A 72,089-nucleotide genomic window follows, 5' to 3' on the forward strand; every position below is an offset into this window, starting at 1 on the left:
TGTTTACCTACTGGCTGTTGTTAGCATCTGGAAGATTACTACTACTACCTATAGCAATCTAACTAATATTTCTCTTCATATATGTATAGGCCACTGGTTCTTCTCATGTTGGCTCGGAATCGACCAATGATGACAATGCCACATATGGCCACGATGAAGACAATCTCAATGTTGCATACAGAGCTGCATTGGAAACACTGAACAAAAACCATGCATGAAGGTGGGAGTCATCACAAACAGATAATGCCATTTTGTGCTTGTAGGAGAAGCTGTTGGTAGTTGCCACTTCTAACCTTTAGATAGTAAAGGTGCAGCCAACAAGTTGATGCCAGTTTTTGGGAAAGACAATCAACAAGTTGATGCTTTTGCGAAATTATTATTTATGTAGCTGTGGATGGAAGACCTATGGGCATCTTAATTTGTGGCTAATGATGCCAACTAAGGGCATAATGATGCCAACTAAGGGCATCTAGTCTATATGTATGGCATGTGGATGATGACAAATTGATGCAATATATTTGTGTTCAAGTTGAAAAAATTATAGAATCAGATGTCATGTTTGTGCATGTACTATTATCATGAATATTGTATGAAATTGTGAATAAATGAGGTTCTTTCGAGGTCTGATGACTGCAATGACAGGAAAAATCTAAATTAATATTTCCTGTCAGTTTGTTGTAATTATACTGTCAGGAGAGAGTAGACAAGGAAAATATATATTTTCTATCGGATTGTTGTCGATGGGAAAGAAACCATATTTCCTGTCGGTCCAAACTCTATTTTTTGATGGGACAAAACCGACAGGAGATATTATTCCCTGTTGATGCACAGTTTTTTCCTGTCGTCATCTTCCGACAAAGATAAATCTCTAGACTTGGCGACTAATAATTTTCCTGTCGACGTCCAACCAACGAGAAAAATGGCATACCGACAGGAAAAAATAAAAACCGACAGAAAAATGTTAATTTACTGTCACTTTAACCCTGTCTACCGATAGGAAAATTAGTTTTCTATTTTTCTTGTCGGTTTTTTGCATTTTTCTGTCGGTTTCATAACGACAGGAAATTTTCCATTTCCAGTAGTGGCCTCATACATGAATAAGTACAATAGGAGCACGTTTATGTGTACTGCTAAGGATGAGCATGTAATATAGATACTTCATAACGTTTTCCTTTATTGAGAGAAGCATGCATGCACAATGGTCCAAACCAAAAAAGATGCATGACTCGACTAAATGAAGGGAAATATATTACAAGAGGCTAAATCTTTATAGTTAAGGAAAATAGAAGAGTTTATTTTTCATTGTAATGAAAGTCGATGCTCCTACAAAAAAAAAGTTTGCTAAAACTTAAATACAAATTATGCTTGAAATTGAATGATGAATTTTCTTATAGTAGTAATCCATTTGTTCCATACCTAGTACTCGGAGGTGCACTGACTCATGAGTGGCAAAGATTCACTGTTATTGTATATGTTTTTGAAATAAATTGACACTATAATTGATTATTAATCGGGAGTAAGGTTCATGCAGAGCCCCTTGGAGTTGACGCGCTAAGAGGCAGGCACACCTAATTAACACACTAGTAGAAAAAAAATGAAAAGGCAAATAAAGGAAGTTGGTCAAGCTATTGAAAACTTGAATCTTGGGGAAGCACCCACACTTCACAGTTCACATGGCATAGAGATAATCTTTCCTCATATACAAACTGGCACAATATATATAGGAGCACATTTATGTGTGTATACTGAGAATGAACTGGTACTATAGCTACTTCCTTACGTTTTACTTCAATGAGAAGTTTGTGCAATGCTACAAATTAGGAAAGATGTACGACTCCACTATATCAATTGGAAATATGACTTATCACAATCATCAAAGGAGAATCCAAGAGAATTATTGTTCAGGATGCTGAATCTTTATAATCAAAGGCATGTTGAAGACTTTTTTTTTCTTTATGGAAAAGGGCGGCGCTTTTAGCCAAGAGTTTGGTAAAATGTTAGGTGAAATACCACTTGAAATGATAAAGAGAACATAGGCTTGTAACAGAAGCTCATTTACTCCAGACACACATACATTTGTGTTTGAAAACTCGATAACTATTATTGTTAATCATTACTTGGCATATAGTTTTAAGACCCGTGTGCCGTGTGCCCCTTGCAGCGGACACGCCCAAGACAGACCATGCATGCATGCACACACGCTGACACAACACACCAGTAGCAGAAATGCTTGTTGATATGTTGAGCGATAATACCCTGAGTCCCTGCCCTGCTGGCTGCTGGGATGATAACGAAGATCAGCATAGATGAGCCTGCTGTGCATGCTGCAGAGCCCTCAATAATTCGTATCCAGCAGATTCTTGATCCTATGTGCAATGTGCATGCATGCAAGCCCATAGTATATAGTCTACAAGCATAAATAATGGACGGCAGATGGTCCCACTCTGTTCGCTTGATCGGTATCAGCTATGCTTATCAGTCATGATATAGTTTTTTTTTCTCACAACAAAACAACATCAGTCGGCTTAGAAGCCATAGAAACGATCAAGCGAACAGGGTATGAGTGTTCCAATCTAGCAATTCCCCTTACTAATCTATCTGCTGCCACACTAATTTAAACATAATCTCTCTCTCCCTCTCTCACTGTAGTGTGCAGCAAGAGTGTGCAGTGTGCTAGCTAGGGACACGAATCAAGAGTAGTGAGTGGGAGGAGACTAGAGAGAGGAGGAAGCCGACACACAGAAGGTGGCACAGTGCTCGCTTTCCCCGCATGGAATCCCAACCGCTCGATCGTCTGCAGGAAGGCAAGCCGCGCACCCACCCCCGGAGCCGGACGCTTACAAAAGGAGACCCCCCGCTCCTCGTCCCTTCGCCACCGCCCACCACCGTCTCCGATCCCTCCCTGTGTTCCTCTCTCTTTCTCCCACACACGGGCACACGTAGCAGCTAGAGGCAGTTGCCAGCAGGCCGGAGCCGGTGATCACGCTCGCGCGCAATGGTGTCGGAGAGGCAGCAGCAGCAGGCGGCGGCGGCGGGGAAGGTGGCTGCCTTCAACCTCGCGGAGGCCGGCTTCGGCGACCAGGCGGAGCTGCTGGACGACGACGGGCGCGAGAGGCGCACGGGTACGTAAGCTAGCCGTTGTGTCTGTGCATGCTCTGCATGCGTATGGTTGGACTTGGACATGAGCATGACCGACGTGCGTGCGTGCGTGCTGCTCCGGCGGCGATGGACGACGGACATGCATGCAGGGACGCTGGTGACGGCGAGCGCGCACATCATCACGGCGGTGATCGGGTCGGGGGTGCTGTCGCTGGCGTGGGCGATCGCGCAGCTGGGGTGGGTGATCGGCCCCGTGGTGCTGCTGGCCTTCTCCTCCATCACCTGGTTCTGCTCCAGCCTCCTCGCCGACTGCTACCGCGCGCCCGACCCCGTCCACGGCAAGCGGAACTACACCTACGGCCAGGCAGTCAGGGCATACCTGGGTATGTCTATGTTGTGTCCCTCCTCACCAACATTCAAATTCAAATTCAAATGGATGCATGGATGGATTCGAATGTTGTCCATCTTGAATATTGATTTCCTTTGTTTTGAATGTTCCACCATCCAGGGGTGTCCAAGTACCGGTTGTGCTCGCTGGCGCAGTACATCAACCTGGTGGGCGTCACCATAGGCTACACGATCACCACTGCCATCAGCATGGGGTACTACTGCATGCATTCCCGCGCCCTCCCCTGTCTCATGCTCTGCTTCTTCTTCTTCTTCTTCTTCTTCCATTCCATGCATGTCTGATGTCTCCAACCACCACCACTGTTCTGCCCTTGGTAGTTGGTAGGAAAACTGAATGACCATATGTGATATATATATAATAAATAAACTTCAGTCAAACCGGCAGCGTTTAACTTGTCTTTTTTCTATACGTAAGTGGTGCTCCTGTGATGATGAGTCCAAGTTCGTTCCGTATGCATGTTTCCAATTAATCATTCCATCTTTTTTCTGAGGAAATTAAAAGTTCTTTTTTGTTGTTTTTATCCTTTGAAAGGGTTATTATTGGAGGTAACAAAAGGTTTTTAATCAGAGTAGGTAGGAAAAGAGAGGAGCTGATGAGGGGGAGGAGTAGTCCTGATGATTAATTCACGCATCATCTGTAGTTGTCATCAAATAAGGGTGGTTGTCTTTTAAGGTTCCAGAGGGCAGGGAAAAGAAAATTTAAAGTGATGCCCAAGATAACATTATTTGGCACTTGAAAAAGTGCTTTCTTGGAAAGAAAAACCAGATGCTGAAGGGCGCCACTGCTGCTTCCCTTTTCCATCCATCCATCCGTTGGAAAAGAGGGTGTGAAAAAGGAGTGGCCTGTATTGGCATGCCTGCAAGAAGAATCGTATTTCCTTTTTCTTTCTTTCTTTCTTGTGTTTATTTAGATTTACAAAAAGGAGCAGCAATCTTTTTCCCTTAGACAGTAGAAACAGCACCAAGCAAATGACAGAGCAGCTAGACCATTTCAGTGATTGTTGCATCTATCTATGGATGTGTACCGTAACCTGCTGGCTTGGCATGGTGGTGCAGGGCGATCAAGCGTTCCAACTGCTTCCACAGCAAGGGGCACGGCGCCGACTGCGAGGCGTCCAACACCACCAACATGATCATCTTCGCGGGCATCCAGATCCTGCTGTCGCAGCTCCCCAACTTCCACAAGCTCTGGTGGCTCTCCATCGTCGCCGCCGTCATGTCCCTCGCCTACTCCTCCATCGGACTCGGCCTCTCCATCGCAAAGATCGCAGGCAAGTTCTTGAGCTATCTGTTCTTCTTACTGATCTGTCAGTCACTGATCATGAGTGATCTCTCAGCTAGCTACTAGCTCATACCAGCCATGCATTGGTTATCATCAGCTTTATCCACCTGCATGCATGATGCATGCCAAGATATGTATATGTACCAACAAAGCATGCAATTATGTTCTTGGTGGGGCATGTACATCACTCAGCGTCCTTTTTGGTTTGGCTTGCAATTTGCATGACAAGTGACATGCATGCACAAATGAGGACACTGGACATGTCGACGATGGCCTAGCTAGCCTTTTGTTTGCATGCATCGATGATCGATCATATCATGCATGCATGTCGCCCGTTCGATGCGATGCAGTGCACTGCAGACTGCAGTGCATCTCTCTGTACATGTTTGCTGATGGCCCCTGATGATTAATTGCAGGTGGGGTGCACGTCAAGACGTCGCTGACGGGTGCCGTCGTGGGGGTTGACGTCACCGCGAGCGAGAAGATATGGAAGACGTTTCAGTCCCTGGGGGACATCGCCTTCGCCTACTCCTACTCCAACGTCCTCATAGAAATCCAGGTATAACCGTGAAGAAATTCAGATACATCTGTGTATAACCCTGCTACATACCTTGTAGTTAGCACCACGTATTAGTCACTAAGGACTCTTCACCTGCGTCTTTTTTAAAAAAGAACAGCTCTCATCTGAAGAAGCTAGTACTAGCTACTAGCATGAACTGATGAGCCCATGCGCCCATGCCCGTGATCTTTTTGGTCTGTATAGGAAGGGACAAAACTCTTGGATACTTGCAGTGATGCAGGTGAGCATGCATGGCAGGCACAAGGGAACAAACTCAGGAGTCCAATCATACATCACACAAACTTATAAAAATGTTTCTTTTCAACACCAAAATGGTGCAGTAGTCAACACGAGGGTCGCTGCCCTAGTGCCATGCATTGAGCCCAGTGCACGCTAGTGCATAGATAGGCTCCGGACGTCTGCATGTGCACAAAGAGACGAGCCAAATCTGAATCCTTGCCATGTAGCAGAGTAATAAGGGCTCCGTTGTCTTTCACTTTCAGCCATCAAAAGTCCAAAGTTTCCTTGTCCTACACAATCAATATGGTCAATTGGTCATGGTGCACATGGCTGAGCATTACTCCAGCTCCTATGTATAAGCATACTGAAAATGATCCTGCAGAATCAAAATAGTAAGCATCCCCCCATCAAGTAAAACTTATCCTAGTCTTGTTCAAAAATGTAAATCCTATATCCTACTCAAATGGCAGTCAGTACATCTAATCTAGGATGCTTGAGGAGGAAACATGGTTGGTGCATTATTGCATTGCATCAGTCAGTAGTCCGGCTCAAATGCAGTAGCCATGCACTAATCTCAACGCATCAGCTGGCAGACTTCTCTGACTCCTAGGTCGCCATAGGTCAACGCAGTAATACTATTTACCTTGTGCAATTTACAGCTTCATTTTTACTTTACCATGCATGCACGCACGACTTTGATGAACTGACGCGCATGCCTGCCCTGCCCTGCCCACACACCGCAGGACACGCTGCGGTCGAGCCCTCCGGAGAACGTGGTGATGAAGAAGGCGTCCTTCATCGGCGTGTCCACGACCACCATGTTCTACATGCTGTGCGGCGTCCTCGGCTACGCGGCGTTCGGCAACGACGCGCCGGGGAACTTCCTCACGGGGTTCGGCTTCTACGACCCGTTCTGGCTCATCGACGTTGGCAACGTCTGCATCGCCGTGCACCTCATCGGCGCCTACCAGGTCTTCTGCCAGCCCATCTACCAGTTCGTTGAGGCCTGGGCGCGGTCCCGCTGGCCCGACGCCGCCTTCCTCAACACCGAGCACACCGTCGCCGGCGGCCGGTTCTCGGTCAGCCCGTTCCGCCTCGTGTGGCGCACCGCCTACGTCGTGGTCACCGCGCTCGTCGCCATGGTGTTCCCCTTCTTCAACGACTTCCTCGGGCTCATCGGCGCCGTCTCCTTCTGGCCGCTCACCGTCTACTTCCCCATCCAGATGTACATGGCCCAGGCCAAGACGCGCCGATTCTCGCCGGCGTGGACGTGGATGAACGTGCTCAGCTACGCCTGTCTCTTCGTCTCGCTGCTCGCCGCCGCTGGCTCTGTCCAGGGGCTCGTCAAGGACCTCAAGGGCTACAAGCCCTTCAAGGTCTCCTAAATAAGGACTGCATGCCTCTGGAATCTGGACGACGACATGACACATAGCTAGCTGCAGGAGTGAACGATCGACGACTCTGAAACGTACATGCAGGTGCATGCGCATGCGCATGCAATGCATGCTAGTCCAAGTGATGCATACATATATACAGTCATATGGGAGCAAAGGGAGGATATATATGGTGGGTCCTGAAACAGGTTAATTACTTCCAGTGCTGTCAAATGTCAATGGTGGTTAAAGTACGTAGCCTAAGTAGTGATATGCATGGTTAATGGTTTGGGTTTTTACTTTAAAATGTATATGTAATTCTCAATTAAGTGTAATGGCAGCCTAATTGAAATGGAAATAAGATTCTACAACTCAGTTGACTGAAATGCAAAGGAATATAATGTAATGTCTCCATCTACTACTACTACACCGAAGTGCCCATTGGATAAACCTCAGCATGTGGCATGTGCAGAACTTGTGATCTACCAGGGAAAGGACAAAGCAAGACATGAAAAAAAGCAGGGGATGCACGTTTTCAATACTAAGGGCGTCCCAATAGCTAGCTATTAGGCTAGCTATTCTGACGTGGACATGAGCGAAGTAGAAGAGAGAGTAGTCACTAGCGATGAACAAATAAATAACTGATCTATTTCACGTAGTCTAATAATCTGAGAGAGAAATATGTAGGTTTAATTGTACGTAGAAAATAAGAATGTATAAAATAGTCTTTGCTTTTGTCTCTCACCTCCACGTAAGCTAGCTACATAATTAGCACCATTGCGGACGCAATGGCGGCTACTTGCAAAGCTGAAAGCTCCCAATCCTTAAGGGCCTGTTTGGAATGCGGGAAATATTTCCTGCGTTTTTCCTGTGAAATTGAAATGATTACTGTGAAATTCCTGCACGATTCCTACGAAATTCCTGCGTTCCAAACATGCCCTAATTTGGCTTGCAGTCCACCAACCTAAGCAACTCGCTCAGTTCTTTAACAAGCCATGTTTCCTTTTTAAGGAAAGACTCTGACCAGCAATTAGTCTATAAGTATTTAATTTATAGAGTAATTTCCATATAGATGCTTTCCAATCTCTTTCCAGTGGTGATAAAACATGAGTCACACTCTAGATGTTATTTCATCCATATCCATATAGTTTCCTCCTTGTGCATAGCACCTCCATGTATTTATGCATTTGTCACATTAACTTAATTAAGTTATGGTGACTCTTATGGGTTAATGAATCTAGATATTTGACTCTCAATTTTTTTATATTATTCGTTTATGAAATTTTTTATCAATAATGGTGAAACTCATATGATTTTTGGACCATTTATTCAAAATTTGCATTTTGTATGTTGTTAAAAGCAATGTTTTTTAAGTTGTATAGACTGCACTCTTGCTACTACAATGGCATAAACAATAATGGTGAATGTTGTCTGCGATCAAAGTGTTGGAATGTTGGTTGCTGAATTTAGATAGTGAAACAAGGGAGTGAAGGCATAACAGTGAGAGTGGATGGTGTAGACAGTAATGCTTTAGCCCTCTTTATTCATAGGGTATAGTTCTCTTTTTCATAGTTGGCGGACCAAAATGCCTTCGTAACAACCCAAAAAGGCTCCTAGAATATTCCTATTCTAGGAAGGGCATTTTAGTCCTTTTTGCTATACATGAGTCAAAGTCTTGTGTTTATGGTTGCAACCTAACGATAGTCCTTAGTGGCCAGATCAAGCACCTTCCACACCTCGAGCACGAGACTCGCCTCTCACAAGATCACTATATATCAACAAATACATATATAAACTAAGGTGATAGTTGCATGCAAGTAAGTAGCCAGGCAAGCATAAGGGCCTATTTGGTAGAGCTTTTTAGCAAGCTTCACAAAACTGTTTTGCAACTTCTTTACCAAACGGGTTCCTGGAAACAACTCCTCCTTGCAGTCCCCCGAAAATATGCTCTCACAAGCCAAAAGTGGGGGGTGAAGCTGAAAAAAACTAGCTTCAACCAGCTTCATCCCGTTCTGGGGTCCTGTCGCGACCTTGGTAGATTTGCCCCCCCCCCCCCCCCGGCTTGCATGGGGGAGGGGCGATTGCGCTAGAGACGCGCGGACATGGGAATCTGGAGTGGAGTTGGCTCGCCGGGCGTCGGCGCGGAGCCGCCAAGGGGCCGCATAGACTCCGACTGGGAGGAGGCGTGTGGGTGCTTGGGCAAGCCGAAGCGCACGGGCCAGGCCAGTGAGGGCGAGTCCGCTGATGAGTATGTGGCCACTGGGCCTCCGCTCGAGTGAGGCCGCCAGTGAGCGTGCAACCACCGGGGCTCAGCTCGGGGTAGGCCGAGCGGCGGCGTGAGCAAGTGGCGCTGCGCGTGGGCTGTAGCGGTTGTGTATATATGAAAGAGTGCTGTTGGGGAGAGGAAAGAGAAGTGTTGTTGCGCAGGGAGAGAAAAAAAGAAGGGTACTATGGTCATTTCACATCTTTTGTCCACCATGTTGAGCTAATTTGCCAAACGGTTCAAAAAATAGATTTAGCTTCACAGGTAGAGCTGTTTTTTGATAAAAACTAAAAAAAGAAGCTCCACCTGTGAAGCTCAAAGCTAGGTAATAATCAAGGTAAAGGGTTCTCAGTCAAGGCATGCATCACTATATCTAGCAAAAGAATAGTAAGTAAAACACTAACATAACTACTTTGTAATGCCTAAATATGTTTCTAAAGAGGATGTTGCCACGACACGTGTGATATCAAGGAGGTAGTATGAGTCTTTGAGTACTATCGATGTACTTGATTAATATAACATAGAGTCTTCCTCCACGAGAATCTACAAAATCAAAATAACGGAAATAAGTGCCAAGTGGCTGGCTGGCGTGTTGGGCTCGAAGTGGAGAGGAGAGAGAAAGAGAGAGGAGAAGCTGCTGGGCTGGGCTGGGCTGGGCTGAGAAAGAATGAGCAGAAAACCAAGGCAGCTGGGCCAGTGGAAGAGTTTCCTATGCCGGATTAGGCCTGCTGGCGAAAAGTCTTTATGAAAAGCTTTTCCTTTTTATACTAGAAAGGGTTTTGAAGGCTAAAAAAAAGGGTTTTGACTATTTTCCAAAGAGTGGTTAACTCCAAATGAAACCAGAGAAAACACACGCCCATTAGGCCCTATTTGGAACGGAGGAATTGTTTTTTTCCAGTTCATGCGTTTTCCATGTGAAATTAAACCGATTGATATAAAATCCATGTACCTTTCCTGTGAAATTCCTGCATTCCAAATATGCCCTTAATTAGCTCTATGCAAATGCATGAGTTAGCTTAGGAAAATAGTTTTTATTAAAAATTGTTGGAAAACATACCGTCTTTAGGAGATATATGTAAATAGGCTAGCTTGAATTCTAGTGACAAATTCAACCCTATTTTATTTTTGGGAAAAGGAAATTTGTTTTGATTTTTAATACCTGGCTTGGTCAAAGACATGTTATGCAGAGTTTTAATTCGAGAACTCTAAATTGGGACTTGGGAATAGAGGGAACAGGGAAAGGGTGACAAAGGCTTTGTGCTAATATTACATGCAACACATAATTAGACATTTTTTAAGAAAAACTTCATGTTTTTTTTTCACATTACACAAAAACAAGGAGTGTTACAGATATTACTGATCTCATACTTATTTTTCACATTTTCACTGGGATAATGTCGAATACAGATGTATATTTGAATTGTCTCAATTACCAATACAAATAAATGTGTATCGAATAAGAGACGAATAGGATGTGGATAATGTCACCATGTGGGTCATGAATATTTCTTTGGATATTGCTTAAAAAGCAACATCCATATGTTTTTCACGTATTGTAATCATCAACTATTCAAAAATTCCAATTAGGTTATGTTTAAAGAAATAAGTAAACAACAGGGCCAACAGATCGACTTATGGATATGCCTATTCATTCTCTGATTTGGTCTTTTACATGTTGAATAGCTTATATTTTGTAAAAGGGTTTGTTTCAAAAAAATGCTGTAAAAGGGTGATTCTGTCCTTTTGTACCTTATTGACGAATGGATATGCCTATTCATTCTCTGAAAGGAAAAAACAACTACAATAGGGCCAGCAGATTGAGTGCCAAAAGAGTACATATTTCCATTCTTGGATTCTAGCATGTGAGGGTGGAGAAGTTAGCGACAGTTTTGTAAATCCCGATGCGCTTCCTGAAGAATGTGATGCTACAACTATTATTATTTCTAATGTAGCTAATTCTAAATCTCTTTGGCCTCCTAGTCATTCTCAAATGGAGAATTCAAAGCAACTACTACCGTCTACCAGTAGTATGTGACAGGAATGATTCTATTAAGAGGCAATGCGTTTTAATGTGAAGGAGCCGTCAATGATACAATTTCCCCAAAACTCAGATGCATGAACATGTTTTCTGTAAGAAACTATATATCAGCATGTTACTTGTGAATGATTAATCTTGATTACTATGCGTGATCGATGGTAGGTCCCTTTTTCGCATGGTCAAGGTGGGGTCCATTTGTCAATAACCGTTGGGTAAGTATAAAGTGAAGTTTTAAGAAGAAATTATTTCTTCATCATTATTAGCTAAATATTATTTTCTTTAAAACTGAAAGGCATATATTTTTGAACCACAAAATATTAAATTACACTTTAGGCAATAATTAATTGGCTAGAAACCCCTTTAGTAACCGCTTAATATTATCCTCCCAATATAAGCATGTTCAACATAAGTCGAATCTTTAGTGCAAATCAAACACTGCTATATATCATGTATATGGCTACTACTACCACTATAGGATGAATAGGTCCGGGTGCTGAGTTGTTGACTTAAATGTGTTCATTGCTATACTGTATATTTCTGTATATATAGTTATGAGCAAAATGTGGTCAGGCTCTTCATTGAAAGCATGATGATATAATATATACTCAAAGTATCACCTATAGGATAAATAGGCTTCCTTTTGTGCCATCTAAGAGTATTCTAAATCGGTGAATGAGATATGTCATCCGGCAAAATAATGCTGAGTACAGATGGATTTTGATATGTTATAATTGAAATATCATTGGAGTATCCCATAGATGCAGTCCTCTACATATAGGTATAGTTTGCAACATCTCAAATATATTTCTAGAAAATTGTTTCAAAAATGAAAAAATCACAGTTATATTGCCATTTCAAGAGTGTTCACTTAAAATCTAAAGTTCCCAATAAAAAGTGGAAAAGGTGGTAGTAAAAATGTACCGGTAAAAAAGGTAGATGTTGAATTCAGAAATGATGGTAGAATATAAAAAACAGGGGTATTTACTATGTTGATAGGTTTGGGAGGCAGGTGTCAATCGTATGTACACCCTCTGTCCCTAAATGTTTGTCGCCACGATTTACGTGCCGATAACTTTGACTCCATTTATAAAAATTGTGTGCAACATTTCTATCTCTAAATAAATTTATTAAAAAACTAGGTTCAAATATATATCCAATGATACTAATCATGTATCATAAATATTAATATTTTTAATATATATTTAGTTAAAGTTGGTTCTTAGGAAGCGAAAACGACAGACATTTAGGGACGGAGGCAGTAGATGGATATGATAGTTCCATGTCAGTTCTAGCAAAGCTGGCATGTCGTAGTGGTGGCTACTAGCAAAGCAAGCTAGGATGATGCGGCACAATAGCTCTAAATAGTGGTAGTGCTGGTAGCTCTAAATAGTGGGTGGGTTTGGGGAGGGCGAGGGCGTTGAGAGTTGCAAAATGGTAGCATCCAAAAAAAAGAGGTAAAAAGGAGGAGAGTCTAGATAGGATATATTATATGGTTTTTCTAAGGCTAGAGTATAGATGGCAAGATCGGTCAGGCCTAGCGGGAGATATGAGTCATGGCTCGATTAAGCATGGCCCAAGCACAATATGGCCTAGTGCAAGCTGTGCTTGTGCCGGCATGGCTAGGTGGCTAATGTTGTGCTTGGGACACCACCTTGGCTCATAGTCTCGGCATATATGGGCTCAACCCATTTAAGGGGTTTGCTCATTAAGGGCCCATGTAACCTCATGCAATGTTGACCATCCATTATCTTCAAAATGCCTGAGATCAACCCTTCTATGACCAAAACTCCCAAGCAGATGCCCCCAAACCCTAGTCCATTACACCTCCAAACCCAGCCACTCACCCACACTTCTTTCTTATGGCCTCCGTTCCCCTCTCCTAACACTAGTAGAGAAACAACATTTCATCCATGGCCAAAAAGTATTTAGTCTCAGTATAAAATTGCAACTGTGACTAAAGGGAGGACTGAGACCTTTAGTCTCGGTTTGTAATACAAAATGGGACCAATTCCACCCTTTAGTCCTGGTTGTAATAGAAACCAAGGCATGTCGATGTAGGAAAGCTTTAGTCCCGGTTTGAGACACGAACCCGGATTAAAAAGTGAGACTTTTAGTCCCTATTTCAGACATGAACCCGGACTAAAGGTACCTTTAGTCTCAGTTTGTGTCTCAAACCCGGACCAAAGGTGCCTCTAGAGTGAATTTAAAAGGAAAGCATATGTTATCTGAGTCAGATGTGTGGTGGAGTTGAGATGGCAACGCGTGAAAGGGCTGAAGTGGGAGGTCTTGAGTTCGATCTCCACAGCCGCACCTTTTTTTTTCCACCGAATAAACAACTTTAGTTCCGGTTGTAGGAACCGGGACTAAAAATAGAGACCTTTAGTCCCGATTTCGTAGTCCCAGTTCCCATAACTGGGACTGAAGCTGCTATCTCTACTGGTGTAATCTCCTCCACCTCCATGCACGTCGGCCGGTGTATTGCTCCCCACCCCTCTCTTCCATGACTGAGTATCCAATGCCTCGATTCCCTTCTGGCTATCCTTGCGTCTAGCTCTCCACTTTATGCGCAATGCCTCTACTGCTAACAATAAGCACATGGTGGCCTCTCCTCCCTGATCTCCTCCATGATGGGTCACCGATGGTTGGTGTGTCGCTCCCATCCCCTCTCCTCTCATCTCCTCGACGAAGGGCAACCTAGTCCCCTCCTTGGGGAGGCTGAGGTTCAAAGCTAAAGCAGTGCATATACTAGCATGGTACAGGCATGGTGTGGATGGCATGTGGGCGACAATGTCTTTGATGATGATATGTAAGCGATGATACCTGCACTGGCTTTGGCTAGGACAGGCATGCCATGCTCACCATACCAGCATGCAACAGGGTTAACCGGTTAAGGCATCCCATGGCGTGTTTGGTATGCTTTCTCACCACAGCGTGATTCACAACATAACAAAATTAGATAATTGTGCCTTGCCATGCCTTACCGAATCGTACCGTGTCAAGTAGGCACAATTAGTTCTTGTGAATTGCTATTTATATATTGTGACTACCAATGGATAACTAAATGCAGCTATTTACTGAATTACTGTACTACACTCCCTCCGTCCTAGATTCTTTAGTGCCTAAGCTCTAGAAAAGCTTCCAAACTTTTTTGAAGTCACTGGGGGACAATAGTCCCCACCTGAATAATATTCCAGTAATTCTTGTAAAGCTGGTAATAGAGGGTGCATAGCACCTTACAGGAGTGACCCTTGAAGGTCCAAGAAATACATTTCGTGGTGGGAGAGGTGAGAGTTGCAACAACATCAACAACAGCAAAACAATAATAGGTGCAATTAACCTACTTCTCAAAACAAGTGCAAACACTAAGTTCCTGACTGATGGCACTAAGTCAGAATCAACAGACGACAGCTAGGAGTTGTATCGCCTATGAGAAACATCCGGGATCCAACCAACGCCCACCAATGCCCTTCGGGGGGGAGGAAGCCTCAAAGGAGGGAGGGGATCTAAGAGAATGAGGAGAATGAGGAGATCTAAGAGAGGGGATCATGGTCCCGCAACCTCGCATAAGATGAGGCGGAGCACTCTAGTGACCTAGAGGATGACAGAGCAAGCCATTGAGGACAACACAAGCCAGTAGCCAGTGTGTGCAAAAGCGAGTAGGAGGGTAATTGAACCAGAGCGGGGAGAAGTGGAAAAGTAGAACAGGGAGAAGTGGATGGCCATTGAGGACAACACAAGCCTCAAAGATTAGTCAGGAGGAGCTCAAGTTGGCGTCAAGACATGGATGGCCGCAGGATGCAGTATATGACACTTTCAACAAGGAGAGTGACGTCCATAGACGACACCGTTGTAGGCCAAGGCAGGGAGGGCTTTCACCCCCAGACATGCTCCATCCAATGAAAGCAGTAGCAGAATATTCAATGATGCCTCCAAGGAGTGGAATGACGTTGGATGCGCCATCGTTGCTGAATCGGAGCAAAACTAGATAAGGCTTTCGCCTAGATTCTAAAAATCGCTGAATCAAGCCCTCACCGTGGAGTCATAGGCTTGCTGCGCCGGGAGCACAACTCCTGCACTGACGAGGAAGTTCGCTGTCTTGACTTCACGGTGCACGACACGAAGCACATGAAGGTGCATCTGGCTGGCCAGTACCTATGCACGACGCGGGTGATTGGGGTGTGCGTCGTCCACCTACACGCCGCCCGCTGCCGAGACCGAGGACATCCTAGGAAAGACGCGTAGGCTGCCGGATCGGGCTGTGGCAGCCGCCTAGCCGTCATCCAGAGCCTTGCCACATTCACTTGCCTACGCCAACCACGTACAGCGCTAGCCGGCGGCGCACTAGGTGCTGCATGTTGGAATGATCTCCCAGCCAATAAGCCCAATGGCCTATTGGGCCTTGGTCATGCACCCTGATCGGGGGCGCCCAACCCTACATGGTTGGTGGGCCCCTGTCGCACTACGCTATATAAAGTGGTGGGGGCCGGCGGCTCAATGTACGAGGTTCACCGTGAGCCAATCCGCCCCACCAACAAACCCTAAGTCCGATCTAGTAAGGGTGCGTAGCCAGCGACAGGAAGATGCCACCGTCATCACCGTTGGCCTCACTGCACCCCACCGCATCGCTGGACTTCACCGACTCTTCTCCGACCATCGCTGCCCGTGCACAGAACGTCACCGATAGAACGAGATGGCCGGATCCTCCTCGATGGCGCCCTCTGATGGTCTGTACACTCCCATCTACTCTCCTCTCTCTATCACTCTGTAGTATGGTTCATTAGGTTTGCTACTTGTTCCTCCCAAATGCAAAGAACAACCCGACTAGATGCTACTCTAGGAGATCTCTAGATCTAACAATGGTATCAGACGCCAGGCTAGTTCGTAGATCTGGATCGGGGAAAGAAAAGCAAATCGAACCCTAACCCTAGATCGGGTACGGGAAAAGTCGGAAACAGATTGAGACACGGTCTCAACAAAGAACCCTAACCCTAGTAGTTCGCCAGCCTAGGGTGTAGATCTAGGTTTTCCGAATCAACAGCAACAAAAATGAATGAAAAGAAAAGTGGAGTTTGAATTCGATTCGGATCCAAAGAACCAAAACCCTAACCCTAAAGATAGGGAGCCTACCTGGGCTTTCATCACCGCCAGTGGCATCGCCACTGCGTGGAAAGAACACCGCGGCGTTGCTCCCGAACGGTGCGTGGGACAGAGCCACGATCCGCACTGCACCTCGCACGCGCGGTCACGGCAACAGGACACCACCATGCGGCCCCTCGACGGCGGCATGCTCAGCCTCGGGCGAGCACGCACGCCGGTGAGAGGGCGCTGGGCGGAGCCCCTCTTCTTCTCCCTCGGCCACCGAGGACGGCTGCGCTGCCACTGTCTCTCTGAGTTACGCTGCGCGATGAGAGAGAAGGGGAGGGAAAGAATGGCCTAGGGTTTTGGAGGGGTGCGACCGTTGCGGGTTTTCATCCGGCCGAAATGCGAGGACGACCGTTGATCAGAGATCAACGGCCAGCAGCGCATCGGGCTGCTTTGAGCCTAGGCGGGAAAGGGAATTCCCGGCCCAGGCCCAGGTTGCGGCCTGGGCGCGGGGGAGGCGCCACGCGCATCTGTGCGAACGGGCTTTTGGCGCTAGGCCGCGAGCACTGCTGCTGGACCGGGCCAAATGCACAGTATAAATTTATGCAATTTTTTCCTTTTTTCCAGAAACTGATTTGATTCATATTTGATAAATTTGAATTGAATTTTGATGATAATTTCTGTACAAAATTTATCCAACGATATTTTTTGTTCAGTAAATAGTAAAGTTGCTTCTAGAAAATATTATCATGAGAATTTTATTCAAAGTTTCCGTTGTGTATTTAAAGTTATTATGGACTTTTAATTAAATTCGAACCAATGGGAGAATTTGATTTTAAGAGCCAAGAGATGAATATAAGTTGATTATGATATTGTTATTTTCTGACCAACGTTGTTAATAGCAATATTATAATTTTAATGATTATGCATTATTTCTATTTTTGTCCAACGGTGATGTAGATCTAATGTATAAAACAATTGTATGTTTTAATTTTTGACCAACGTTAAAACTAAGGTATGCAAATTATTATTTTTCTATATTATGTTCTCACTTAAAAGAGAAATTGTGTTTTCAGGAGGATACTCTTTGATGGCTTATATCAAAGATATCCCAACTCTCAAAGGGGATAACTACATTGAATGGAAGAAAAACATTGACTTGGCCTTCATCTTGGCTGAGGTTGACTGGGTAGTCACCACATCGTGTCCTAAAGAACCTGTGGCACCGGTGAGGGAGACTGATGAGACTGATGCTGCATGGTAGAACAGAGAGTGGGACTTTGCTCCCGTAAAGATGTCTTTTGATCTCGAACATAGAAAGTGGGTCACAGCCAATAAGAAATGTTTGGCTGTGATAAAGAATACAATTGAGCCTGCAATAGTGGGTTCAATTCCAGACTGTGACACGGTCACAGAGTACCTAGAAAGAATAAAGAGTCAGTTCACTGGCTCTTCAAAGACATATGCAACTCAGCTGATTAAGCAGCTGGTGACAGAAAGGTACTCTGGTGACGGCAGTGGCATTAGAGAGCACATACTGAGAATGAGCAATTTGGCATCTAAGCTCAAACCAATGGATTTGGCACTCAAGGATGAGTTCCTCATTCATTTGATTTTTGCTTCTTTGCCAAAAGAATTTGACACCTTTGTTGTTAATTACAACATACAGCCCGAGAAATGGGATTTAGAAAAGCTCATAGCCATGTGTGTGTAGGAGGAGGAAAGAATAAAAGTTTCACAGGGTGGTACTATCAACTACCTAAAAGATAATAAGAAAAAGAACTATAATAACAACTCTTCCTCCAAGTCACCTAGAAAGGGTCCCATGCAATAGTCTCAGAACAAGCAATTCCCAGTGGATAAAGACCAGTGTCTCTATTGTAAGAAGACGAGACATTATAAGAAGAATTGTCCCGATTTCCTAAAGATGATTATGAAAAATAAAGGTGAGAACATTATTACGTTCGTAAATGAATCCTTGTATGTCAAGTTTTCAAAATCTACTTGGTGGATTGATTCAGGTGCAACTATTCATGTTGCTAATTCTTTACAGGGATTCCGTTCGATGAGAACTTTTCAAAGAAGCAAAAGTTTCATTAAAGTCGCAAATGGAGTACAAGCAGATGTTGAGGCCGTTGGCGATCTTCCGCTAGAGCTTGCTGATGGCTTCATACTTTTTCTTAGAGATGTTCTTTATGTACCTTCTTTGCATAGAAACTTGATTAGTGTATCAAAGTTGGACCATGATGGTTATGATTGCCATTTTGGAAATGGCAAATGTCAGATATTGTTTAATAATAGATGTATTGGTCTTGCCTTTCGACAAGACGAGTTTTATTTGTTATCACTTCGTGAAAATGTGAATTCCGTATGTGATGTGAATGAGAATGTATCCTCATCGAACAATGCAAACAGAAAACGAAAGAGAGCTCACGATGCGTTGTCGAAATTATGGCACTGTCATTTAGGCCATATTTCGAGGGGGAGAATAGAAAGACTAGTTAAGAATGATATTCTTCCTCCATTAGAGCTCTCAGATTTAGAACAATGTAGAGATTGCATAAAAGGAAAGTATGTAAAGAAAATTAAAAAGGATGCCAAACGAAGCACAGGAATTTTAAAGATAATTCACACAGACATATGTGGTCCTTTTCCTGTGAAAAGTGTGGATGGTTATGATTCATTCATAACATTCACAAACGATTACTCTCGTTTTGGCTATATTTATCCAATTAAAGAAAGAACAGAAGCGTTGGATAAATTCAAAATATTTAAAGCAGAAGTTGAAAATTAGCATGATTTAAAGATTAAGATAGTCAGGTCTGACCGTGGGGGAGAGTACTACGGTTGGCATACCCCATATGGACAAGTTCCTGGACCTTTTGCAAGGTTCTTATAGGAGAATGGTATAGTCGCCCAGTATTCAACACCGGGCAAACCTCAGCAGAATGGAGTAGCTGAGAGGCGTAACCGTACCCTGATGGATATGGTGCATAGTATGATAAGTTACTCCACCTTACCGTTGATCCTGTGGATGGAGGCGTTAAAAACCGCCATTCATATTCTCAATAGAGTACCAAGTAAGTCGGTGATCAAAACACCGTATGAATTGTGGACAGGAAGAGTACCCTCACTAAAACACTTACGAGTGTGGGGGAGTCCTGTTGAGGCCAAAGTATTTAACCCAAACATTGGGAAGTTAGATCCCAAAATAGTAAGTTGTCATTTCATTGGCTACCCAGAAAAGTCAAAAGGTTTTCGTTTCTACTATCCAGATAGACATACAAAGTTTGTGGAAACGAGACACGCTGTCTTCCTAGAGGATGAAATGATAAGGGGGAGCATGGTAGCTTGAGAAATTAATCTTGAGGAGAAACGGGTGTATGCACCCACTCCGATGGTTCCGGAGCCATTTTTTGAGCTACCTGCTGCTGCTACACCTACAACGCAAGATGTTGTGGTGCTAGTACCTATTGTTATTCCTCCTATGGCAACAACAAATGAGGATGAGGAACCCATGGTTCAAAATCCTACAGACCCTATTACCACACATGAGGGGAGCAACAACAGCCTCAAACAGTAAATGTGCCAAATGTGGAGGCCCTTAGAAGGTCTCAAAGAGTTAGAAGATCAGCTATTTCTGATGATTATGAAATCTATAATACTAAAGAGTTTCAAATGGGGGATTATCCCACCTCATTTGAAGAAGCCATGAGAAGTGATCATTCATCAAAGTGGCTTGAGGCCATGGAAGATGAAATGAAATCAATGAATGCCAATAAAGTTTGGGATTTAGAGATAATTCCTAACGGAGCCAAAACAGTAGGCTGTAAATGGGTCTACAAGACAAAACTTGACTCTCAAGGGAATATAGAGAGATATAAAGCCCAACTTGTGGCAAAAGGCTTTACGCAAAGAGAAGGGATTGATTACAATGAGACATTTTCTCCAGTCTCATGTAAAGATTCCTTCAGAATCATAATGGCATTAGTGGCACATTACGATCTAGAATTACATTAGATGGATGTAAAGATGGCATTTCTTAATGGAGACTTAGAGGAAAATGTTTACATGGCACAACCGAAAGGTTTTGTCATGGAAGGAAAAGAACGAATGGGATGTCGCCTAAAGAAATCCATTTATGGATTAAAATAAGCTTCAAGACAGTGGTACTTGAAGTTTGACTAGACAATAAAGAATTTTGGGTTTAAAGAGAATGTTGAGGACAATTGTGTCTATACAAAGTTTAAGAATGAGAAGTTTATCTTCCTTGTTCTGTATGTGGATGATATCTTACTTGCTAGTAGTGATGTCAGTCTACTACTGGAGACAAAGAAGTTTTTGTCCTCAAAGTTTGATATGAAAGATCTTGGTGAAGCTTCATTCGTTCTAGGGATCGAGATTCACCGAGATAGAAGTAAAGGGGTATTAGGACTGTCACAAAAGGCATACATTGAAAAGATCTTAAAGAAATTTAGTATGCACAAATGTAGTCCCTCACCTGCTCCTATAGTCAAGGGCGACATATATGGGGATTTTCAATGCCCCAGGAACCAATATGAGATCGATCAAATGAAAGTGGTTCCATATACTTCAGCTGTTGGAAGCTTGCAATATGCTCAAGTATGCACGCACCCTGACTTAGCATTTGTTACTGGGTTACTTGGCAGATTCCAGAGCAATCCTAGAATAGAACACTAGAAATTGGTAAAAAAAGTCTTGCGTTATTTACAAGGAACGAAAGGCCTCATGATGATATATAGAAGATCTGATTCACTCCATATAGTGGGATATTTAGATTCTGATTATGCGGGAGATAATAGAAAATCCACGTATGGATATGTGTTCACTCTCGTAGGGGGAGCTATTTCATGGAAAAGCTCAAAGCAAACCGTCACTACATCATCCACAATGTATATCGAGTTTGTAGCGTGTTATGAGTATGGATGAAAACGGTACGGATATTTATTCGACCGTCCGTTCGACCGAACAAATATGAACACTTATCTGGATAGTTACTCGGATATCCGTAATTTTTTTCGGATACGGATAATAAAACAGATATCTTAGGCGGATATCAAATACGAATGTAAAATCATCGATATCCGGCGGATATCAGATAATCCGGTTAAGTATCGGATATATCCGGATATTATTCAAACGGATATTATCCGGATATTATTCAAACGACCTTGGATGGAGAAATGATAAAAATAAAAATTGTAGATCTCAAAAAGTTATGAAACTTTGTTGTTTACAACTTTTTCATTTGAAATCATTATTGCTTCAAAATGCTATTTGAATTTCAATTTCGAAATGGTTAAAGAACGCCTATTTCTCTTTTTAATCTTTGGCTAAAACTTGTAACTAGTTTTTCTCCCTCGTACTAACTTCAAATTTGATAATTTTTTTTTCTAAAATTTTCTAAAATCATGTTCTATCAATTTATTGTGTTCTTATAGCTATTATTGTGCTCATCTTTTCATGTGACTGTATTCTATCTATTTGAATTTTGAATTTCAAAAAATAGCAACTTCAAACGTCATTTTCAAATATTAAATGACTTTAGCTGAAAAAGTCATGAACATAAAAGTTGTAAAACTCATCAAGATCTACAACTTTTATTTTGGTCATTTGTTCATCCGAGATTGTGGTAGTAACATTGTTCACAAAATTTACATCTCTCTCTTGTAGTTTCATAAACTATAAGAGAGATGTGTGAGATTCATGAATAATGTTACTACCACTATGTCAGATGAACAAATGACTAAAATAAAAGTTGTAGATCTCAGAAATTTATGAAACTTTATAGTTGAAAACTTCTTTATTTGAAATCATCTTGTCAAGAAAAACTATATTTGAATTTCTCAAATTTAAAATTTAGATTTTTCAAACGACCTCAGAATCTCAGATGGAGAAACAACCAAAATGAAAGTTTTAGATCCCAAAAAGTTATGAAACTTTGTTGATTACAACATTTTCATTTGAATTTGTTTAGGGCCTCAAACAATAATTTTTTGCTTTTTTTGTTTTTTTGTCTCGAATTGTGATTTTTGGAATTGGACCAAAATATTACTTCTTGCCCAAATGGCCCAATCCTCTATAGCCCAAGCTAAGCTAGCTGGCCCATATATAAGTTCCCACTTGGATATATATATATATATATATATATATATATATATATATATATATATATATATATATATATATATATGCTGCTTTTATATATATATGCTGCTTTTACTCAATATCCGAATATATATTTGTATCTGACCTTCTCCGAATCCGATTCATACCGTATTCGATACTCATTATTCGTATCCGTAACCGAGTCAATCCGTATTCGTATATGTATCCGAACACTATCCGTTTCCGAATCCGAACAGAAATATGAAAACAAATATAATATGAGTGATATCTGTTTGTATCCGATCCGTTTTCATCCCTAGTTATGAGCCAACGGGGCAGGTGAACTGGCTAAAGAAGTTCATACCTGGTTTGAAAGTGGTTGACGACATCTATAGACCACTGAAGTTATACTGCGATAATAATCCAGTAGTACAGTATGCTCACAACAATAGATCAAGTGGTGCTGCCAAACACATTGACATAAAGTATTATGTTGTGAAGGATAGAGTCCGGGATCAAATGATAAGTCTTGAGCATATATGTACTGAAAAGATGCTCGCGGATCCGCTTACAAAAGGCTTACCACCCAACGTGTTCAGAGAACATGTAGCCGGCATGGGTTTAAGGGAAAGCCTATGATTCCTGGACTATAAATGGCCCAAAAGTTAAAGTATCTATTTGAGATCAGAGACGTGCATTGTAGCTGTTAAATCTATCGGCGATTGACCGTGATGATGAAACATGCTCTATGCATCATCTGTGAAGAAATGAGTAAGGATAAAAGGATTGAAGTTTAAAGTTTAAAGATAAAAGTAATAGTGTGAGATCAAGGGGGAGAATGTTGGATTGATCTCCCAGCCAATAAGCCCAACGGCCTATTGGGCCTTGGTCACGCGCCCTGATCGGGGGCGCCCAACCCTACATGGTTGGTGGGCCCCCGTCGCACTGCGCTATATAAAGTGGTGGGGGCCGGTGGCTCAACGTACGAGGTTCACCGTGAGCCAATCCACCCCGCCAACAAACCCTAAGTCCGATCTAGTAAGGGTGCGCAGCCAGCGACGGGAAGACGCCACCGTCATCACCGTCGGCCTCACTGCACCCCACCGCGTCGCCGGACTTCACCAATTCTTCTCCGACCATCGCTGCCCGTGCGCAGAACGTCACCGACAGAACGAGATGGCCGGATCCTCCTCGATGACGCCCTCTGATGGTCTATACACTCCCATCTACTCTCCTCTCTCTATCACTCTGTAGTACGGTTCATTAGGTTTGCTACTTGTTCCTCCCAAATGCAAAGAACAACCCGACTAGATGCTACTCTAGGAGATCTCTGGATCTAACACTATAGACTTGAGAGCTTCCTCAAGGCAGGCAAGCACGGCACTGGTCTACCGTGGCCTACGCGTGGGTGTCCATGCCCCATAGCACGGCCACCGCCGTGCCCGCTGGTCACGTCGGCGCTAGATATGGGGCGGGGCTGTCGGATCTGGCTATGGTAGCTGCCGGCGCCCAAGGCCTCCTAGGCCATCCACCGTATTGCGGTCTCGCGGGGCTGGACCGCATGCGTGCGAGCGAGCGTACAACTACGTGGAGGCCCTGTGCAGCAGCATCCGCCGGAGATGGAGCGGCTCACCCGCCGGAGCTGGAGACACTACAAGAGGGCGAGGCGCGTCAGATTTGGGGCGGGGTTCGCTGGATCCGGACCTAGAGCACATAGATCCAACACCTCACCGGCGATCCTACTCATCGGTGGTGACCTCCTCGCCGAAGTTTCAAAGCTTGATATGAGGGAAAAGGGGGTAGGAGAGGAGGGAGGTGAGGGGATTTGCTGCTGGGGTAAGCCTTGTTGGGCGCCGTGCGCGGGCCGCTGGCACCACTAGTCAGAGAGTGGTGGTGGCGACTGAGTAGGCGTAGTGAGTGGTCTGGTGGCTGGGGCTGTGTCACCCCCTGAGTCACCTGTACGGAGGACGTTGGGGGGGGGAGGATGTGGGGCCAAAGCTTCTAGAATTGATAAGTATATATAAGATGATGGGTTTCATTTTCCTCAAGCCCAACATGCACGTCCGCTCGGTTCGTGCATGAAAATTTATTGTGTTGATGATTGATTCTGATCTTATATAGTGCAGCTTTGTTTTGGTGATCCTAAAAGCCTCAAGGAGCCATTAGAGAGGTTCTTCTCTTGAGGTAGATTGAATTAATCTCCAATTCTTCTCTCAAGGATCTAGTGGAGTCAATATTATTAAACAACCTGCATATAAGAAGGCGATTATATTCAAGATATATGTTCATTTTTCTTGATGAGTTGTTGATTTTTATTATGTAAAATTTAATGACTTTTAATATTTTTATGGTGTACATGATAAGCCAAAAAGACAAGGTTAGTGGTGGTGGGTCCCATGGACAAAAATACAAGAGCAAGGCTGGCTGAACAAGGGACCACACCTGGACCCAAAAAATGGAAAATGAATGGCCTGAACTAACGTCAGAATTGTGTTGGCGCACTCTTGCCCATCAGTTACGTTTGAAAGGAATCCTTCTAAGATAGCAGGCCTTTTGGAACATACGTGCCTCTAGCTAAAACGGTTCGGCTAGGGCTTATGACAACAAAACTAATGAAGTATGCTATAAAAAGACATAATGGGTTCAAATTCATAGCCTTCACCCTTATTATGTAAGCAGCAACAAGTACCATTTTTGAACAAAAGATTTCATACAATGATATATATGATGGATACAACACATTACATGACGCAAGGATTGGATCTATGAAGCAAACTTCAAGATTTCATCCCCTGATATACCAATACATGTAGAACTCCCTAAATAGGCTAGACTTAGACTAGTGGACTAAATAACATTTGATTCCCTTATAACAATAAACTAGACAACTCAAACACATATTGATTAAATAAACCACAAGAACAACTAAAATTGTGGTATCAACTATCATCAAGGCAGCCCATATCAACAAGATTATTTCTAGGACCATCATCACTATGTTGTTCTAGCTCCTTCTGAAGAAGAATCTATGGAGTTATTGTAGGGACAATTATAAGCTTGTTGAAGCAGTACAAAAGAACCTGGCATGCCGTAACCACCAGAAGCTTGCTCTCTAGTATCACCATGGTCTCCCAAGCAAAGATTCAGTCCATACAAGCATCAAAATATGGCCCATCAGATTGAATAGGTGAAGGCCATTGATGAATGGGAAATGGGTGAGCAGCAGTGAAGTCTCCGATGCTTGCATGGTTTTCAAGCTGTGCTGTTGGGTGAAGCTCAGGTTCTGGAGGCAACAAAGTTGGTGGTTGTTGCAACAATGATGGAGGAGGAAGTTCATTATAGAACATAATCTGCGCTAATGATGAAGGTGGTGGTTGTAGCATAGATATCAGAGAGGATTGTGAGGATGGTTGTAAGATGTTACTATTGATGTGCACCCCCTGTGTATTATTATAGTTGTGCTGATGGGCTTCATTAGATGATGACAACATCTATGCTTGTGGTTTGACCATTAAAGGGTGTGGTGGCATTAGACCATGTTGTAACAGTGACATCGATGGTGCTTGTGCCGTTGGCAATATGGTTTGATTAAGAAGAGTAGCTTGTGACCATGATGACTGTGGAAGGGACAATGATAATTTTGCAACATGCAAGGATGGTTGTATATGTGTCCATGGTAGATGTCTAGGTGGCAGCGGGTTCTTTGAATGTGATGGCAAAGAGGACAACAACCGGAGCAAAGGGTCTCTTGACCCACCAACCTCTAGCTGGTTGCTAGGTTGCTGTGGAGGAAGTCGATCGTTAATCTCCCGCTGGACCCGTGAGAGGTCAAGCAGAAGCTCACTGAGCTCCTCAACATTGAGATCCTCTACCTTGCTATAGACAAGCTTAGCCTTCCTTGAGGTCGCACAAAGCTCTTTGACTCGTGCAGTGTTCTCCTTTGTCCGTTTGTCCTCCATGGCTTTCTCTTTCTCCACCATGAATAGCTCATTCTGCAAAAGGGTGATTTTGTCTTTTTGTACCTGGTTGACGAATGGATCTACTTGTGCATCCCCTGAAAGGAAAGAATTGGCGATAGCACTAGCTGATGGAGTGCCGAAAGAGGACATCTTTCCATTCTCAGATTGTAGCACGATAGCAATTCTTGCGCCAGTGAGGTGGACAAGTCAGCGGCAGCTTTGTAAAGCCCAACACGCCGCTTGAAGAATGTGGCTCTATGACTATAATTATTCCTAATGTAGCTAATTCCAGCTCTCCTAGGCGTCCTAGTCATTCTCTTGTGCAGAATTCAAACCAGCTACTACCAGTATGTGACTAAGAAATGGTTGAATTTTGTTGAGAGGCAATGTGTTTGGTTGTGAAGGATAGGAGCCTACGAAGAATCCTATATATAGAAGAAAAGGAGCTGTCAAAGATACAATTTCCTCGAAACTCAGACGCATGAAAAAAATGCTTTTCATAAGAAACAGTATATCATCACATGCTACTTGTGAATGGTTAATACTGAATACTGTGTGTCATGGACCGTGATGCCATTTTTTTTGCATGGTCATGGTGGGGTCCATTTGTTAATAAACGCTGGGAATGTATAAAATGTAGTTTTAGGATGGGACCGTTGCTTTATCATTAGTTAAATATTATTTGCTTTAAAATTGAAAGGCATATATTTATTCAGCCACAAAATATCAAATTATACTTTAGGCAAGAATTAATTAGAAACGCCTTTAGTAACCGCTTGATATTATCATAAGTCCAATCTTTAATGCTAATCAAACACTGCTATATATAATGTATATGCCTTCTACAACCACTATAGGACGACCAGCAGGTGGTCCATGTGTCTCTCGTTGCTGACTGAAATGTGTCTCTCGTTGCTATATTTGTGTATTTGTATTTCTGTTGTTATGAGCAAAACGTGATCCAACAAGTTCTTGATTGAAAGTATTATTATATACTAAAATTATCACCAAGAGGACAAATAGGCTTCCCTATCATGCTACCTAAGAGTATCCTAATCTGAGGATGTATTGAGTGAGCTATGTGATAGGTCAAAATAATGGTGAGTACAGATAGATTTTGGTATAACATGTTATGACGGAAATATCCTTGGAGCATCGCTTAGATACAGTCCTTCACATAGTGTAGTTTGCAACATCTCAAATATTGTTCTAGAAAATATTTTCAAATTTATAAACAAAATCCGAATTCAATTACCGTTTCAATAAGGTTATCTAAAAAAACTGAAGTTTCCAAAAAAAGGGGAAGTGGTGGTTGTAAAACTCGGCCAGTGAAAGGTCGTTCCGGAATTCTTGGTGTTGAATTTAGTAGTGATGGTAAAATATAACATGGTATTTACCATGGGTTATATGTTTGGGAGGAAGCTAGGTGTCAACCGGCATGCGGAGGGATCTGATACTTCCATGTCACATGTGTCAAAGCTGATATGACATAGTGGCGGCCCAAGGCAAAGTAAGCTAAGATGATGTCGCACAATGGCTCTTGGATTTTATATTTTTTTGGCAAGCCAACTGGGGTGGGGGGTGGGAGGGGGGATAGTTCCCAATATATTTCCACATATACTGGCGAAGCGGGGAATGGAAGGTTACAAAATTGGGGCAAACTCCAGAGTTACATAGCAGGGCGAGATAGGAGAATAGACACAAACAAAAGCAGCACAACATAGGAAAAACATCTAGAGACAAGGCACAAGAGGTGGAACAACCAAGCTACCCATGATGAAAACATGTCATTGATCGCTAAACATTGCACACCACCAAGTGACAGCTCTCCAAAGAACTCCACATTCCACACGATTGGAAGGCACAAAGTCAAGGTCGATAGACGACGGTCATGATGTACATCATCTATGGTGCACATCTGGGCTCTAGTCCTCGTCCACCAACACCCATTAAGGGAAGGAAGTCTTCAGGGAGGAAGGATCAACAAATGAAGAGCGAGGAGATCCATGAGAGGGACCATGGTCTTGCTAACCCGACATAAGTGAAGGATCCTAGAGGATGTTAGAGCGATGCACCCGACAAGCAACTTGTGCGCCCATTTAGGGAAAGCTAGAAGTGGACCCTGAAGAAAGCGCTTGGCCAAATCTGAGGCCCACCTCCACGCTGATGCCTACAAGTAGGCCACAACGATGCCGATGTCGCCGTCATCACTGGTCCGAAAGTATGGGAACTAGGTTTTCACCTAGTGGTATCCTCAGTTGCAGGCCTAGAGAAGGATACTATGCCTCCTAGGAGGATATGGTGTCTGATGGCATTACCGTCGATAGCACCGATAGAGTAGTGCATGGCTTTCGCCTAGACTCCCCTAGATCCTGAGCTATAGGACTACCACTTAGAGCAAGGATGATGACACGAAGCATGGACCACACCTACTGCTTGAGCCCTGGCTAGCTTGCACAAGCAGCTATAATGCAAAACTAGCCTCATCCATCTTGCCGCAAACCTCACGCCTTGCAGAACAAGGGAAACGCCTTGCCTTGGAGACCAACAACCCAGTGCCAAACAAGCACTATGGCATAGCACTGCTTGAGACCTCAAAAGCTCGTGCAAGGCAGTGAAATGCACCAATCACGCATAGACACTATAGCTACTGACCATGCTGTTGCAGCCATGAAAAGCAGCAAGCCACCACCATCAGCTAGAGCGGCCATGCCACCTCACCCCAGAGCTCGGCTCTAGGTAGGGGAGACCGCACCTGGCCTTGGAAGCACCGGATCAGGCAGCCCTTAAGGCCGCCATGGTCGCCGAAGGCATCAACTAAGTGCAGGTAGGGGAGGGTGGTGGCCTGTAAGCCACCACCATTAGTTAGACTAGCCACACCGCCTCACTCCAGAGCTTAGTTGTAGGGGAGATCGGATCCGGCCTTGGAGGCACAAGATCAGGCAGCCCCGAAGGCCGTTGTGGTCGCCGAAGACATTAGCCGGGTATAGGTGGCTGCCACCATGGGCTCCACCATTCAACAGACCAGATCTAGCCTAGGTGGCACCGAATCAGGCCGCCTCATAGGCCACCATGGCCACTAAGGATGTCTGCTCTGTAGAGGTATCCTGTTGCAACAAGGTGCGACCAAGCCACCAGAGATGAAGTAAATGCCACATGAGCTTCAGATCTGGTGGTGATGATGCCAGATCCAGTTTAGGAGGCCCCAAACCTATGACCTTGCCGTCAACAAGGTCGAACGCCATAGCATAGCATGAAAGAGAAATAAGGGAGGGAGGGGGTGGCGGCGAGCATCTTTTTTGCCGCCATCCTAGGTGGCCGCCGCCGCCACCGCACGATAGCTTTTGATGGCGGTAGATGGAGAGCTGGGGTCAGGGGAGTTTTTTGGGGGATGGTTGGGAGTCGCCCCTCTCGTCGCCTCAGATTTTATATAGTTCTTCTAGGGATAAAGTAGAAATGGCCAGATCAGCTGAATCCCACGGGCGGCACGAGGCATAGATTGATAAAGCATGGCCCAGTGGCTAGGGCCATGCTTGAGCCGACACCTCAGTCCATAGTGCTGGCATAGGAACGACCCATTAAGGTGTTGGCTTGCTAAGAGCCCATATGACACCAAGCAATAGTGTCCACCCATTCTCATTCGACGTCTGAGATCAACCCTTCATGAACCAAACATCCCAGCCAACACCCTGGGACCCTATCAGTTTTACCTCCATGCCTAGACACTTCCCCACTTCTCTCCTTCGGCCGTCCCTCACCTCCCCTTTTGTGCTCCACTTATATGCACAATGGCCGATGCACCACTCCTGTCTCCTATCCTCCATGACTGGAGGCCAATACCCTGCTTCCCTCTCGACTCTCTTCACCACTAGCCCTACACTCTATGCTATGACAACATCATTGGTGAGGACAGATGAGCACATGGTGGCCTCCCATCCTCCTGTTATCTTTTCCATGGCTGGCCAATAGCTATTGGCGCGGTTTTCCCATCCCTTCGCTCCTCCATGATCGACTCCTTAGCCCCCCACCTCAACTCACCTCCATGGCTATCTTTGGGGATGCCAACAAGGGAGTTAATATTGAGGGTGCCGACACCAGCATGGTGTGGGCATAACATGGATGGTGTGCTCGATGCACACTACTATTGTTCCATCAGGTGGGTGCATTTGTAATGTGTCACCAACACTAATGTTTATTCAGCACGCCATAGCCTATCGGACCATTTGGCACGTGCTATTTTTGCATAATTTGTCGTTTTGACTCTATTTATTTGCCATTCTTCACACCAACTATTCTATTGCATCCATAGGACCTATTATAACTTGTATGTCTCACACACCTTAACACACGTGTTAGTCCTAGTACCTTAATAATGCACATGTTAGTCCTAGTGATCATCTCACCAAAGTGCTTCCTAAAAACCGCTACCCTATTCATTTGTTTTCCACCATGGATTGTGTGTTCTTGGTATATGTAATAAACTTGTTATAATAGTTGAATGCTATGTTGTTTCAAGAGAAGCAAAGACTGTAATAATGTTTCCATTATGTAGAATCAGTTCCTCTCATATTGTAACACCCATTCAGTAAACTTCTACAGAATGCTCCATGCTATCCAAAATTGGCAGATCTTTCCATGTGTATGAAAAAAATAGTGTGGTATGTCAAAGTTTTTTTTTTGCCTTGGTGGTAGTGTTTTCCTAAATGATAATCGATAAACACTAGGTCACCTACCAATTAGCCATTATTCGAGTTAAATGGTACACTAAACAAGCTAAATGACTAATTAAACAAGATAAATGGTCGACTAATAAAAAACGGCGCACCACCGTGTAGCATTTGCATAGTATTTAAACGGGCTAAACGGTAATTGTTGAAGAGAATAGTGCTTGGTGGCTTTTCATCCCATCGAGCTTGATGTGCAGTGGTGGAAACTTAGTGTGTAGGGGATGGGGAGACCCCTTCCTTACTAGAGAAACTCCATAGTGAAGACACAGGGTGACCAAAATAATCAGGTGGTGGTGGTGAGTGTAGGTTGCTTGTGGCACTTGCCTTGGTTGGCGGGAGTCTTGGTGGCGAACCCAACACCATGACAAGGGGGGCTTGGTGACCCGGAGCATATCTTGATGGAGCGCTAGCGTGGAGTAGGAGTTGCATTTTGGCAACCAATAGAATAGGATAATCGCCTCATTTCTTGGACTTTGCCATATCTAACTCTTGCTCTTTATTTATCACATTTATTTCTTCACATGTGCTTTGCTTTGAGTGATCTTTACCAAAAGAATAAGGAGTACACTAGAAAAACCTTATGTACATCATTCGACGTAAACTACTTTACATTTTTTCTTGTGATAGTTTTATTTAAGCTCTTGGATTAATTAAGTTTTCTAAACTAGGCACCCAATTCACCCCCTCCTGTGTGCTCAATGGGAGCTTTCACACGTTCAATGTCGTCTAAAGCTTTTTGCAGCACCATTCAAATACTGGGCCTAAGCAAATTGAAGCCAAATATTGTTTGTATGGACTACCTTGACATCTAGCGCCATGAGAATCTGACACATATAAGCTCAGCATTTGTCATCATGATACATGATTTCATTGTTGGTAACAAGGCTGTTGGAATTGTGAAAGGACATGATGAGCAGCCTAATGATTACCATAGACAGTGTGGAACCATTGGTCTATACTAGATCGTGAGTGAAAGAAGACTGATGCTTCTGTTGTCTCAGCTCATACTCACTAAAGATAGCCTGAGGTTAAAATTTTCTTCTATGATCTTAGGATGCAAGCCATGGTTGTTTTGATGACCATAAAACAACACCCACTTGAGGTACAACAGTAATATCAAGTTTTGCTTGCAGAATTTCAAATTGGTCTTCAAGTTCGTTGGTAGCTATGGCAATATTGAAATTCTGCCAATTCCTAACCATTATGTTGATTTACCGTTCAATATTATCTTAACCCTTAGATGCCATGTATGACATATAAAACATATAGAGTATAAGAGCTGCAAGTTTCTTTTTTCCTTTTTTGAGTGAACATGGGTAGTTGGATGGACATGTGTGTCTTCTAGGCTTGCTTCATGCCATTTCCCTCTTGTGCCCTATGCATATAATTAACATGACTGGTATTAGCAAGTGAGGACACTGTTTTGCTATATTTTTTTTTCCAAAAATAGATGTGCATGCGGGAAAACTAATGCATGAAGGTTATATGCTTTACTCGTCTCCTTTTAAGACGATGACTATTTTCTAGAATCCGTACCACTAACCCTTTTATGTGAAGCAATTAATAAAGGGTAAGTGGGTTGACTAGAGTGTGTGGTCCACACAACATGTAGAGTAGATTTGAGCACTTTGGACTTTGTCTTTGGATCCACCCCCACTCCCATATCCTAGCTCCAACGTGAGACCCTGCAGTTCTCCACGCATACTTTGACACCATTGGAAAGCAAGACCTTGGCCCAATGTTTTGAGCATCCTACACAAGTGCCAAGTGAGCCACCTGAGATGATGAGGGACATGGTTAGTGCTTATGATAATACCATGCTAAATATGCCATGCTCTCAATGGAAAATGAAAGAGACTGGCATGAATATGTCTGCAAAATCTGCTATGCAAAATTCTTCTCAGAACAATCATATGGTGTACCATGAGCTACATGATGATATGGTCTCAACACAACCTCAATATAATACTCCTCAAAACCCACTACCACAACTCGCACATGTTTTGATTTGCCAAATAGATTCTTTAAACATTGAGTAAATACATGAGCTACATTAATTTCACATATCTTATATAAAACGAATGGGCATGGTTGTTAATGGCCATATATTCTAGATACCAAACTAATAAAAAGCTTGAATACCAACGTTCTCAAATCCCTATAAATAGCTATGTACTATACTCCATTTAACAATGTCCCAGTTTAGATCTTCCCATTACACACAAAGCACCCAAGAACCAATCTCCCCAAGGATATCAAATCAACAAACAATGGGCCCTTTGTTTCTCCCTTGCATGAAGCATTGAGAAGCATAAAAGCAACGCCTGTCATAGGCTCATCATTGCACAAGCAACCTATTGTCCACGGTCTGTGAACCACAAGAACCTACTAAGATATCAACGTATGGCAATTTTATGAAACCATACCGCACGTGGAACAAAACCAATGTGTATACTGTGTGTGTCGGGTACACATTTAGGGCCTGTTTGGCTCCCGCCGCAGCACGCCACACCGTAGCTCTGGCGTCGCTGAACGTGTGGCGCACGAAACGAGCGCCATACTTTTGGCGAGAGTTGGAGCAGAATTAGACAGGGAACGGCGCCACACTTTGAGCACACCCAACACGCAGCAGCAGCCAAACACAGATACGGCGTGCCGCAGTTCGGGTGTGGCGTGCTGGAACTACGAGCCAAACAGGCCCTTAGTGATTTCATAAGTAAATAATAATAGTAGCAGTGTCATAAAATAAACACCTTTTATTATTACAGGGACAAACAAAATAACATGTACAAACTCCTCATTCTAGCACACATATGCAGAGATTTACTAGAAGTCTTGTGAATACTCCACATCAACTTATTCTTAGCCACATTTTATTTATACAGAACAAAAGTGTAGATGAAAATAGAAAGTGGTGGATCCACCAATATGGCGAGCTCTGGCGGCCGCCAGAGCTCCTGCCAGAGAGCACCAAATCCCGACGTGCCTCTGTACTATGCCTGGCCATGACCGACTTAGTCACAATGCATTTGGGGATGAGCTAACAGTTGAACCGTAGCCGTAGCTGGGCCAAGTCGGCCAAGTACTGAAGCCCAAGCGAATAACGAACACCGAACAGGTTTCAGCCTTCTACATTACTGTGTTTCGTGATTCAGTTTCCCCATCCGCCTATGTCGATGCCTAATCGGCAATTGCATCCACTGCTCTCTAGCGGGATCACATCACAGCGGCTGGTAATGGAGGTCTTCATGCCGCCGCCGCTGCCGCTAGCCCATGTGCACCACCATGATACTTTCTTCAATCATTTTTTGCTTTACTATATGTTGCATTTTTCCATGCCATATCCTTACCTATATGTTTGTACAAAAATATGAGCAATAGAACAAAACTTTGAATTCCAACTTGAATTTGAGTGCACGTGAATGATTACTAACCATGTAGTGATCTAGAACCTCGCAATCATGAGTTCCCTATGATTTTTGCTAAGCATGTGGTGATGAAGTTACTTTAGTAGTGCACCCTTTTCCTAAATAAAGCGGTCCATCATGAGTCCCCTATGATTTTTGGTGGAGTGACTCCATTTCTCAATCTTATAATAGTGGTAAGCTTCTGAGGATGAGGTGGCCATTCATCAACGTATTCCATTCCACAACACCAAACATAAAGGTGAGGAGTAACAAGATGATAGACCATTGCAAATCCTCAACCAAACACCTATTAGAGGATATCTCGGTTTCCTGTTATGTATATTGATAGTATAGAAAGTTGAGAGAATTGTGGAGAGAATTGTGGAGTATTTGTTGTAACAATAGATTCATTGTAAGCCACACAGGGGGCTCTTCCCTGTTACTATAAACACGCAACCGAGAGGACGGGCACGGGTCATCTCGTTCACACAAAATCTTATATGGTATCGAGCTTTTTTCTCCCCGACGGGAAAACTCCGATCCTCCATGGCGCAAAGCTCCGCTGCCGCCGCCGCCGGGCTCAATGCCTTTGCCTTCGGCTTCCTCCCTCCTGTCTCTGAAAAACTGACCCGGGGCAACTACAACATGTGGTATGCCCAGGTATCATCCACCCTCAAAGGCGCAAAACATGCCGGCTATATTCAGTCGGGTGCTGCGCCGCCGGAAGCTTTCCTCGAAGGCGAAGCCGATCCAACCACTGGCAAGAAGGGGCCTCCTGTGCCCAATCCCGCGCATGAGACGTGGGTAGTTCAAGATCAACAAGTGCTGAGTTACTTATTCTCATCACTTTCCAAGGAAGTGTTTGCGCAAGTGTCATCGGCAACGACTGCGGCTGAGCTCTGGGCGGCGATCCAGGGTCTTCACGCCTCCCAGTCGCGTGCCCGCATCATCTCCACCCGCATGGCACTCGCTACGGCGTCCCGGGGGACGTCTTCCATTGCTGACTACTTTGTCAGGATGAAAGGCCTAGCCGACGACATGGCCTCGGCAGGCAAGAAGCTTGAAGATGAAGACCTCGTCACCTATATTCTCACCGGTCTGGGTGAGGAGTATGAGTCGGTTGTCACGGCAATCGCGGCACGAGTGGAACCGATCACTGTTCCTGAGCTATATGCCCAACTCGTAAGCCATGAACAACGCAAGGGACTCCATGCTGATCCATCTCATATCTCCGCCAATGTCGCTGCCAGGGGTGGTCGCAACTCTGGTTCCTCCTTCACCAACAATTCCCGCAATCGTGGCACTGGCCGAGGGGGTTTTGGCCGAGGTGGTAATAATCGTGGCCGAGGAGGTAACGCTGGTGGAGGCAACAACAGCGGCCATGGTCGCAATTTTCAGCCTGGCGTATTTTGCCAGATCTGTGGCAAGGAGGGCCACCCCGCTCATCGGTGTTTCAAAAGGTATGACAGCAACTTCAATGGTCCACCGTAGAAGAGTGCTTCGTTGGCCTCCACATCCAACTCGTATGCTGTGGATACGAATTGGTATATGGACTCAGGCGCCACTGATCACATCACTGGCGAATTGGAGCGCCTGACCATGCGGAACAAGTACCATGGCGATCAACAAGTGCATGCGGCTGATGGGGCAGGTATGGAGATTGCTAATATTGGTCATAGCATTTTTTCTTCCCCATTACGCAATTTTCATCTTAACAATATTCTACATGTGCCACAAGCTACAAAGAACCTTTGTTCTGTTAATCGCCTAGCCAAAGATAACAACGTTTTCCTTGAATTTCACCCCAATCATTTTCTTATCAAGGAACAGGCGACGAAGAAAATTCTTCACAGCGGCAAATGTGAAGGAGGACTCTATCCCCTGCATGCGTCTTCCTCATCACCGAATAAACAAGCTTTGGGTGTCACCAAGCCTTCCAAGTCGGTTTGGCATCATCGTCTAGGGCATGCATCGTCCCGTGTCGTTCAACAGATCCTCAGTCGCAATAGTTTACCTGTTTTGCATGATCCCAATAAACATCGAGTCTGTGACGCTTGCCAACAAGGCAAGAGCCACCAGCTACCGTATCCTACATCAACTAGTGTGTCAGACAGTCCTATGGATCTTGCAACATGCTAGAGGTTGGTGGGTCAAGAGACCCTTTGCTCCGGTTGTTGTCCTCTTTGCCATCACATTCAAAGAACCCGCTGCCACCTAGACATCTACCATGGACACATATACAACCATCCTTGCATGTTGCAAAATTATCATTGTCCCTTCCACAGTCATCATGGTCACAAGCTACTCTTCTTAATCAAACCATATTGCCAACGGCACAAGCACCATCGATGTCACTGTTACAACATGGTCTAATGCCACCACACCCTTTAATGGTCAAACCACAAGCATAGATGTTGTCATCATCTAATGAAGCCCATCAGCACAACTATAATAATACACAGGGGGTGCACATCAATAGTAACATCTTACAACCATCCTCACAATCCTCTCTGATATCTATGCTACAACCACCACCTTCATCATTAGCGCAGATTATGTTCTATAATGAACTTCCTCCTCCATCATTGTTGCAACAACCACCAACTTTGTTGCCTCCAGAACCTGAGCTTCACCCAACAGCACAGCTTGAAAACCATGCAAGCATCGGAGACTTCACTGCTGCTCACCCATTTCTCCGATGTATGGGGCCCTGCTCCCGCTTCTGTTGGTCGTTACAAATATTATGTCAGTTTCATAGATGATCATAGCAAATTCACTTGGGTTTATATGCTGCGTCACAAATCTGAGGTTTTTAATATTTTTCATGAATTTCAAACCCTTGTTGAACGACAGTTTGAGCGGAAAATCAAGGTTGTCCATAGTGTCTTGTACACACTCGACTATGACATTCTAAGTATATAGATAAAAAAACTATGTTATATAGTTTCATAGTCAGTGTAATTGTGTTGGACTATATGACATTCTAAGTACATAGCGGCTGGAGGCAGCTTGCAGGGCCGTTCTGGTGTGTGTGAGAAAGTGAGGAAGAAGGATGTGGGAGAAGGGAAGGGGATGACACATGGCCCTGCTTGTAAGTTGAAAGTGAGATGGAGAGAGGAGTAGCAGAGGTATTTTAGACCATACGAAAAATCTATGGTGATACGTATGTTTGTGGGTCTAACACCATTAGAAACATATATAAAATAATATAGTTTAAATAGAGAGTAAAACTATAATGGTGTGTTCGAAATAAACCAATAGTAATGTCAGATCCTCAAACCGCAACATTTATAATGGTATATTTCAAATTAACCTGAGAAAAAAAAACCCCTAGCATGGCAACCCGCAGCGCCGCCCTCTACCGCGTCCACTCCCTCCCTCTCCAGCTCTCCTGATTCGAATCTAGAGATCCCGGTGCCGTCAGATCGGATCCGGTCCAGAGCCTTTCCCAATCCGGCCTCGTACCCTGTACCTCTTGGCACGATCCGCTTGCGCTCGCCGCTCGACGACCGGTCGGTGGTGCCACGGCGACCGGTGGCGGCAACGAGCATGCGCCGGCGGACGCCAAGCGGCTGGAGCTCGTGCTGTTCCAGGATAGTGCTACGTCTACCTGGTTCACCCCCTGTTCCCCTTGCCCTGCTTCCGACCCTTCCTGTTCTTTCTATTTCACATTTTCAAGGATAGTTTTACTTTTATCCCTCCTCTGCAGGTTTGGACGGCAAAGTTTGTTTGAAGCATGCTAATTAGGTTGTGGGTTTATGCGCAGATACCTCCGAGGAAGACGGCTGCCTCCTACAGGTGCACTTCTTGTGTCACCATGGATGTGGTTGTCGACTTGGTAGGATCAGGAATGCAATTCTTTATGCCTAGGTCCTAGCAGGCACAGTTAGGAGTGGCTGTTAGTGCTATGAGCTAGAACGATCTTAAGAGTTTGAATTGGCTAAGAGCTGTCACGTTTCACCATTGATTTTCGATTAGCATGGTACATGATAGATTTTTGTCTGGGACGTTTCAACATCTGGTTATTAGATCCTCGACAAACAGAGGTGCACCATGTTGTCTGTGAGCTCAGCTAGTTTGGATTTTTGGTATACTACAGGATGGAGTATGTATCTTAATGACATGTTTAACCTTGAAATCAAAAGCCACTTAAACTGTTATATTTTTCTTGGCGTTTTGTATGACAGTCTAGCACACATATGCAGCAGCTGCAAAAAGGCAGTGTATTGTACTTTTGATAGAATCCGATCCAAAGATGAAATTGCAACAAAGGTATACCTCATAGACATGTTTCAGTTCATCTTGGTGTTATGTTATTTGCCTGCGAGCATTTTTTACTTTTTCAGCAATGTTGGTCATTCACTCGCTGCAGTTCTTTGAGAGATTAATTACTTCACAAATTATTCTGCACCCATCTTTGCCGTACGTCTGTTAATGGTAGAGGCATGCTTCTAAAAACAGGTAATCCTTTGCTCAGAAATTGTGATCAAGTGAGGTATATGTCTTCCTGTATGTACTGTCAAGTGTTAATTGCTCAGAGATTGGTTATTTTTGTTATAGCACTATAGGCTATTACTTGTATTGCATACTTCATAATTTTGTGATCCTTGACTGTATCATATATACACTTTAAAAAGCTGCAGCTCCTCAACAATTCTGGTCCTAATTAATTCAAGCTCCAACTTTCTATGCTATGTGCACACCCAGAATTTGCAAATTTTGTCGAGTAGGCTTATGCCTAATATGTCCTCTACTTGTTAGTATAATTAGCTATTAGTTCTCAATTCCTTGCTCTTATTAGTGCTAAAGTTTTCTCTCTGCTACTATAGTTTGGGTTGGAGATTTTTGAGCTGCAGCTGTTTAATGTCCTCGTGCATGTTTGCAGAGAGAGTACTAGTGCAGCACTAGAGTTTGCTGGAATTGAGGGTGGGTAGTAGACCACAACATCAGAGTCTAATTGGGCCGCTCAAGGTCCATGTAGAAACAAAGATCCTGTCTTGGTTCTTGCTTACCTAATAAATTTACTACTGATTCGATGCCGTCTTGTTACATGTCAGATTCTCTGTATGTGGGTAGTAGCATCTGGGATTGTTAGTTCAACCTTTTTATGATGATAAACATAATATATTTACCACTTATTATGCCAGTGAGTTGATCGTAGTGTAGTACATATTTCTTAAAATTTCACACAGGCCCCCTTTTTGTTTGTGTGTTTTTTGCAGGTACCTAGCTATAGTAGTAGCATCGGATCCATGGAAGTCACAGCAGGCATGTCCATCTCCTCTTCGTATTTAATTAATATGTTGTCAAACAGTGAGTGGGTTATATGCAATGCAGTTTAGATTTTACCAAGGTGTTCCACATTTCTCTTACCACGTGTACATTTTGCCCTGATCATTATGCTCGTTTTGGTTTGGATTTAAGGAGTTTGACTCAGCTCTAATTATATATGTACTTAGCAGAAGTTAAATAGCTAGTGAGTGTAAACTGATTAAATGATCTAACCTTTCCTCCCACGTCTCTCTCATTTCCCCTCCACTCTCCACTATGAAACCAGACTCTGTGCTAAAAGTGCTTGTTTGATATATTTACACGGATGCATACTCAAGCCACTAGACTTTGGGTCTGTAAAACATTGTGTCAAGGCTGAAACACAGCGGGATGTATTTTTCTTGCTAAGCGCAAACAAACTTGATTTTGCAAATGGCTAAATCTTTAGTTCTATTCTTAGTTTATGGTAAGTTGACAGTGCACACAAAGAAGTTGGATTTTTTTTATGTTAGGAAGTTATCAGGCGTCTCGCAAAAAAAAAAGTTATCAGGCATATTAAATCATAGTAAAATTTTTGAGAGAATTTATATATAGTAAAAAATTTGAGGGTATTTATATAGGTGACCACATGAGTTCACCTATCAGTTATTCAGTATGCATATTATACTCTGTTGACCATGTTAGAGCTGAACTCCTTTGCACAAACACCCAAAGCACGGATGCTTCTTTGAAAGCACCGTGGCCCATGTTGGTACTGAGTATAGTTACTAACCTTTAGCTAGTAGTGATGGCGCCAAAATACTTACGCTTGTGATGTTGATGCCAATTATTTGGAGAACTTGTTTTGAGGAGAAGGATGCTAAATCTTTGGATGTCTTACATATGTGGTTATTGATGCAAATACTAGGGCATCTTTGTATGTATTGGCACTAGTAGGCATATGCACATACATGACGAACAACTTTCGTCATGGTAGTAGAAGCATCATTCACCGTAAATAACTTTTTTTGATGATTTAGTGAAGAAATTTGGTTTGTCAAAAAATGGAGCATCATATTTGTTGCACTGTGACAAAACCAAGCCATCGGTCGTACAAGTGGCTTGATTCATGATGAAAAACTGTCTATCACATATCCGTTTTGTATGTGTATCATTGCCCATGTGGCGGCGGCCACGTAGGCGGATGACGTGGCTGGTGCCATTACAGATGGCTGACTATAGGCTTGGTATGTGACATGGCAGGTGACGAGATTATAACATAAGGATATGTTAAGTCTCGGGGTAAGAGGTTCCCGACCGAAGGACCCCCCCCCCCCCCCCCCCGACCGATCCCTCCAGGATCGCTTGGGAGCTCAGGGGCTACACCCATCAGGTGCATCGCACGCACCTTTTGGCCTAGGGTTGGGCAGAACCCAAGCACGTCCTCGGCCTCTGCTCGGGGCTCGAGGGCTGGCCCGAGCCCCAGGCTCCCGATCAATGGAAGCCCGAGCCAGATCCTTGGCTCCGCCTCGGTCACAGGGCAAGGGCCGGGCTGGAACTCAGCGCCCCGAGCGCCCAAGGATCGAGTGCTCCTCGGCGCTACCCAACGAGCGCAACGCTGTCATCCACTCTTCCAACAAGGTCACGCACGGGGCGGCTAGAGTGGAGAGGGAAGCAAGCTATTGTAGCGATGGCGTCTAGGGTTTGAAGTAAGATGAGAGAGGGGGCAGCTAGAGGGAGTAGATAGGGACCAACTGTTGTGGCGACGGGGGCTAGGGTTCAGAGAGGGAGAGAGAGGTTGCGGCTGGAGAATGGAGAGTTCGGCGGATAAGGTGGAGATGACGGGCGCTTTCAGAATACCACAAATGCTCTTGTTTGAAATTGATGGATATCACAATACCTCTTTTCCACATGGAGGGCAAAAGAGAGAGATCTCGGCGTTGGTGGCACTGCTTAGCACGCTGCAAATTTTTTGCCCTAATCAAATTTTCATGGGGGCGGCGACCATTTAGTCAACTGAGATGAAATTTTTACAATGATTAGGTTATGTGTCCTAACTGTTAGGTTTACACATGGACTCCCTCCCCAAATTGGGGGGGGGGGGTAGCTTTTTGTGTTAGTTTTAAAATTTTACTACACGAGTAGGACAATCTGTAATTGTTTATCTTTCTAGACGGGTAGTCTGTGTACGACTTCTTTGCATTCATTAGCGATAGAGAGTACTACTACTTTTTTTGTACCCATTCACTCCACCGCCCCTACTTGTGTTCTGCCGATTTTCTGGGTATGCGTCGTTGTTGTTTGTCCATGCTAGTGCCACTCTGCGTCATTAGGCATTGCACTGCCTCTCCACCCACCCCACCCCCACCCACCAAACCCTCTCTCCCTATGCATTCCACACCACAGGGATCTACCGCACCGCCGCCCGATAGTGCGCCACTGCTTATCTAACGAGCAAGTCGGTCAGCTTGGCTTTCTCCTCTACAACGTGGTACAATTCGAGCCCACCTTCTCGCATTGGCACGAGAGGTTATCTGCAGTCTTATATTTTCGTGATTCTTCATGAATGTCATGTGCTTGGTGAAATGCATATAGAACTTTTTCTGACTCTTGCAGATGGCATGAAAAGGAAAGGAGGAGAGTCCCCCTAGAGGAGCCTAGAATGAATAAGAGGAAGGCTAACAAGCACCAAGAACAAGAGAAATAGGCCGCCATGGCTATGTCAGACATAGAGTCTAGGTGCGGTCGAGACCGAGGCCCTCTAAGGATTTTAGAGAGACAAACTCGATTTGCCAACCGACAGCAACAGCATGACGATAGTGTTGAGATGGAACTCATGGAGCCCCAGCTGACTGAGGAACAATGACAGAAGATGAGGGAGCACCAATCGACAAACCTAAACTCTCGCTTTGAACCTCCCCTATGCTCACCTGTAGTTACTAGTCGGCGCCCTTGCACTCAAGGAGGTTCAATGTTTGCCACAATTGGCAGAACGAGGAGTAGGAAAGATAAGAAGATGGAGGCTTGGTTCCGTGACTTTCGGTTGTTCGTCTCAAAGAAGACATGAAGCATCAGGTTCTGCCCTCTTGAGTTCTGGTTTCCACTAGTCAAAGAAGAAGGCACAAAGGATGAGTTTTGGACTTTGACTCTGGAGAGTTTCTTCAGGAGCTACCATGATAGAGGGACTTCACTAGCAGACGAGAGGAGACTTGGGTGGCCTGAGCTTGAGAGAGCAGTGGGTATAACGATCCGACCCCTGTTTGAGTGGTTCTCGAGCTTTGTTAACCTTTTTCAGCGTGGTTGACAGAATGGCTATAAGGTTGGTGTGTTAGTTCTATGCTTTGTTCACCTTTTTCAGCTTGGCTCAGCTTGGTCTAGCTCGAGAGCTAGCTTGTTAGGGTAACGAGCTACCTCGGCTTGGCTCATTAATGTAATGAGCTAGAGGGCTAGCATGGCTCAGTTTGTTCGCGAGCTCGAGCCAGCTGATTTAGCTCACGAGCTAAAAAAATAGGTGACTGTTGAACGTTGATGATCTCATCTTCCTTCCCCATGGAAACTGGCCACTACAAGTGGTGTTGGCGCCATTGCAGCCACGTTGTGTATAACTAGACAGTTGCTAACTATAGTGGTTAGGTTCATGGGGCCCAAACCTCAGGCCTCGACCGGTAGTTGGATGAGTGTCGAATAGAGGAGGCTGGCTGCGAGCGCCGAGAAGAGGAGGCTGGTAGAGAGCAGAGCAGAGCGACAGAGGAGATGGGTTGGCTAGCAGTAGAGGCGACGCTCGGTAATTTTTTGTACAGCTGGCAGCGCTCGGTTCATCTCATGAACAAAAGAGAGGAGAGGAGTAGAGGATGCACCGTTCTATTAGGGTTGCCTTGGTGGGCTTCCTTGCTAGGCCTCCCTGATGGATTAATAGGTCATTATTGTGGGATGAAGACTAGCAAGAATCGTTGTCTCCATGATAAACCTCAGCTCATTTTAGCTTGTGAGTAGCTCGTGAGCTGGCTCATTAAAATAGCGAGCTAGACTTCTTGCTCGGCTCTTGAAAAAAAAATCAAACGAGCTGAGCCGGCTACGGATCGAGCGAGTTGGCGAGCGAGTCTTTTGTCTAGCCCAAGCAGGGTTGGAGGTACTTTTCCTACACACCAGCAGTTTCAGCCGCTCTTTAGGGGGGCCATTCACCAACAGGTCATGAGTTTACGTTCTACACATAGCTGTGAGGAAGATTGTCATGCCTCATGGAAGCAATAGGGAGTCGTTGAAACCAGCTTGCGGCAATGGCTACTACAATCACTATGGTACTAATGATTTATATATATATATATATATATATATATATAATATCGATGACACATGAATCATATCTTTGTGCTATATGTCTCTGTCCAAATTGTATAAGATCTATCATTTTTGTGAATAATATATAGAAGCTCTACTACAATGCAACGTAATTATCCTATTGGGTTTGGACTGACATAAAAATAACCATTGTTTGATGGTGACAACACCGGTGAGAAAATTGTCATCTTGTTCTATTGGTGTCCTTGTGTCCAAAAAACAATTTCCCTATAAATGATGTCTGATTTACCCATCGATAGGCGTTGCCAGAGGTAAATTTATAGCTTTGAGGAGTTTAATTTTCTTAAAGACCATTGATGATAGTCACTAACACCTTATTTCATACCATCAATTAACCATGCCTAAAATGAGAATATAAATGGCATCCACCATAGTCATAGGGCTTGATTCTATTCATTTCCACAAGTTTTGATGACAATGTGACTGTACGAACAAGGTGACTATGGAAATGGTACAAACACTTCATCATATTCCCAATTTGATTACACCATGTTGAATAGCTTCTCGACATACACAAATTTAAGTTTTGGTTCTCCCAATTCAGTCCAGATGAGGAAATTATGCTTTCTAGAAGATTGTGAAACGAGTCGGGCTAGAAGTGGACACAGAGGGAGCTCAGGCAACATAACCATGGGTTAGGCGACCTTGACCTATGTCCGAATGCCCCCCCCCCCCCCCCAAACTTGGCCCAAAGCCTCTGCACTTGTCAAGAAGCCCAAGGGAAGTGGTGTCACCCCAGAAGAAAGAATTGGACTTCGGGTAACCCAGCCCAAGGGCGACCGACCCAACCCAGGCTCGTCCACGTCCCCAGTCCACTCCATCAACGAAGAAACACACTTAGGAGGCATCCCACATGTTGATTCAATGACGGTTCATATAAAGGGATCAAATAAAGCCATGTGGCCTCTCCCATGGATCAATGGGCACATCCATCAGTCCTCAATGAATTCCACCGTGACCAAAACTCATACTCAAGCAAAGTCGGACCATTGATCATTGCATTAACTCAAGGTGGATGGCAATTCATGCCTAGGCTAGGTCGTGCGACACCACCTAGGTTGGCTGACCTAGGGGGCCATGAAATTGCCTTAGGAAACTATCAACCACCCCAGAAGTGATCCTCAGCCGTGGATGCACCAAGGTGGTGCATCGAAGGGTCGACCGACCCTCAAGGATGCCATTGGACCCTACAAGGAGCTCCACCAACTTCACACTCCCCTATATGTAGCCCCTCTACTCCATGGGGCTATAAATAGAGTTGCTCGTCTCACTCTCAACACACACTTCAAGAAGAAGCTTTCCACTCTCTCAAGATGTAGCATTAGTGTTGGTGTTAGTGTTAGTGGGAGTTCGAGTGAGTGGAGCTATGCCTTAGTATTAGGAAAGGTGGAGTGGAGCTATACTTTGTCTTTGGAAAGGTGAGCAAACTCTTGTATCTTATCTTCCTTGTAAGACTTTATCTATTCAATATAATAGTATCTTCTTTGTTGTTATATCATGCGTGTAAGTGTTACTGCTCATTCTACAGTAGTAGTACTTTTGGTTGCTTTGGTGTAGTCTTAGTTGTATAATGTTTAGTATATCATGAGTAGTGTTCACACCTTTGCATGGGTTCACCGTTCCTGAATGAGTGCTCTAGTTTGATCTCCTTTTAGGAACTATAGTAGTATTCGATAGTGTAAACGTGGTGCTTATACTAGAGTTTACTTGTGTTTGTTGCTTGCTCCTCGGATGTGTCATAGCTAGTGAGTGGTGATGGCCCCATCTAGTCTCTATAGTCCACCACATGTTTGGGCAAGTTCTTAAAGCTTAGGGCCCAGAGCTATAACGACACAAGTTATCTTTTGTTATTGTTGACCGAAATAGGGTGCCGAAATGCTTGTTATGTGATCATAGCTAAGTTGTGTTGCTAAGCTATAGCTAATAATTAAAGAACCTTTGTGATAAAGAAGATCGTAGGAACTCCCTCGCTCATTGTCCTTCCACTTAACTATGATTTCACCTTACCTTTCTTGAGTGGAACTTCTGTGTGTCACACTATCTTATTGTATACCACCTACGTCCACTTTGGTTTAGTTGGTATATTAGTTAGTAGATACATCATGGTTAGACATCACATTCTTTAACCATTGTTTCCCTACGGATAGATAAGATATTCTAGAATACTCCCGGGTGAAATGTTACAACAGTATTATATGCGCTAGTGGAATAATCTACTTGAGCATAAGAAATACCAACAGCCATGTATCAATGCTAATATTGTCTTTCGACAATTGCTTAACCATTAGTTGATGTAGACTTCAAAATAATCCTACACCTTAGATGGCTTTGATTGAGGCATAAAACATATACAATAAAATAGTTGAAAGTTTATTTTTACCATTTGTGATCAATAGGACTAGTTGGATGGACATGTTAGGCTTATAGCTTTACTTCTTAGGCCATTTTCCTCTTGTGTCCTTAAATGCTTGTAACACCAATGGTATTCAAGGCCAAGGACAATGTTTCCCGAGGTTTTTGTAAAAAATATTTGTGTGTGTAGAAATACTAAGGCCTTGTTTGGATGTTGTAGTATTAAGAAACATGAAAGCATCTAGGCCCCTAAGTGGGTTTTGGTGATTAATGACAATACGTGATTACTATGACTAATGTGTATTTTGCAGAGGCAATTAAGTTAAGTCATGGTAAAGGAGATCGATTGGGCTATCATGGTGGTCATGCCCCTACGATGAAAATCATTTTGGTTTTCAAAGGATGGACGACAAGGTTAAGGATGGACTAGTTCTAAGTGTCGATTAGAGTTGAAGAGACACTTAGAGTAGTTTAGGACTTTGTTTTTCCTTTGGCCATACTATTAAGAGGGGTATGGACGGGTAGCTTGACCTAGGTGAGTCTAGTGAGTTAGGTGTGGTGCACACTTGCTAAACCTAGCACTAGGTAGCTCCTAAAAAGCCCTTAGATCCATTGGAGCAAACTTCATTCACGTATGATCGAGAGTTGGAAGTGAATGGAGGGTCAAATACTGACCGAACACTGGCTTTGGTGTGACCGGACGCTGGCGTAGAGTCCGGTCAGTTCATTTGATCAAGGTGAAGTCGTCTGGAAGTGACCGGACACTGAGTCTCAGCGTCCGATCGACTCTAGTAAGGTTCTAGAGAGGGGAAATCACGACCGGACACGTTCGGTCAGTGCTGACCGAACGCTGTCCAGCGTTCGGTCACCACTTGATCACTGGAATTCGGGGTGAACTGACCAGAGCGTCCGGTCAACATGACCGGAGCGTCCGGTCACCCCACAGAGGCACATAACGGTTCATTTTTCAGCCGATGTTATAAATACTTCCTCCATTCATGTGTGGGGGTACTTTTGCTCATTCCAATAGTTGAGAAACACCTTTGTGAGTGCCAAGAAGAGCAAGGTCCTAGTGAGGTGATTGAGATTTGAGAATCCCAAAGAGAGCCCTCATTAGTGAGATCAAGAGTAGCAAAGTGTGCATCCACCCTTCTTATTAGGCTTGTCGTGGTCAAGTGAGAGTCCGTGCTTGTTACTCTTGGTGATCGCCATCACCTAGACGGCTTGGTGGTGATTGGGAGCTTGGTGATCATCCGATGGAGCTTGTGGATGACCCAACTCAAGTTGTGAGTGATTGTGAGTGATTCACTGTGACGGAGTGTTGAAGAATCAACCCGTAGAGAGCACTTGATCCTTGCGTGGATCAAGGGGGAGCTACACCCTTGCGCCGGTGCTCCAACAAGGACTAGTGGGGAGTGGTGACTCTTCGATACCTTGTCAAAACATCGCCGCATTCCTCCTTCTCTATTTACTTTGAGAATTTACTTTGAGCAATTCAATTCTTGTCATTTACATTCATAGAATTGCCATGCTAGAGTAGGATTAGAACATAGGTTGCTAAACTTTTGTGCGGTAGATCAATAGATACACTTTCTAGGCACAAGGGGTTAATTGGGCTAACCATATGACATAATTATTGCAAAGAAATTTAGAATTAGCCCAATTCACCCCCCCTCTTGGGCATCTTGATCCTTTCAATTGGTATCGGGGCCTCGTGCTCACGTATTTAGGCTTAACCACCTAGAGAAAGATGTCTCACGTGTATGGACCTCCTCCTGTCTTTGAGGGGGATGATTTTCCATATTGGAAAATCCACATGGAGGCGTATCTAGAAGCTCTAGATGTTGGAATACTTAGAGCCGCCTCACAAGGCTTCCCAAAACCTCAGGATGTTACACACCTACAAGGCGACGAGGTGAATTACAAAAAATGGAATGCAAAGGCTCGAAACACCATCTTTAGAGACCTTTTCAAAGATGTGTTCAACTGGGTGAGGAACCACAAAGACGCCCATGCACTATGGTTGGACGTTTGTGCACTCCATGAGGGAACAAAGAGTGAGCGTGAGGAACGCTATCATCTTGTCATGAAAAAGCTTAACTCTTTTGAGATGCTTCCCAAAGAATGTGCTAATGAAATGTATTCACACTTGAATGTTCTTGTAAAGGAAGTCAATGGGCTTGGACTCACTCAAATACAACCATCCGATGTTGTAAGAAAGATCTTGAGTGTCCTCCCCATTGACAAATATAGGCATATTGTGACCATGCTTCATCAAGGTGATCTTTCCACCGCTACGCCAACACAATTCTTGGGAAAGATAAATGCTCATGAGATGTACATGCACATCACACCACAAGATGGCTCATCCTCTACTAAGAAGAAAGAAAAAGACTTAGCATTCAAAGCTAGCCAAGAGAAGGCCAAAGCAAGGCTTGAGTATGAGAGCTCAAGTGATGATGAAGTTGATGATGCAAGCCTTGCTCTTATGGTGAAAAGAACCACCAAGATGCTAAAGAAGCTCAATAAGAGTGGCATCAAGTTTGATGGCAAGAAGAAGAAGTTCTTCACAAGCTCTAGAAGGAAGCCAATCTCTGAGATGGATTGCTACAATTGTGGAGAACTTGGTCATCTAGCACATCAATGCATAAAGCCCAAGAAAGACAAGTACAAGAACAAGTACAAGGGCAAGAAAGATGACTCAAGCAATGAAGAAGAAGATGAGAAGAAGGAAAACAAGCCATACAAGAAGAGAGATGGCAAGAAGAAGGACTACCACAAGAAGAAAAGTGGAAAGGCATACATCGTCGGTGATTGGCTCACGGACATTGATTCATCTAGTGGCTCATTCGATGATTATAGTGACAATGAGAAGGTGGCCACCATTGTTATTGACTCTTCATCATCTTCACCGCCACCACCACCACCATCCCCTACACACCTATGCCTTATGGCCAAGGGTGATCGCAAGGTATCAAATGATGATAGCGATAATGATGATGATGAATATGAATCACCTTCTTATGATGATCTTGTTAAATTGCTAAATCAATACACTAAGATCATTAGAAAGAGTAGAGCTAAGAATGAAAAACTAGAGGCTAAGAATGATTCACTTTTAGCAAAATGTGATATAGTCGAAAAGGCTAGTGTTGAGCTTAGAGAAGCAAATGATGCTATATCATCCAAACTCAAGGAGCTCAAATCTTCTAAGAAAGAGCTTAAAGATAAACATGATAAACTTAAGGGGGTGCATGAAGAGCTCATCACTAGCCATAACAAGATAAAAGAAGAATATACTACTCTTAAGATTAATCATGATAATCTTGTCATTACTCAAGAATTTCTATCCAATGAGCCACATGATGCTACTAACAATGTTGTTAAGATTGATATAGCTACATCATGTGATGATTTGATCATTGAGAGCATTGAGCAAAGTTCTAGTAGCAAGGGCAAGCAAGTGGTTGAGGCCGATGATTATGATGAGTTTCTCTAGCTCAAGAATGACAATGAAAAGCTCAAGAAAGATCTTGAAGAGCTCAAGACCACCAACACCATAGTGCTTGAAACTAGTGATCATGATGGTGACTTACTTCTTGAGAATGAGAAGCTCAAGGAAGAGAACAATAAGCTCAAGCAAGAGAAAAAATAATGATGCTCTCAAGGAAGAGAACAAGAAGCTCAAGTTGGAGAAAGAACATCTCAAGATTGGATTGAGCAAGTTCACAAGAGGCAAGCATCTTCAAAGTAAGCTACTAATGAACACCATCATGAAGATGGATAGAAGTGGCATTGGGTACATGGCAAACAAAGAGAAGGAGGCTCAACCTCAACAACAACAAAAGCCAAAGCCAAAAAAGTGTTTTGAGTGTGGACAAGAAGGCCACTTTGCCCATGAGTGCCAAACTCCATCACCACAACCCTTGCCCAAGCATGCTAGACCTTTTGCCTTCAATGCTCATTAGATGCTTAGAAAGGATTCTAGTGGAAAGATGAAAGTCATGTTCTTAGGACCTCCCCACAAGAATAGGCCTAATAAAATTTGGGTAGCAAAGTCACTTGTTGAGAAGGTGAAGGGCCCTCAACAAGTTTGGGTTCCTAAAGCTTGATCTCTTGTGTGTAGGTGAACTACAAGACCGGTGGAAGTCATTAGGTTATTAATAGTGGTTGCACACAACACATGACCGGTGATCCTCGTATGTTCACCTCACTAGATGAAGAAGTAGATGGACAAGAAAGAATCACATTTGGAGATAATTCAAAGGGCAAGGTTAAAGGATTGGGCAAAGTGGCAATATCAAATTATCATTCTATCTCAAATGTGCTATATGTTGCTTCATTGAGCTTCAACTTGTTATCCGTTGGACAATTGTGTGATCTTGGCTTCCAATGCTTGTTCACCGAGAAGGAAGTTGTTGTATCTAAGAAGGATGATGATCAAGTAATATTCAAAGGATTTAGATACAACAACCTATATTTAGTGGATTTCACCTCCGAAGATGCTAACTTAAAGACATGCCTATTCATCAAAACAACACTTGGGTGGCTATGGCATAGACGACTTGCTCATGTTGGGATGAGCTCACTCAAGAAGCTAATGAAGAATGATTTGGTGAGAGGGTTGAAGGATGTGAAGTTTGAGAAGGACAAACTTTGTAGTGCATGTCAAGCCAGCAAGCAAGTTTCAAGTACTCATCCAACAAAAGCTTTCATGTCAACCACAAGAGTGCTAGAACTCCTTCACATGGACTTATTTGGACCAACAATATACAAGAGTTTGGGAGGAAATCTTTATTGTCTTGTGATTGTTGATGACTATTCAAGATACACATGGGTATTCTTCCTTCATGACAAATCCGAAGTTGCATCTTGCTTCAAGAAGTTTGCCAAAAGAGCACAAAATGAATTTCAAGTGAAGCTCAAAAAGATTAGAAGTGACAATGGGAAGGAATTTGTCAACACAAACATTGAAGCCTATTGTGATGAAGTTGGGATCAAGCATGAGGTCTCCGTAACATATACTTCTCAACAAAATGGTGTAGTAGAGAGAAAGAACTAGACTTTGATCACTCTTGCAAGAACAATGCTAGGTGAGTACAACACCCCCGAAGCTCTATGGGCAGAAGCTATCAACACCGCATGTTGTGCATCCAACCGCCTATTTCTTCAAAAGTTCTTTGGCAAGACACCTTATGAGTTGCTCAATGGGAAGAAGCCAAACGTGTCTTTCTTTAGGGTGTTTGGTTGCAAATGCTACATCTACAAGAAGTGGCAACACCTAGGGAAGTTTCAAAGACGTTGTGATATTGGTTTTCTTGTTGGTTACTCATCAAAGTCCAAAGCATATAGAGTATTTAATCATGCCACCGGCTTGGTTGAAGAAACACATGATGTGGAATTTGATAAATCTAACGGCTCCCAAGGAGCATATGAGAATCTTGATGATGTAGGTGATGAACCATTGAGGGAGGCCATGAAGAACATTCTGGTTGTAGACATCAAGCCTAAAGATGATGAAGATGATGTACAAGTGATTGATCCACCTTCTTCATCAAGTGTGCCACAAGATGGTGATAAAGATGGGAGAGTAGAAAATGATGATACTCATGTCTTCCATGATCAAATGGTGGTACAAGCACAAGATGTTGATGCTCCACAACCTCCTCCTCAAGTGGCCAATAGAAGAAATACACCTCTACTACAAGATCATCCACAAGATCTCATCATAGGGAGTCCATCAAAGGGTGTAATGACTCGCTCACAAAAACTTGCTTCATTTATTGCTCATCACTCTTTTGTCTCTTGCTATGAGCCTACTAAGATAGAAGAAGCTTTTCAAGATCTGGATTGGATAAATGCCATGCATGAAGAGTTGAACAACTTCACCCGCAATGAAGTTTGGACTCTTGAAGAGCGGCCAAAAGGTGCAAGAGTCATTGGAACAAAGTGGGTGTTCCGCAACAAGGAAGATGATCAAGGCGTTTTTGTGAGGAACAAGGCAAGACTAGTTGCAAAGGGGTTCTCTCAAGTTGAAGGTTTAGATTTTGGAGAGACCTTTGCACCGGTTGCAAGACTAGAAGCCATTCGTATCCTTCTTGCATATGCATCACATCATGACATGAAACTATATCAAATGGATGTGAAAAGTGCATTCTTAAATGGCTTTATTAATGAACTAGTCTATGTTGATCAACCTCCTAGGTTTGAAGACCCTAGATATCCTAATCATGTTTATAGGTTGTCCAAGGCGTTATATGGGCTTAAGCATGCCCCAAGAGCTTGGTATGAGCGTCTTCGGGACTTCCTCATTGAGTAGGGCTTCACCATTGGGAAGGTCGACACCAGACTATTCACCAAGAAGCTTGATGGACACATCTTCATTTGTCAAGTGTATGTTGATGATATCATCTTTGGATCATCAAATGAAGATTCTTGCAAAGAGTTTGGTGAATTGATGTGGAAGGAGTTTGAGATGTCAATGATTGGAGAGCATACATTCTTTCTTGGTTTTCAAGTCAAGCAAATGAGAGAAGGGATTTTTATCTCAAGAGAAATATACAAATGATCTTCTCAAGAGATTCAAGATGGATGAATGTAAGCCAATCAAGACACCAATGCCAACTAATGGACATCTCGACCTAGATGAGGGAGGTAACACGGTTGATCAAACTCTCTACCGCTCTATGATTGGTAGCTTGTTATATTTAACCACATCTAGGCCCGACATCATGTTTAGTGTGTGTATGTGTGCTAGATTTCAAGCTAATCCTAAGGAAACTCATTTGATTGCCGTTAAAAGAATTCTTAGGTATCTTAAGCACACACCAAGCATTGGCCTTTGGTATCCCAAAGGAGCTATATTTGAATTAGTTGGCTATTCCAATTCAGATTATGCCGGTTGCAAAGTGGATAGAAAAAAGCACATCCGGAGGGTGCCATTTGCTTGGTAGATCACTTGTGTCTTGGTCCTCCAAGAAACAAAATAGTGTGGCTTTGTCCACTACCGAAGCGGAATACATTGCCACGGATGCTTGTTGTGCACAAATTCTTTACATGAAACAAACTTTGCTAGACTTTGGTGTAGTTCTAGAAAAAGTATCTCTTTTGTGCGATAATGAAAGTACGGTAAAACTTGCAAATAATCCAATTCAACACTCTTGCACCAAGCACATAGATATCCGCCATCACTTTCTTAGAGATCATGTTGCAAAGAATGATATTTCATTAGAAGGTGTAAGGACCGAGGATCAATTGGTGGATCTCTTCACTAAACCGCTAGATGAGGCGACTTTTTGTCGATTGCGAAATGAGCTCAATGTTCTTGATTTTAGTAACTTCACTAAAAAATGAGTTGGTGTTGTCCCTTGCATTGCATTGTAATATACAACATGTTTACTTTATGGCAATGCACATAGGGCTTGTCTAACATGGTTAAGATAACCACCGAAAAGCATGTGAAGAAGCTTAACCTTGGATCAAACTTAACAAGCAACTAGATTTACTTTCAAGTATTGCATTGCATATGCATGAATGTTCCTTTGTCGTTTATCTTCAATTGCCCTCTTATTGTCTATTTTCTTAAAAAGAATTATAGCCTAAGGCAAAATATTTGAAAATTTTTTAGGGTTTGAGAGAGGTCACTCACATCAGTCCCAATTGGTGTTTATTTGGATCTTAATGGAGTTGGGACTTGATTGGGAACAGGCAGCTCGAAGGGCTTTGAAGATTTGATGGAAAAAGTGACCGAACACTACACCGGACTTTGATGTCCAGCGTCCGGTCAGTTCATAGGAGGTGAACTGCTGCTGAGAAGGAGAGACCGGATGCTGAAACAGTGTTTTCCCAGTGTCCGGTCAGATGGCGATCCAGCGTCCGGTCGATCAAAGACGAAGGAGACTGCTTGCACCGGACTCTGGCTGCGTCTGGTCAGGGTTCACTGAATGCATCCGGTCATGATTCCAGGGGTTTTGGACCTCTCTAGAATCAACCAGACGCTGGGTTGCTGCCACCGGAGCGTCTGGTCAGTAGAAATCATGCGGGATTCCAACTCTTCTCTATTTCCTTTCCCATCACGTTGGGGTCACTATTTAATCATGCCGTGGTTTGACCTAAAGCCGCATCCACACCGACTTCATCGCCCCGAGCTGCCGTGTCACTCCCAAATTGCCGCATGTGCCCTAGATGTGCCGCCGCGTTGCTTCTGCCGTGCTGCTCCCGCGCGCCGCCCACAGTAACCCATGCGGCCCACACCCCACGCCGCCGCGCCTTGCCCGCGCTGCCACGCCTGTGCCACCCGAGCCAAGCTGCCGCACCATTGTGCTCGCCCTGCTCCCGTGCCAGCACCGCCTGCCTGCACCAGCACCACCGTGCGCCACAGCTTCGCTTTGGGCCAGCACCACCGTGCCCTAGCGCTACCGTGGTTCTGCTCTGTTTTAGCACCGCATTCAGAGCCCTTCCAGAACCCTAGCCGCTGATCCACGCTCGATCCAGTGCAACATTGTCTCGCCTAACCCTAGCCTCGCATTGCCATTTCGGTGATTCCCCGTGTGTCGTTTCTCTTCTCTTTGGTTCACCATTTCATCAGGTAGCAAGCCCTCGGTTCTAATTTCGTACCTAATTGCTTGCTTTCTTAGGATTTCGCATCTTTAGATATATTGTAATTATTTATAAATCTGATCTATTCTAATGTGCAGTGAGTCAGTGCCGTTGTGGTCCCATTGGCAGTTGTCAGTTAACTCGGGGCCAAACTCACGAGTACGGATCGAGGCCAAGCCTCAGAAGTGATAGTTGGCAGTTGATTCTTCTCGGGGCAGTTGTTCCTTTCAGCTTCATTAGATGGCTCGTGTAAAGAATGTTGGAGGAGGTCCCGGTGATGAGGATCCAAGGCCCCCGCCTCGCCAGCCTATAGATGCAAAAGGCAAGGTGACAAAGAAGCTAGCATCGAGGAAGCGCAAGTACCCTGATGCAGATACAGCGAGAGCAGCCGTAGTTGCAGAGGCCACAGAGCGCGCAGAGAGAGGAGGAGCTTGGAGTGGTGTTGTTATTGCAGATCTGCTTTCTTCATCTACGAGGGCTACACTTGAGCAGATTGAGCGCCATCATGGTGGTCCAGCTAGGACCCTCATGGTTGGAGGACGGCATGTCGCTATTGATGAAAGTCAGTCTCAGGGGAGCCTCAGTAGCAGCCACAGCCAGCAGAGCAGACTTAGAAGGGAGAGCAGACCCAGGAGACAGAGCAGGCACCTTAGCCACAGCTTCGCCGCTCTAGTCGTAACAGTGCACCAGTCACTCTGAGGTTAGAGACACAGCGGAGGGGTTCACATCCACTGCCTAGACCACAGGGTCTGCCTCTAGTGACTCACTTGGATTTGAGGGCCGCCATGGCCAAGCGGTGCAGTAGCTTAGATTTGTGGACTTTGAGCAGTGGTTTCCACTGAGGCAGGATGAGCGTGCTTCAGAGGGTTTCTACACACCTCTACATGAAGATTTTTATAATGCATTTCTTAACAGTGGGGCAGTATTTAGATCTCAGAGGGTGTGCAACATTGAGACAATTGTAGCAGCAGCTGGAGAGCATATTCGCCCTTACCTATCTTACCTACCAGGGCTGATAGATTTACTTGGACAGATAGACTTATATGTTTCATCTTGGGTCTGTTAGTTCTATGCTTCACTCTGGATTGATCCGCAGCATAGATTTATACACTTTGTATTTAGAGGCAAAGATTACAGGCTGACGAGCACTAGGGCCAGAGAGATACTCAGGCTTCAGGAGCAGCCTGTCTGGCTACATGAGGTTTGCTATGGACAGACAGTGCCCTCTAGATGCCCTCATGGTGGTATGGTGCCCCCCTATAGATATAGTCCGCCATTGCTTCACAGAGCCATTCGGCAAGGGGTCTAGCAGGACACCTAGTGATCTCACTCCCACTGCTAGAGTGCTTGATGCCATTGTGAGGAGGACACTGCTTCTGAGGATGGGGTATCGCGAGGGCTTGACTCGCATACAGTTATGGTTACTGAACTCTCTGATGCAGCAGGCAGTGTTTGACATTTGGGATCTCCTTCTATCAGAGATGGAGGATACTATTGAAGAGGGGTTCAGGGGTCATAGGCAGCTGCCATATGCTCACTAGATTATATTCCTGATCCATAGGGTAGTTACTGTGAGGCCACCAGAGATGCTGGCAGAGTATAGTGGTGCTACTACATAGTTCCCTATATACAACATGACTCAGATGATCCGACATAGTGAAGTGAGGACACCCAGCCAGCCGAGCCAACATCTAGAGGTGCCAGAGACTATAGCTTAGTAGGATGAGACCATCAAGAGCATAGCAGCTATAGAAGAGGAGCAGCTTGATGCTCAGCAGGAGGGGATTGTGGCAAGCATCCCTAGTGATAGCTCAGATGATGACTACCAGCCTATTCCTTAGATGCCTCCACGACGACATGACCATAAGGCCGGTAGCTCCAGTTCAGCTCCATCTGCACCGCAGACTGACCCCGCTCTACTTGCCATACTTGAGCGGATGAGGCATGATCAGGCTCGCCAGGCTCAGGAGACAGCTGCCACTTTTGCTTAGTTTCAGACTAGGCAGGATAAGTTCCAGCGACAGCAGCAGGCGATCCAGTAGCAGCAGTAGGCCATGCATCAGCAATAGCTCCTTGGATTTATGTAGCTTGTTGTGATAGCTATTGGGGCTCCACTGCCATAGTCTTCACCCCAGCTAGGTCAACTTGCCACCACTTCTATGACTCTAGCTTTACAGCCTAGTGAGCTTCAGAGTCAGGGACAACCACCAGCATAGTTTGCTTCACCTATAGAGCAGGTGTCCTAGTGGTTTGCCTCGCCAATGCTAGCCCCGCAGTTCACACCTCTTTAGATGGGCTTCACACCGGCTTAGACTTCTTCGCTGCTAGTGCCAGATACTTCAGTCTCTAAGAGTCTTGGAGCGACTTTTAATGAGTTGACAGGGCAGCCTACTCTGCCATATTTACATGTCCCAGGTCCTTCTACAGTTGCACCTATTACCGGGACTACAGAGACGCTCCCTTCTTCTGTTGCATCATCAGAGCCGCCTGCTTTAGTGATACCTGCACAGTCTATGGCCGCTCCAGTCCCTGATCCGACCTAGACCACTTTAGCATCACTTCTAGCTACAGAGGGTCAGACTGCTCAGAGCTCAGGGTCAGATGATGATGACATATAGTTCTAGCTCGCCCCACGTACCTCAGCGCCCGACTCGTCCGCTGTAGCCTCACCGACCGACCCTTAGGTTTTGGTGTTTGACGCCAAAGGGGGAGAGGGATCGAGTATGTTAGACTTAGGGGGAGCTTAGTATTCTATTATATTTGGTTTTTATGTGTGATACACTACTATGCATTTGTTTGTTTACTTTTATGCATCAAACTATATTTATGTGATAGTGATATCTACGTGATCGTGATATGTGACATGTGTGCTCTCTACTTTGAATCTCTTATATGTCATATCACTAATGTTATGCCCATTTGCTTTGCTTCCGTATTTTACTCCGATGCAAATGAGCTTTATTACTTGTACTCATGCTTATTTCATATCTGTTGAGTACATCATGTTGGCTTGGGTCATATAAGCTTGCCTAACTCTTTTGTTCTTATTGTCAAAAGCTTATATGAACCAAGCATGTTAAAAACCTCAACTCTTTCACATACTCGAGGTGGTATTGTCATCAATCACCAAAAAGGGGGAGATTGAAAGCATCTAGGCCCCTAAGTGGGTTTCGGTGATTAATGACAATACGTGATTACTATGACTAATGTGTGTTTTGTAGAGGCAATTAAGTTAAGTCATGGTAATGGAGATTGATTGGGCTATCATGGTGGTCATGCCCCTACGATGGAAATCATTTTGGTTTTCAAAGGATGGACGACAAGGTTAAGGATGGACTAGTTCTAAGTGTCGATTGGAGTTGAAGAGACACTAAGAGTAGTTTAGGACTTTGTTTTTCCATTGGCCATACTATTAAGGGGGTATGGATGGGTAGCTTAACCTAGGTGAGTCTAGTGAGTTAGGTGTGGTGCACACTTGCTAAACCTAGCACTAGGTAGCTCCTAAAAAGCCCTTAGATCCATTGGAGCAAACTTCATTCACGTATGATCGAGAGTTGGAAGTGAATGGAGGGTCAAATACTAACCAGACGCTGGCTTCGGTGTGACCGGACGCTGGTGCAGAGTCTGGTTAGTTCATTTGATCAAGGTGAAGTCGTCTGGAAGTGACCGGACACTAAGAGGTGAAGTGACCGAACGCTGAGTACCAGCGTCCGGTCGACTCCAGTAAGGTTCCAGAGAGGGAAAATCACGACCGGACATGTCCGGTCATTACTGACCGGACATTATCCAGCGTCCGGTCACCACTTGATCACTGGAATTTGGGGTGAACTGACCAGAGCATCCGGTCAACCAGCAGAGGCACATAACGGTTCGTTTTTTGGCTGATGTTATAAATACTTTCTCCATTCATGTGTGGGGGTACTTTTGCTCATTCCAACAGCTGAGAAACACCTTTGTGAGTGCCAAGAAGAGCAAGGTCCTGGTGAGGTGATTGAGATTTGAGAATCCCAAAGAGAGCCCTCATTAGTGAGATCAAGAGTAGCAAAATGTGCATCCACCCTTCTCATTAGGCTTGTTGTGGTCAAGTGAGAGTTCGTGCTTGTTACTCTTGGTGATCGCCATCACCTAGATGGCTTGGTGGTGATTGGGAGCTTGGTGATCATCCGGTGGAGCTTGTGGATGACCCAACTCAAGTTGTGAGCGGTTATGGGTGATTCACCGCGATGGAGTGTCAAAGAATCAACCCGTAGAGAGCACTTGATCCTTGTGCGGATCAAGGGGGAGCTGCACCCTTGCGCGGGTGCTCCAACGAGGACTAGTGGGGAGTGGCGACTCTCCGATACATCGGCAAAACATCGCCGCATTCCTCCTTCTCTATTTACTTTGAGAATTTACTTTGAGCAATTCAATTCTTGTCATTTACATTCATAGAATTGCCATGCTAGAGTAGGATTGGAACATAGGTTGCTAAACTTTTGTGCGGTAGATCAATAGATACACTTTCTAGGCACAAGGGGTTAATTGGACTAACCATAGGACTTAATTATTGCAAAGAAATTTAGAATTTGCCCAATTCACCCCCCCCCCTCTTGGGCATCTTGATCCTTTCAAAACCATATGGTATCAAGAAACTATAGTTTTAGTACCATTGATGTGCAAAAACCGAGGTTTAGGAAAAAGAGGTCTAGAGTGGAGTTTTTAAAACACCAAAAAGACCACAGTTTCAGCAATACCATGGTATTCAAAACCATAAATTTTGTTGCACCGAAACACTTCATGGCACTCTAAAACCAAAGTATTTTACAAAACCATGGTATTTTTCTTTAACTCCAAAAATACTTTGTATCCAAACAGGGCCTAAAATCTTAAGGCTATGCTTTACATGGATCATTGGAAATCAAGACCATTTTTATGTTGGGATCATATCTCACCTTGTGCGCAAAAAGGTGCATGTTGAGCAAATGTCATTGTCTAATGTACGCAAGCCGTCGATCAAATTTGTGTGTAGTAAATCTTGGTTGATCACCTTTCATCGGTGCAATCTAATGACTCCATCAATCGCAACATGTGTAGCACCAAAAGGCTATGGTTCTTATGGTTGCTACATGGACAGCTAGGAAGCAATCACTCATGGTAGGTGAAAGATTTTCTATTTTAGAATTCATATCTTCTAGCTTATTATTTCATAAATGTCTACTCAAAGAAGAGAAATAGTCGTATCTTCTAGATGGTAAATTAATTAATAAAAAGATTACAAATTGTGATACGGTTTCGACACAACCTCAATATAATACTCTAGAAAACCAACTTTTGCAACTCATGCTTGTTCTCATTAGCAAATACAATCTTTAAAGATCGAGTAGGTAAATGAGGGACATTAATTTTGTGTATCTGGGCATGGCGTCTACTGACCACATATATTCTAAATATCAACTGATTAAAGTTTGAGTACCAGCATTCCTAGAACCCCTATAAATAGGTATGTAGACTACCTTCCCCATGGATACAAAGCACCCAAGAGTCATGGATTCCCACAAGGATATCAAACCAATAGACAATGAGCCCTTTGTTTCTCCCCTGCATGAAGCGTTGAGAGGCACAACAGCAATGCCCGTCCTAGGTTCAACATTACACAACCAACCTATTGTCCACACCCCACAAGAACCTACCAATATGTCGATGAATGACAATTTCATCTACCCATACCAACCGATGCCACCGGCATCATTGCCATCACTCTATAATCATACAATTGCTACCAATGGAGAACCAATCTTCTCCAGTGCATTTCATTCTAGGCTCTCAGCGAGCTCGTCAAGCACCCATCAGAATACATTCATGTCAGAGCGAGACTTTGTAACAATGCAAGTAAGTGATTACCTCAGCTTATCTAATCCTATGAGGATTAAGTCTATGGATCCACCACCAATCACATGCTTGGTCCAAGGTAATCCTCTTGCAGTTCTCCAGGCACACTTTAATACCATCAAAGAGGTAGACCTTGGCCCGGTTTTTGAGCAACCTACTCATGTGCAAAGTGAACCGTTGATGTCGAGGAGGGAAGTTGTTGGCTCTTATGAGAATATTATACAGAGAATGTCACACTATAGAATGGAAAATGAAAGAGGCCGACTTGAATATGTGTGCAAGATCTGCTCTGCAAAATTCTCCTCAGCACAAGCATTTGGTGGACACATGAGCCACCATAGCAAGGTTAAGAAAAAGGAAGCTAAATCTATTGCTTAAACTGGTGCAGAAAGAATATGGAGGGCAAATGCTATGGTTATTTTGGTACCAAGTTATATGAGTGTTTTTCAGTAGTCAATAATCTAATGACTTTAGGCAATGTCCTAAGAATAATTTATCTGTAATTTTGAGGATCCATGAAGCATAGATGTTCGATGATTGTGGTGCTTCATGTTTTAATAATATGCTTTTATGTATCTCTTTCAAATTATGCGATGTACCCTATTTTAATTTAGAGACTTATCTGTGGAATGATGTTTCTTACTAAGTAAGTTTGATGCTCGGGGTCACAGGGGCGCTGATGTGTTTGTCTAGCTACAGAACCTTTAGTTGGAAGAAGTTGTTGGTCGGGGGCTCCCTACCCCACTTTATAGTATGAGGGGTAGGATCACGGATAGAGTCTTGATTTAATTACACAAAGGCTTTTTTGTTCGTTAGAAGTAAATCTATCGGATAGAGTTGGTTTCTAAGTACATCTTGATATTGCTTGTCCTCCAAGTAGATGGCATACCTCGCCTGGATGGGCCTCTACTTCGATGGGCCTAACCCTCCCTGTCCTAGTTGGGGTCTTTTCGAGGCAGCGAGGTACCCTAGGTCCATACATTGACAGTAGCCCCCAAAGGGCTTTATGCCAAGCTAATCGATAGCTCTATCACTCCACTGAAGGTGCGATCTTCAGTCCTGCTTACATCTCTCTTCATGAAGTCCTATTCAAGATAAGGATGTACTAGAGTAGGGAATCCAATCCTCCTCATCTTCAGCACCCTTTCTACATTCTAGTGATCTTTTATTGTCGTAGTCAACCGGGTTCCCATGAGCGGACCTAGTGGGTCTAGCTCCTGAGCCTCCAAGCGATTTGGAGAATTGGTCAGAGGGTAATCTCGAAGTCGTTGTCTTCTTCTTTGGGTGAGTACAGATGATGTGACCATCTCAAGGAACGGGCATCGCCACTATAAGAAATTCTTCATTTTACAACGATATGCTAGTGACAATATGTCACATCATTGTTAGATGGCTGATTTTATGACGTTTTTCCATCAGAACTCCTCCCTAGTGACGAAAAAAGAGAGTCACAAGGAACGTCATTCAGCTAGTTCAATTGCATCCAACGATGATATTTTCTACGTCATAACTCTGATTTGCGAATGGCATATGCCTATGACAAATTTGACGTCACAAATGTTTTTTGATTTTTTTGAACCTTGTTGTCTAAATTGGCAAGTTTCACTACCATGTGGCAGACAGGTGGCCCAGCTGGAGGCCACACTAGCGGCCATTGAGGCTCTTCTGAGCACGCGGCCTAGCCAGCACGTGTGGCCTAGGAGGCTCGTCTGCTCACGCACGGGCCCAGTGATGGCGCAACACTGGTTTCGTAGCCCGTTAAGTGCGCGGGGGCCCAACGATGGCACAATAATGGCTCCGTTCGGATGGTGCAAAAACCAGCCAGAATTTCACTGTTCACAGCTAAAAGTTACTGATCATTGCTGATTTCCTCTCCTCCAGATTCATCCAAGCAAACGGGGCCAATGTTTGAAAAAAGGTGGACAGCATAGAGAATCGAACCCATGACCACGCTCGTGCAGGCATTGCGCTTAAACCACTGCGTTATGCCACCATATGTGATAGTAACAACACTTAGTTGGTAGAAAACCTTGAAGCGATGAATTGTTTGTTTAATAAACACTTGGATATGTATCGCACACGTGGATACGCCATTCCTTAAAAAACAATAACACAGGGATACATGTAATATATTTTAGTATAATAATTATTGTATATGTTACAAGTTAAAAGTAGTTATCTAGCAAGTTTTAACTTGAACCTTACCAGTTTTGAAGCAAATTAAAAAAAATACTTTTGTGGCCTTTAAAAAGCCTATCTCTCATATGGGCCTTAACACGCCAAACTTTACTTTTATGATATTTTGTGGCATTTTGGAAGCCTGTCTCTCAAATGGGCCTTAACAGGCCGAGTTGTACTTTTATGGCACTTGTCGCCTTTTAGAAGCCTGCTTCTCATATGGGCCTTAACAGGCCGAATTCAATTTATGATGCGTTTCAACACTCACCACGTTAGCATAGTGCATGGTATGGTTTGAGTTGCTGTGATATAAACCTTATTATCATAAACTTCTTTGACGTAAAAGCCAAATGTCAAAGGACGCTATGACATACTAAACCTAATGTCATATGCTATTATGACATACAAAACCAATGTCATAAGTCTGCAACAGAGGTATGCTGGTGTCATAAAATGCATTTTGCGACGCTCATTTCTCGACATTTGGATTTTCATCAACGTAGCATCCTAAAAATGCATTTATGGAGGAAAATTGCCTATGTTATGACATAAGTGAGTGTCAAGAAATCGCACATTTTTCTAGTGACGTGCCTGAGTAGTTGTAGTCGACAATAGTATAACTGGCTCGAGGGAGCCTATCGACATTGTGCTGAGCGGCCGTAGTCGATGACGTTGTCGAGAGTGGGTTGAGGGAGCCCATCGACGACATGCTCGAGTGGTCGTTGTTCGATGATGTGGTCGAAGGTGATGTGACCGGCTCAAGTGACCACATCGTGGGTGTGCTTGAGTAAGCATAGTCGATGGCGTAGCTGGTCATATTCGTCTTGTTAGGTGTATCCCTCGATAGCACTGGCACCATGGGAGAATGAGAGATGCGATGTGGATATAGAGTCATACCATAGGTGTTGGATGAGATTTTGTAATGGTTTCTGCATGGCTTCAATATTCAGCCCAAAAGTATTTGCATAAATTATTATTTGATTTAAATGAACTCGTGGGATATAGATATTTTCATCGACATGTGAATGAAATATAGAAATCGCTAGTGATGAATTCAACAATACATCCAAATACTGGTCATGTGAAAAAGCCATCAGATTTCTTGTGTGTGCCACATTGATATTATAAGAAGTATAATTGTGTCATTCACGCTTGTATCATATTGATGGTGAAATTATTTGTTGCACTCGAATGACTTATCATTAAGTTAGTCACCATGAATTGACTGAGCATCTTGTTGAAATATTAGGAAATTTCATGGTTAATTCCAGAATATAGATCATGACAGAGTATCAGATACTATGTATAAACCTAACATACTAGTTGAACCAAACATCAACTATGCAAACAGCAACATGGTCACAACAGTAGACATGCTGGAATAGCAAATCATCAGATCATGGCTTGCATTCCTTTTGTTTGCAGATAGATCCATCATCGGTGAAACTAGTGGTGATGTAAGATCGTCCATTAGCAGTGGAGGAAAGTTGCCGCTGAGGATGCGATGAATCTGCTGGTGGTAGAGGTGACGTCCCAACTCAGCATTTGGGAGATGAGACATCATGGAAGTTGGGAGGAGTCATGTGAGAGCACTTCCCAAAAACTTATTCATCAACACCGGTGCACGCAGACGCTCGGGATAGAGAAGCTACAACATTAGGGCAGTAGCAAGAAGAGGAAAAACTAATTGACTACCTTAGGATTTTCGAAACTAGGAACTCTCCAATAGTAGTTCTATTGTGTCGTTCGTAGTAGGGATTGGCATATATATAGGGAGGAAAACCCCTACCTCCACATCAACTAGCAATACTATACTAATTGATGTTTCACCTTCTACCTCTACTCATGGGCTTAAACATTAAAGCCCATTAGGGAACACAGGTTGTGGGCCATTGAGATTTATTAGAATTTATGCATATGGGCTTAGGGGAACTAGACCATATAAATTCTAACAACCCCCTAATCAGATCTCGAATGCCTAGTATAGATATTTCTCTTCTCCCACTACTGTTTATATATCAGCGCTTCAACAGAGACTATTAAGTTGAACATCCACCTAGAGTTTCAAGCTACACCCATTAAGAACTTGAACAATGGACTATGCCTTGAATTGCAAGTTTTGTGTGAACAAGCTTCACTCAAAATCAAACTAGTACTTGACTGCCCATAGCCTACCCTTCGGGTGGAGCATATACGTCATACTCCTCGGTCTCTTCAAGAGCTTACCGGAGATCACCCAAGTCTCATATTAGGACAACATCTTCACTTGTTAAAACCAACAGAACACACTAAGGCATGTCGCCAACCTGCCTTACAACGTTGAGAGTATTGCGTCTTCACTTAGATAGGGTTATAGATTACTCTCTCTAGTTTATCAATAGCTTGTTCTTCATAGGTCCTTAGTCACAAGATCTCCCATCAAAAAGGTTGGGTTAATACTACTGTGAACTCATATGGGTCTCATACCCATCTTACTGTAAACTCACATGGGTCTCATACCCATAACCTATGACACATTTTCTATCACATTTCATGATAGCCCTTTTGTAAAGGGATCTAAAAGGTTTTTGTCCATTTGAACATAAGCCACAACTTTACTCTGGAGTTTCTCAATTTAATTTTTTGATAGACTTTAAGCGCCTTTTAATGCATCTAGTTGACTTTGTGTTATTGTTAGTACTATTCAACTTAACAATCATCATTTGGTTGTCAATGTTCATAAGGATAGCCGTTATTGGTTTTCCTGATAGACTTTAAGCATTTTTCAACCTATGCAACAGTTGCATCCAAAGCAGTAAGTTTTGCTTCCATGGTTGACCTCATCAAAATGGTTTGTTTGCATGACCTCCATGACACTGCGCCACGTGCAAGAGTAAACACATGCCCACTTGTGGCGTAGAGCTCATTAACATCAGATATCTAGTTTAAGTCACTATATCCCTTAAGCATAGTTGGGTGCCTAGAGTAGTGAATCCCATATCTTATTGTATGTTTAAGATATCACAAGCAGGCCCCTTTCAAGTACATGCCAATGATCATCACCTGATTTGTACATGGACCTACTCAAATTGCTCACATCAAATATCTGGACTTGTTGCACTAACTAGATACCTAAGCGAACAGATAATCTGATAGTACCTCAACTGGTCTCTAGATATCATCTTGTTCTTTTTCAATGTCACACTGGGTTCATAAGGTGTTCGAGAAGGCTTGCTATCCATAAAGCCAAACTAGCTCAAGACCTTCTCAACATAGTAAGATTGCAACAAAGTATCCAACTCTCATCCTTAATCAGCTTAACGTTTAGGATTACATCAACTTCTCCCACATCTTTCATGTCAAATTGTTTACACCAAAATTTGGGAAGAAGAACGTGGAAACTCGAAGCTTCTAGGATTGTGTCATCAAGGAATTGATTAGATATGAATTGGTATCAGCAGATTTAGATGCGATGTCAGAATTGGCCATTTTATAGATGACGTCGGCAGACGGCGTTAATGGGCTATGCTTGAATGGCGCCAGGAAGATGTGTCAGACTCTATAAATAAGGAAAATTAGGGTCCAAATTATTATTAAGTTAGGAAGTTTTCTTTTATTCCAAGAATTGTAATGAGTCGTATTTGAATAGGATTCATATTTAGGTTCTAGGTATAAATATTAGACTCTGGTTATTGTAAAAAAAGAAACACTCAATCAATACAATCTTTCGGGCTTTTGCCATCGCATTAAGAGTAGGAGTATTGTAGATCTCGGCGAGTTCTTCAGCAAACAGGGCTGCATCGACTGATCGACCTCTAGCTTGCTTGTGAGTACCGTCATTACTTATATTGTGCTTGTAAAGCTACATCAGCTGATTGATCTTTTATGAGCTATAATATAAGTTAGTTATCGATCCATATCATTCTTTGTAAGGCTACATCAGCTGATTGATCTCTTACAAATCATAATATAGATCAAAGTTATCGATCTTCTGTTAAATAACTTGTTGTTTAATACAATATCACCAGTTATCGAATCTGCTAAGATTATTAAGATTTTTCTTGTTGTTTTTATGAACATTCACCAGTTATCGATCTTATTATAATTAATGTTTTATTAATTATAACAAATTACCCGATTGAGATAGAGATAGATCGGTATCATATCATCTTAATTGGTCGTCCTTTGATCTGGTCATGCTTTAAATCTTATAATTGATGGCTTAATTCTGCTAGATCGGCTGTTTTATCTCTATTCCAATCAAACATAGTATGCATTCAAAGACATGTTTTAATCTTGAATAAACTCACTAGTTAATGAGATCTAATCTAATGACACTACCATAGCTGTATCGATCCAGTCGAACCTCACTGGTAAGACTTTAGATTAGAATTTTTTTGAAGTGGTTTTGTTCATGATCAAGATATGTACTCTATTTGTTTGCTATGACTGCATCGGCTATTTAGCTGATTGCCTATACTCTCTCGCATATAGCATGTTTTCACGAATCTGTCAACATATAGATGGTTTTATAGATTCTTTGGCTTTAGTTTGTTATCATTATCATAGTTGCATCGATCCGATCGAACCTCACTGTTGATGATAATAGATTAGATTCAGACTGTTTGTAGATTCATTTATATTAGACAGTCGATTTGTTCACATGTTATAATCTTTTCATCAAACTTATCGGCTCGACGCTTTATATCGATTATGTTCCATTTAGCTAATGATGCTTTCTTATATCGCTTCTTTGTTGATGATCAATTCTCTAATCGATCAATGAGATCAATCGACCATTTGGTCATATATATTGGAATTTTAAGGAAAGATCTTCTGATTTTGTATTTGGGTGTATTGTACTTGTTTTTATCTAGATTAATCAGTCATCATAAATCTGCTATGATCCATGAGCATCAGTTATTTTGATTCATATCATTATCATTTAATATTAGCCGATAATCCTTGATCGAAAGACCTTCATTTCATGGATACGCTGGATATCGACTATTTAGTCGATAGCCTTATTGAATCGGCTATCTACCTATACATTTGGAACTGTCTGGTGCGACACCGATATGTTGCACCTTAAATTACTGATAAGATTTTCTCTCCTTATCAATTGCTGGTCAAATTGACTAGCGCATCATTGGGTTTTTAGAATCGGCTGGTTCTATGTTGAAGCCAAGCAGATCTCTGGTCTCGTTCCACTCAGATCCTCCGGCTTGCTGTGTGTTGACCATATCGCCACATTTTTGTGTCAACACAAAGCTCTTTTGCAGAAAAGACTTGACCTTATTAATTGCATCAATGTTTGTATAAAAAATCAGAATAAAATCAACATAAAAACATAATATAACAGATATGCCCCTACCATTGCGATAATACACACATATCAGCTTCATTAATGGCAAAGCCCGTAGAGGTTAATGTTCTGTCAAATTTCTCATGTTGTTGCTTCGGCGCTTGTTTCAAGCCATACAAAGATTTCAATAACTTATACACCTTGCTCTCTTCACCTTTTACAACAAACCATTAGTCTAATCCATATAGATTTCCTCATCCAACTCTCCATTAAGGAAAGTTGTCTTCACATTCATTTGATGAACGAGAAGACCATACGAGGCAGCTAGAGAAAGTAGCACTCCAATAGTGATTATTCTAGCGATAGATGAATAAGTATTAAGGAAACCCTCGCCTTCCTTCTCAGTATAACCCTTAGGCACAAGTTGAGCCTTTTGTACTTGTCAATAATACAATGAGGCCTAAGCTTCTTCTTTGTAACACCCTAAAATCTGCATAATTTTAAATAGAGGAAAATGATTTAATTACGCATTTTGTGAACATTAAAATTTAGAAAAATAATGACTTTGTTAAAAATAAAATCAACTATAGGTGAACAAACAAGTATATGCATTCATGCTGCTGCATATTATTTTGTATTGCTTGGTTTGAAGTCAGATTTCAAATTGATTTGAAATTGCATTTTGAAATTTGCTTTGGAAAAATCAGAAAAGGAAAAATGAATTTCCCTTCCTTCTTTCCCTGCTTTCAGCCCAGGACGGCCTGCTTCTACGCGGCCTGTTGTTCTATTTCTCTGCACTGGCCCATCTCCCTTGGCCTGCCTTCTCGCGCAGTTCCCGTCTTCCCGCGGCCCATCTTTCTCCCCGCTTGGGCCTGCACTCGCGCGGCTTCATTTTCCCTGCGTCGGCCTAGCAACAACGCTGGCCCAGCTTCACAGCCGGTCCAGCCGCGCCCACGTGTTCTCCCTCCATCTCGCTATCTGCCCTGGCCCAACTTTCGGGGTCACTATCTTCCTTCGGATCATGTCCGAGCCGGACACCACCGCCGCCATCACCAAGAGTCTGCCTCCTCTATGTGTCATGTCGTGCCTCCCAAGTCAGCCCTGCCTAATAAATACCGCCCGAGCCTACGCCGCCTCCATATCCAAACCCTTGAGCAAGCGTCGTCCCTGCTCGAGCTCGCAGCCACCTAGCCCTAGCGCCGTCACCGCCATCGGGTTCAAGCCGCTACTGCGCGATGTCGTCGCTTCTCCGCTCATTTCTTTCGGGTTCGGTGAGTTCCCCATCCTCTCCTCTCTCTCCTAGATCTCTCCGTTCAGAAAACCATGCACTATAGGCTCTAAACCGACATCACCGGTGAGCTTTTCGCCGCTCTGGCCATGGCACCACCGTGTCCGTCCAGTTTCGGCCGGCTGCCGTCGTCTCCTTCCCGGCCGATTCAATCCTGGCCGCCCAAATCTAATCCAGCGGCCTAAGATCATAGATACCCCTTCGCTGGCGTTTTTGCAAAACCCCCTTACAATTAATTAGATCTTAACCCACAGTCCATAGCGTCTTTCCTGATTTCGTTTTCTTCTTTTGAAAGCGTACTTTGTTTCGGTTAGATCTGAAATACGTTTTCAGCTATTTATAGTTTCGAGGTTAGATTCAATCTATTATTTTACTAAAGGAAATCTTGTTTAATTCATAACTTCTTCGTTTTAGCTCCGATTTTTGTGATCTTCGCGTTTGTGTGTTCGTAGTGAGACGTAGATTCATTTTACAAACTTTTCATCTTGATTTTATGCTATTTGGTGTACTGTTCTAGTCTATAGCTTTTGTTTGCTATGCATGATTGCTTCTGGAAGCTTGTATGTTGCTGTGATTATCGAGTATAAACGGTGAGCAATTCGTGGGAGACCAAGAGTATTACTTTGACGTGCTAAATCAGTAGAAGTACTTTGTTCAAGGCAAGTATAGCATGGGATCATCCTTATTTCCTATTCACTTTAATACATTAAATTCATGTTGCATGTGTCACCTTGATAGGGATTCGCTAGAATTGAACTTATACCTTGTTACGTACGGGATATGCATTGGGTAGCTTTGCTAGTGCTCAATTAAACCATGATCTTGTAATTAGACTAATGGTATATGCAATAAACATTAAAATATGACTTTTTAGCAACTTGAAAACAGGGGGCTGGAGTGTTTAGCTACTTTCTAAATGCTTCAGATTCCTCTCCCTAAGGACTTATCTGTAAGTGATCATCCGGGACTTACAGTACAGCTATGAGGGCTACATGGCTCTAGCTTTAGCTCAGTATGAGGACATTTTCTAGCTTGTTAGAGGTTACCTTTATGGCACAAGAGGGTTGTGTTTTGGGTTGGATATAGTGCGTCCTCTATCCATCAGTGTATAGCGCGTCATTGTGCCTATCGGAAGGGGAGCCCTACATCCGTAGGCCACAGAAACCTAGCGGCCCTAACTTGTTAGACGAACCTTTGAAAGGCTTCATAGTGACCCCTGCCTGCTCACCTTGGAAGTGTTTTGGGAGTTGCAAACCCGGGTATATGGGTATCAAGACTCGCAGTGAAAGTGTACAACCTCTGTAGAGTGTAAAACTGGTATATCAGCCATGCTCACGGTCATGTGCGGCCTTAGAACATTTATAGAATAGATGAACACTAAGAATTATTTGTTTATGTTATTCATTATTCATGTTTACTTTGATCATGTGTTTTACTTTGGGAATTGAAACAACTTGTTGCTACTCTTATGCTAAAATTGTGACAACTAATAGCTGAACGCTGTTAAACCTGTGTCAAGCCTTTTGAGCCTCATGAATCCCATGTTAAACTTGTTGAGTACGACATGTACTTATGCTTGTTTACTTTCATTATTTGGATAAAAATCCCAGATGGGTAATAGATGGCTATGGTAATGATGATTTCCCTGAGGATTACTAGACTTATGGTCAACCAGTTGACATCCCTGTGATATGGAGCTTCTGCAAGAGATCTTTTCTTTATACTACCGCTACATTTATGTGAAGACTCTGTCTTATTCGTGATGTAATTAACACTCGTGATGATACTATTCATAATTTGTCGGCTTATGTGTGTGACTGATCTCTGGGCGCACATAAGATTTTGCATCCTATTTTATCCTTAAAATCGGGTGTGACATTCTTGAACACCCACATACAACCAACATGTTTACAACCATAGGGTCATTTAGTTAATTCCTAAGCCTTGTTAGAAAGAATCGAGTCTGTCTCATTAAAGACAACTTCTTTCCAACCGACTACATCTGGAGATGCATATGCCTTTGCAATTGATGAGAGAGTACCGTCCACAAGGTACGGCATGAGATTCGATAGGTGTAGTAAAATATTTTGTAATCCTTTGTCGCTTGTTCCTCATAGGGAGCTTCATTGTCATCCTTCTCAAGGACTTTCTCATGTGGCTGCTCAAATGATTCGATATGAGATTCGATAGGTGTAGTAAAATCAGTAGCTATCTCAAGAAATTTTAGTGTTGCTATGTATATCTTTCGTAGGAAACATGTTCTCAAAAATGTTGCATCACAAGATTCCATAATTGTATCACCATACATATCATGACCCTCATATTTTACTATTAAAAACCTATATA

At 43.4% G+C, this 72,089-nt stretch overlaps 1 protein-coding gene, 1 non-coding gene and 1 pseudogene across 2 annotated transcripts; all 3 read left to right on the forward strand.

Moving 5' to 3' along the window:
- Positions 1 to 2,880: 2,880 nt before the first annotated feature.
- LOC136545090 (amino acid permease 6-like) lies at positions 2,881 to 7,348 on the forward strand. Its single transcript, XM_066537134.1, has 6 exons — positions 2,881 to 3,122; positions 3,249 to 3,482; positions 3,608 to 3,701; positions 4,564 to 4,778; positions 5,206 to 5,348; positions 6,332 to 7,348. The coding sequence occupies exons 1-6, from the start codon at positions 2,996 to 2,998 to the stop codon at positions 6,971 to 6,973; spliced, it is 1,455 nt and encodes a 484-aa protein (XP_066393231.1). The 5' UTR covers positions 2,881 to 2,995; the 3' UTR covers positions 6,974 to 7,348.
- Positions 7,349 to 15,952: 8,604 nt separating this feature from the next.
- On the forward strand, positions 15,953 to 18,444 carry LOC136545091 (uncharacterized; annotated as a pseudogene).
- A 17,178-nt stretch (positions 18,445 to 35,622) lies between these two features.
- Positions 35,623 to 35,761, forward strand: LOC136547762 (small nucleolar RNA Z247). The gene has a single exon (XR_010781719.1). It is a non-coding gene; the product is annotated as a small nucleolar RNA Z247 (small nucleolar RNA).
- Positions 35,762 to 72,089: the final 36,328 nt, after the last annotated feature.

Source organism: Miscanthus floridulus, chromosome 3 (assembly GCF_019320115.1).
Source record: "Miscanthus floridulus cultivar M001 chromosome 3, ASM1932011v1, whole genome shotgun sequence".
Lineage (NCBI taxonomy): Eukaryota > Viridiplantae > Streptophyta > Magnoliopsida > Poales > Poaceae > Miscanthus > Miscanthus floridulus.

Bases quoted from the DNA above. Each gene is read 5' to 3' on its own strand.
- LOC136545090 (XM_066537134.1), top strand. From the start codon at position 2,996: ATGGTGTCGGAGAGGCAGCAGCAGCAGGCGGCGGCGGCGGGGAAGGTG. The intron at 3,123-3,248 runs GTACGTAAGCTA...ACATGCATGCAG, and splicing joins CGGGCGCGAGAGGCGCACGG to GGACGCTGGTGACGGCGAGC. The intron at 3,702-4,563 runs GTACTACTGCAT...ATGGTGGTGCAG, and splicing joins ACCACTGCCATCAGCATGGG to GGCGATCAAGCGTTCCAACT.